Here is a 55,991-nt window from a genome sequence, read left to right as displayed (position 1 = left end):
CCTTGAGTTTGACACCTATGCTTTAGCGCAGGGGTGTCAAAATCATTTTTTTCGCGGGCCGCATTGTAGTCATAGTTTCTGAGGGCCATTATAACTGTCGACCCAAATAAATGTATGAGCACCTCATATTAGATACAGTAAAAGCTACAAAACAAACTGACAAATAACTCGTTTTCAAATCAGACGAATAAAAACTGGTCAAATATAAAAAATTTAAAAAAAGATATTATTAAAAGTGCAGACAATTTGCAATTCTAGTAATGACACGAATTTGATGCACAATTTGTTTTCGCGGGCCACATAAAATGATGTGGCGGGCCGTATCTGGGCCCCCAGGCCTTGAGTTTGACACCTATGCTTTAGACTAAGACAACATCTGCAGCTCTAATAAAGTCCAAAAGTGGAGTTTACTGAGAGCAAAACTAATTCCTTTTCCATCCTGCTAACAAGTTGACTCGGCTCACTGGCGGCGCGGCGGGCTTTGACAGCCGTGCGCCCTCCTCGCCTTTTCTCTCCTCCTGTCCGTCACTCATCACTCTCTTCTGTCTGTCTCCTTTGCTTGCGTTCCTTCATCCCTCCGGGCTCCCGTGCTGAACTCGCCAAAACCGACGCTCTTAAGTTCCCGCGGGACTCGGCTTTGGCCCGATTGGGTGACACGCAAACACACGCGCAGACACTTGGCACGTGTGTAGTATGTGTTGAGGGGTCCGGGGAGTCGATGATTGCGTGCGTGAGTCCCTCGACGGCCTTTAGCCCCCATCAGGGCATGGTGTGATACCACGCTTTGATTGCTCTCAACGCGCGCTGACAGGAAATCCATTTGCGAGCGTGCGTGCATCTGTGTCCCTCAGCGCCTGGATGACAGCTCAATTGAACGCAAGTGCCAACAAGGCCACGAGATCAAAATGAGAGGGACTGGCACGCCAGATGCCGCGGCGAGACGCTGCGGCCATTAAGCCGTGGACACCCCCCCCCCCCCCACGTGTAAAACCGATGGACTTTTAATGTGCTCCCTGATGAGGAGTTGCTGACTTTGGCAGTGGGAGAAAAGAAGATGGATAAGCAATGTCCGGCATCGCTCACCTTTTTGTGTTTTCCATCACATTCAGTTCTTTCTATGTTTCAAGCAGGAAAAAACAAACAAACAGAAGAAACATAGAACTGGCTGAATTTGAATACAAGAAGTCAGAACAGAAAAAATATTGAAATAACGAGCTTGGTCCTTCCCCGGTGAGTTTGGAATGCAAGAATCTTTTGGCGTGGAAAATTTGTCGTACAAAAAACGGGTAGCGCTCAAAAAACACAGTGGAAGATATTTGTTTCCCTCAAGGCAGCAAAATGATAGGAAGGAAGGAAGGAAGGAAGGAAGGAAGGAAGGAAGGAAGGAAGGAAGGAAGGAAGGAAGGAAGGAAGGAAGGAAGGAAGGAAGGAAGGAAGGAAGGAAGGAAGGAAGGAAGGAAGGCAGGAAGAAAGAAAGATAGGAAGGAAGGAAGGAAGGAAGGAAGGAAGGAAGGCAGGGAAGAAGGAAGGAAGGCAGGAAGGAAGGCAGGGAGGAAGGAAGGAAGGAAGGAAGGAAGGAAGGAAGGAAGGAAGGAAGGAAGGAAGGAAGGAAGGAAGGCAGGCAGGCAGGCAGGCAGGCAGGCAGGCAGGCAGGAAGGAAGGAAGGAAGGAAGGAAGGAAGGAAGGAAGGAAGGAAGGAAGGAAGGAAGGAAGGAAGGAAGGAAGGAAGGAAGGAAGGAAGGAAGGAAGGAAGGAAGGAAGGAAGGAAGGAAGGAAGGAAGGAAGGAAGGAAGGAAGGAAGGAAGGAAGGAAGGAAGGAAGGAAGGAAGGAAGGAAGGAAGGAAGGAAGCGTGTTTTGCTTTATGGGCAAACTAGCCGGCTTGTCCAGCCATGGAATAATAGCTAGCCATAGCATTCTTCACGTCGTCACATTGAGAAAAGGGCAAGCCGCCGTGAGCCCAGCTTGAAAGATACGTGGGCTCAACGTGCGGGTGGGCGCTGCCCCGCCCCGCCTTGGCCTATTAGCCTGCGGCTGATGTATGGAGCCTTGTCATGGATATGAGCTTTCCATGAGCTTAGATAGAGTTTATCTAATGGAATCCGGCCCCCCATCGCCGGCGGCGGGGAGCAGTGGGTGGGGCAAATTCAATTGCTTCCAGTCCCATCCGTGGCTCGGAGATGAACGATGGACCTGAACGAAGCCGACGACTCTATCCGTCCATCCGAACGCTGTTTTCATTTGGACAATTTGCGGTTGACGTGATGGCTATCCGTAATACCCGGAAGCCTATCTGTAGCAATGCAGCTCAAGGAGAAGCACCGCTCATCCTCGTGGAGCAGACGTGACCTGAGATCATTTGGGGATGCGTTTACATCCTCCAAATCTTTCTCGATTTTAGCCAATTGGCGTTTTTCTAGATTCATTTGGGGATTCGATCAATTTCTTTGCGTGAAATGTAAAGAAAATATAAAATGACAATTAGCACCACTGTCACCTTCACCGCTCGTTCAGTAACAGATGTAACCGGCTTGCAAATGCTTTCTAATCGCTGAGCCGTCGGGTCGGGTCGGTCATCCAACCTGAAGGATGAAAAGCGTCCCATATCACAGACTTGACGGGGATCCACCCGCCTCGGTGACTGTGCCACCAGCTCAAGCTCCAACGACCAAGAGCACTCCCGAGTGGCGGGTCGACGCCGACGCTAATGTGATGGGAAGCGAAGCAGAGAGAAGCTAATGTGAGGAGACGGCTTGCATGAGAGTGTGAAGCGTCCAGGCCGGAAAGCTTGGAAGGTAATCACCGGCGACGCAAGAGAATCATTTTGGCAAACCGCCGCTATTTCCTCCTTGTGTTATCCGTTAGCGCTACGTTGACCCGTCTTGCGCAAAGCCACCATGTTGCGTGGTCATTGGCCGCAAAGGCCAAACACACACAAAAGCATAAACATTGCTGAGTAGATTTGAAATCCACTCAAGCGTCAGCCATCTTAGTACAGCTAGCAAAGAAAAGCCGTAGCGCAAGCTAGTCATGTTAGCGCCGGTTAGCCTCACCCGGTTCTTTCTCCCAAATGCTCGCTATGCTAATAATAGCTCCCAGAAGACTACCGACTTTCCATTCAATGGATGCTTTTGACTTTATGAAAACTCCTCTGACTTTGAAAGTAAAACGCTGAAGAACTTTGAAATGTAATTGATGGCTTTAACTCGCTTGGAAATGAACTCGAGTACAAGCCGGAAGCAAGGATTTGGGATTGCTATCTAAACCCCCACCAGTCTGCCTCTTGTGCTCGGCAAAACAAAGTACACACACACACACACACGGCATCAATACAGAGCCCGTGTGTGGGAGGAGGCAAGCTTGCATTTCTTTTGTATTATCTCTTGCAGGCGAACGTGTCAATGGTCTACTCGTGCATATTGTTCAAGTGTGTTGAAAAGGATGTGGCTGTTGAAATATCACGTTCCAACATGGATGGCATCGCCAACTTGGTGTGTCTGCGTTGGCGTCGGTCGGCTCGAAACAAGCCCATTGGAACCGGTCGACAAGGTCTACTAAGCGTGTCCGTCCGTCTGTCCATCTGTCCGAGATTTATTGCACAACATCAGCTCTTGCAGATAGATGATTAACACTGGCAACAAGATTGATGGGCCTTCCGCTGAGGCTCTCGCCTTCCATTCGCACACAAACAGGCATCGTTTGTTTCCAGATGGGCCTGCCTGGTGTTTCTCTCCACGCTTCAAATTAGGAGCCGACACCTTGGGCTGCAACAGGTAGAGAGCAAAAACACAAGCGCGGCTACTCCGGACGCTGCTTGTTGCTGTTCAGCCATTTTAGGAGACCATAGCGCCCGTGCTTGTTTGTGTTTTCCTTTCAGCGGATGCTGGGAGGACCATCCAAAGAAGAATGAAGAAAGTTACCAGCAACTAGTCCAACTGTAAATGAATTGTTGTCCGCCTGTATAATATTAATGATAATAATAATAATAATGATCCTCATAACCATGAAAATAATAATAATTATGATGATCATCATAATAATACAAAGTCCGTCCGGCTAAGTGCTGAACCCGAACCTGATCATTGGTGTGTCATGTGCACAATACATGTGCCATGTCATCTCCAGATGTTTGCGGAGGCGCTTGGATCAATACGCAGACCGACAGCCCGTGGCCGCCGACGCGCCGATCGATGCTGCCGCGAGGCAAAAAACCAATCCAGCACTCTTTTGGATTTTCTACATTACTTTTGGAACCAGTTGTGTCAGCAGCTCTTCTGAATGGCAAAAGTGGCGAATGGATCAACTTACTAGCAAATATTTAATAGCCCACATGAAGGTCCTTTCCAAATACCTTGACCTTTCGCTTCCAGATGGTAAAAACGCCGCCTGCCGACAAAGTTGTCCACAGATTACCGTGACGTCATCATTTGATGTCCTCCGGTGGAGCGGCGCTTTTCAATTCTGTTCGGCCCCCCAGGAGAAGGAAAATATTTCACCTCCAGCCAGCCAACTCTCCTTAGTGACTAAAAATAGTATCAAGACACCTCCGCTAGCCTAATGAACATGTTCCCTGGAGGGGGGGGGAGTGTCACACCGGCCTTCCCGGGGGTCCCGCCCGCTACTTGAGCTGTGTGTGTGTGTTATATGTTTTGATTTGAGGAAGAAGGGGGCAGGCAAAGAAATGGATGATGACTTGTCATGCCGGTGACAGGCGACTCGCCCGTCTGACGTCAGTCTGTGAGAGTTCTTGTGACAGTGGGCGCCCTCCAAGCGCCCAGAGGGTCCAACCTCTCCAAACTATTTCATTAAAACTTCCACCGCAATTATAGCCCATTCCCCATGCTCTGACCTTCACACTCGCTTCCATGAATACACTGTCATCATCTGTTGTTCTCGTCTCTTACTTTGAGTCAATCACGTTCCCTTCCCTCCTCCGGAAGATCTAGCTCTGCCTCACTTTAATATTTGTATCGCTTTGGAATTCTCTCCACGTAAATCCAATACTTGATGATGAACACCTCCTGCTATCTCTCTTGAGATCTTCTCTCATCAAATGTCAGAGCTCTTGAGCTGAACCAAGTCGTCAGCAGCAGTAGCGTTTGAAGTGGCTACGTTCTGCTTAATGTCTTTGTGCTGTTTTATGGAGATATTGGCGAGAAACAAAAGATTACCTTATTTTAAGCTCAGGCAGCATGTGTGTGTGTGTGTGTGTGGTCAGCCCCAAGGGGGCTTCTCGTCACCTTGCCAATCACATCAGAGAGGTGGAGTGTGATAACCTTATCTGTGCCTGAGCTGTGCATAGCCAAAGGGCCGCACACACACACACACACACACACACACACACACACACACACACACACACACACACACACACACACACACACACACACACACACACACACACGCACGCACACACACACACACACACACACTTATTGAATGAAAAAGGCCAGAGAAGAGATGGAGATCAATGGTGCTAAGTGAAGGACATGCTTGACGCTGCTTCTCCCTGTCACTGGCTGCCTCTTATCTATAATAGAAAAGCCAGCCGGGTGTTGTTGCCCGGCGTGGTCACGCTCAATCGGGCTCTGAAATACTGTCGCAAAATCTTACTTCAGGGAAACACGTGCAGAGAGGAAACACTTCAACTTGTTCATTATAACCAAGTGAGGAGGAGAAGAAAAAAAAAAAATGGTCGGCCATGTTGCCAGCGCTTTCATTGTACTTTTACACGCAGTGAAACTTTGCTTTCTTTACGCAGACAATGGTGCACTTTCGATATATTGGGGGGGAAATTCAACAAAATCACGTAATCGAGAACGGCAATCGCAGTTTCACACGGCAGGTGATTTGAAGAAACGGTGCCGGTGGCTTTGTGATTAGCTGCGCTCAAAAGCCTCTTGAGATGTTTACTCTGGCCACAGTGCCATCAAGTGCCATCAAGTCAAATGGATTCAAAATAGCTCACAAAGTCATTTGCTGACAAAACATGGTGATGGAAGTTGATTGGTGCGGAACTCCTCCCCTTCCCATCATGATTTTTGAAGGTTTGGACAAATGCAGCTAATATGGCTTCCGCGTTGCCATATATTTTGCAAATAAAACCTGGCTCCATTGCGTGGATCAAAAAACAAAAGAAAAATCCTTGACTGGAATACTTGAGTTGCCAGCTTGGCGTCCAATGAAGGCTGCAAAGAGGAAATGATAAGTTATGCTCAAGTGGAGAGGACATTTTAGGGCAATATATTTATTTTTTGCTTTGCATCAGGGCTTGCTTTGTTGATTGTATTCGAGGAGCCTCCTCATCTATACCAACAATTGCCATCCTTTTGCTTCTATTGAATTGTGTTCCGAGCCAACGCAACTAATCAGCCGCCAGGCAAAGTCATACACAACGAGCTAATAACGTCGATGCGGCATGCTAACTTATGGCCGCGCACTCGTAGCGTGTTGTCAGGCAACGGCTACTCCGCTCCGTATGTCCCGCTAAACAAGCCATGTCAGGCACTTATCAGCCCCATCCATCTCCTTATCAATAGCTGACGCTGCGGGCTCAGTGCGAGCTCAGCTCCATCTCAGGCTGGCTGATCAGTCGCCTTGAAACTCTTTTAGCCACTAAACCTGGGCAGCGCTTTGGAATGTGCCATTAACAAACGATCCATCACGATGAGGCGCAGAGGGCCTCATTAGTAAGATTGAGCTACTAAAATGCGTACTCAGACGAGAAGCTCGCTTGGTAGCTTGCTATAGCTCGCTTGCTAGCTAGCTTGCACTCTTGCTGGCCGTCTTGCATGTGATTTCTTAAGACTGACAGAGACTAGACACCAAAGAGTAAACTCAATAAACGTTCTACACCAACTATGCTGATTGAGTTTGAAAAATCAGGCCGTCAACAGTTTGGTCTGCCTTTTTGATGAGAGAAAAACAATCAGCTAAAAGGCAAGAGATGAGCAGAAAGCAAAAATGAGCGAGAGCTGGCTGTTGTGGGCGTGGGCAAAGGTGCTGTTTGCTGACCGCTAGCAATTTGACAAAGCTGACATTTTCACACCTCTCTGCTCTGGCTCATTTGGCACCGACTTTCCTAACAAGCTTGTTACCACTTGCGCTCAATACGCCTGCCTGCCTGCCCGGGTTGTGTGCAAACGTTCGCCTCCACCGACAAAGACACATTCCGGGTCGTCTCGCTCGGCCATTCCCAACCTTATGTATATATCTATATATACGGGGTATCTAAACAAGACGCCTCTCTTCCACACAGCTGTAGGAACAACGCTTTATTGCTTCATCGGAATGTCAGTGCAATACTTCACAATATGTCCATTTGCTCTCCCACTCATCCAAAAGCCCAACCTTGTCTGTATCATATACGGCTTTTTGCTTCTGCAGAGATTTGCCCTCTTGACCTCCTCGGCTGGAGATAAAGCCCTAATAAGCTTGTCGCTGGAGGTCGGTGGGGTGTCACAGCGCGTGCACGCACACACATCGCCCATCGCTTGGCAGAAGGTCAATAGCGGGAAATCAAGAGTGTTTTGTAAAGGCAACACACACACTCTTGGTGCTCATTATGCATTTGAAAGGGAGTGGAATAATTCTTTCTATCGTCTTCCGTTGCCATTTGGCCGATGTCTGATGACTGCTCAATTCTTTGTATTGGGATGAAAGCGTTGTTATACGTGCGGGAAGGCCATAAACAGGCTCTCAAATTATTTCGAAATTAAAATCAGGAATATTCTACTCAGATGTATTTCTCTTGCTAAATGTAACAGGCCAAAACATGGAGATATCCGACCAATTTTGAACTCTCCAAGCGAGTTCTTTCATTATATACATTATCTCATGTGCACGAGCTAACTCGAGCTAGCGAGACAGCTAATGTGTCAAGCGGTCGTAATTGATTTCAAGGTTAAAGGTGCAGAATTTAATATGGGGAATTAAAAGATACTAATTTGCTGCTTGCCCAAATGTATTCTCAAAGCTCGGCCGAGTGAGTCCTCAATGGCTGTAAAATATTAGCTGCTCTCGGTGAGATGAACGCACACACAAGCGGCAAAGAAATGAAGCAGTGTCCAATTTAAAAAAAAAGTCATCTTGTGGAGCCCATGGTGGTTTTTGGGACATTTGAATGGACATTCATACCCGCCGTGTTATTATTATTATTTTTTTAATTACTTTGTGAATATGTGTTTTTGAACTAGTATTGGGTGATTTCAAAAAGGCACCTGGGACAACTACGGGGGTCCTCTTTACCCGGAAGTAGTAGACAGGGAGCGGGAGTTTCGCCGTGTCTGACTGTAACTGCCGTTAAGTGTTTCAGGTGAGTAACGCTGATGAAATGATGCTGATCAGAACTCGCAATACTGCTGGTAGTCGGAGCTAATTATTGTTTAAGAATATGATACATACGGTTATTGTTGTACAATGTATGACTTTGCGTGTGTGTGATGTTTGTAACGGGTCCTCTGTACCCGGAAGTAAGTTGACAGTGAGCGGGAGTTTCGCCGGGTCTTGATTGTAACCGCCGCTGTTACGCTGTGTGTTTCAGTAATTTTTTTTTTTTTTGACAACATTTTCGCGTCCATGCGTGCGACACAATTTTACCTCGAAAGGTTTTCAAACAAAAGAATCGGCCCGTTGGCGGATCGGTAAGGCGAATGAGTTAATGTCCACGTTGACTTTTGATTGTAAATAATCCACTGGTAGTCCTCCAGAAGGGAGGGACTTGGCAATAGGCTTCCACAATCTGCTGCCGCCTCTATCCAGATAACGAACCCACGTTCTCAGCCCCAGGATATCATCTTAACAGCCACATGTAAAGCGTGCGTGTGGGCACACGCCGCTGATAGATGGATGGGGAAGACCTTGGAGCCAGCCGTGAGGCGTTTTCACAGATGGATTAACATGTCTTCCAGCGTAAGGTCAATGTGTCCCGTGACGGTGGAGCGAAGCCACCCGCACAATACAAAATTACAGCGTGCGTCCACTTGAAGGCAACTAAACATCTTCTGCAAATTGGTGCTGGACATTTGGATTCCTCTTGCTTTCTTCTTCACGTGATGGATGGCCATTTTCTGCTGATGATCCAGGAAAGCTTGACTTGATACGCCGCACGTGGGTGTTTGCTTGCTGTTTTAGTCCAAATGGAAAGGAGCAGCTTGCGCTGGAGCAGCAGCGCGTGAGCTGATCATTCCCCAGCCCAAATCTCCCTCCACTATGCTGACCTCCAGCTTGTGAACAAAAGCGTGAAATGAAACAATTCCCCAGTTACACGGATCCCTTGAGGCCCACGCATCTGACTTGAGACATTTCTGCTCCAGCGAGCCAGTCAGGGAGCGGTGCGCGTCCACCGCGATGGCCGCGTTCAGGTCAAGCGGGCTACCGACAAAAGTAGGAAAAACATGCAGCTCAGAAACTATTTTGGGAACAATGCAAAAGGTTCCATCTTGTTTTGTATTTCCACTTGTGTGTGAAGAATGAGTCAGGGGCCGGCTTATTGATTCCAAAGCGTTCGCTAATCAGGCCGTGTGATGGAAGATGTAAATTGCTTGTTGTTCAATTTGTCGGCGCTCCGCTCCTCCCGCCGTCATCGACAGTCCAAACACACACGGCGCCCGGGAAGAATAATATCGCAATGGTTCCTCATCACTTTGCAACAGTGCCTGCCCGATTGAGAGCACGCCGCCGCCTTCTTTCTTTCAGATTTTCTCCCGAGGCATCGGTGTGTTCCGTGACTGTTCGGCCCGCCCGTGGCGGCCATCGTTAGCTTTCTTGGCAGTGAAAGGAAGTATGCGCCAAATAGCCAAACATTGGCATTCATAAATGGTAAAAAATATTTCAGCATGTAAACGCCGATTCCGCCAGCACAGAAGAGAAGCGCCGTAAGCGCCGGCATCCATTTTTCACTCGAGAGCATGAATATTTCAAGGATGAGTGACACGTCCAGTGAAGAATGAAAAGGACCAAGGAGTGCGGGAGGCTGCGGATGGATGTAATCACATTTACTTTTGCACATTTCAAAATGACACAAGCCAAATCACTTTTCATGTATTTTCACCATTTCTTCCTCCCCCTCCCATCCTCGTCGTCTCCACATGACATCAGTGGCAACCGGACTGTTTGGATTGTCATTGCAGCTCTCACCTGGGCGCCCTGCACGGGTTCTACTTTCTCCGATGAAACGTCTGGAGAGAGAAAGCTTGCGTTTTTGCATTTCCGCTCTCATCTCCCAGCATCATTTGGGGCATTGAATGAGCGAGTGGGCCGTATGGCTTTCTGGAGGCGGCTGGAAAGTTTCTTGGAGCCGCCGTCCCTTTGCTGCTCTGCGCAAACGAGATAGCAAATGTCACGCCGGCTGAGGCACGGCATGTGAAAAGCCCACCAGGTTGCCAACAATCGCTGGCAATGGAAAAGCAGGACCTCTTTGGGGGACCTCTTGTTTGACATTCTTCAGTCTCGTTAACAGCTAAAACAAGGTGGAGCTGCAAAGCACGATGATGACGATGCCTCCTACTGACGGGCTTTTAATCACTTCTCCAAAGCGACATTACAGTAGGTGGATGCACACGCATCGTCCTGGTTGTGGCGAAAGCTTCATCAATACGAAGATATTCCTCAGCTCGTTGAATAATTGATATCCCCGCACAGTCTGGCTGGGAATGAAATAAGCATATTAAAAAGTTGCCAGAGCAAAAGGATGGCTGAAAATGAAAAGGGAGCCCAAGGGATTGGACAAATGAGGAGGTTGGGAGTGGGCGAAGCAAAAAAAGGGAGCAGCAATGCAGGAGGTTTGACGTCCATTTTTCGAGCGACAATACTGGACTTCAAGTCTTGTCCCCTTCGTTTTTCTTTTTACCTTTTGTGGAGTGCGGCCTTCTTCTTGACACATTGTGGCTGCGACCTGTGTCCATTGCAACATGACTGGCTGGCGAGTTGAAAGCTTTCTGTGGCCTTGATTTTACATTGAAGACCCTCTCACCCTGGCGTCGGTTGATTTCAGCCAGATGTGCGCGTCTGTGCCAAAACATGTGATTGGCACATTTAAGCGGATTTGGCGACGAGTGGCTCGCGTCCATCATTGCTGACGCCCAAGCCGGCAATGGTTTTTTTTTTTTTTCCTCTCTTTTTTTCCTCTCCTACTACCATGCATTGGGAAGAAGAGAGTGGAGGAAGAGGCCCTTATTCTAAAGACTATTTCCCTTCCTCGAGCCCACATGGCAAGTCCCCCCCCCCCCTCCATCCCCTCGCCGCCTGTGCACGCTCTAAAACATTCATATGCTTATGGCTGTCTGCTGATGCTTTTTCCCTTCAATTATTTAGTGAGCAAATGCAGGAACAATCTAATTGAAATGAAGGCAAGTCAGTTAGGGCTGAAACTTTTTTTTTTCCCTTTCCCCCCCCTCTAAGAAAAATGCTTTTCCATCGCTGCGCTCGCTCTTCCTTTATTGTCTTTGACTGCATGCATTTTTTATTCATATTAGTCTGCAGCGAAACTGCCCGCAAGTGCAGCCACCTTAATTAATTCGAGATGGCTCGCTGGAACGTATTTGTCAAGTGTGTGTGTGTGTGTGTGTGTGCGCAGGCAGCAGTGTGCTATGCAGTGGTTTCTAAGATTAAGATCAAATAAAGATTGCTGAAGGAAATAAAAAAAGAGCATCTATGAAGAAAAAGATGTATTAAATCACCCTGGAAAGTGAATTCAGAGCTGCGTTTGAAAAAGAAAAAGTTTGAGATCGGCTGTATGCATCAAGCACTGACAAATATTTTTCAGCATTTGTGTTTTGCTGACTTTTGGGACCGGACTCAAACACTGAGGCCTTGCGTCATTATGAGACATTGAGTGCCTTCGGGTTGGTGCGCTTGCCTACTTATTATTCTTAGCCACGACGTGACAACGTTAAAGGTACGGATGACATGCTGGCTAGGCTGACAGTGAGGAAAATTGAAATGAGCGCGAGCGAGGGCACAAACACAAGTATGACGGTGCTCCAATCAGAATGACACGTTTGAGGCACAAAGGGTCTTTTCTTTTCCTTTCATACCTCAACTTTATTTCAGCTCCCAGCCGCCATCCAAAACAATGAGCTGTCAATTACTTTCAGATGCTTGTGCAAAATGGACCTCATTACCTGCAGTGACCGCCGCTGCGCTGTTGTCACGAGTTCCCGTGAAGAACGCTGAGCGCCAGGCTCTGCAATTATTCTAATTTGTTCCCTTTTCCTTGTCTGACAGGAGTGTCTGCCGCCTCTGATGCTAATCGTGAGACTTTTCAGCAAAGTCGTCCATCCCGGAAGATTCTCAGCTCTGCCCACTTTGACGTCTCTTTTGCTTGTGGTGAAGATGGATTCCTTCTCTGGAAGGCAGATGAGGGCAAACGAGAGCAGAAAGTCGCCGCCTCGCAAGTGCAGGTGGTCAATGAGAGACGGAGGTATGTTCCCTTGGCTTTTGAGGCTTTATTCGTTGCCTAGAATACGTTTGAAAACACGCGCCATTTTGACATGGAGAGCAGAAACATCTCGCGTGATAGCAATCTGAGCTTAAACACAAAGAAGAAAAACAAAAAGGTGGTCAACCACAAACTAGTTCAGGTAAATAATTCCTACAAAGGTGGCGCTTTTTCAGAGGTGGGGGGGGGGCACAATTTGACAAAATGTTCAATTTGATGGCGTTCGAAATCCAAAGGCCAACCATTGGCCGTGTTTCTGCGGAACGCCACGAGGAGAATACGCCTGGCTGGGTGGCTGGGGAAAAAAAGGACTTTTGCCCAGCTGCCGCTTCCCCCGGTCCGGGGGGTGGCGTCGGGCGGCCCTTTGCGGCCGAGCGCAAGTTTGGGCCGCGCAAAAGTCCGGGGCTGCCTCGGCGGCCGCCGTTCCTAGCTCGGGACAAATCTTCATCAGCAAAGGCGTCTTCTTCGACTATCGCGTCACCTAAAAAAACAAAAAGAAGCGGCTCAAAATGCTGAAGCACGACAAGTCCTGAGTGGAGGAGGAGCCTTTGGGGCGTGGCGGCCATCTTGGCTCTCCGGCCCATCGTCAATTTCAAATTACGAGCTGGGCTTAACCAGAACGCGTGCGGTGATATTGATCCGGATGCCTGAGCATCTTGACCTCAGCTATCCGCACGAGACGAGGAGGAATGAAATAACAAAACAAGGCTTTTCATCATCTGGCGATGAATCATCGATTAAGGATTTGGATACAAGCAGCGCAAAATGACCTCGCTCTTACCGGCGGACGATACCATACCGATAGAAGCGTGCCTTTACTTTTGTCTCGTACAGAACTTTTCCAAATGGAGGCTTTCCTTAAGAATTGCCTTCAATTCATTCCCTGAGCAAAAAATCCATTTCCAAAGCCGCCACCACCCCCGAGGTCGGCCCAAGCTGAGCGACGAGGCTCAAGGAATGGCAAGATCTGTGGAGAGTGCGTGGACGCTGACCTTGGTGGTCTTGACTTTGTTGCCGGTGCTGCAGCTCCATCCCGTGAGGTCCGGAAGAACCTTACAGTCCTCGCCTTCCATGCACGGCTCCATCTGACACCACCACTTCTGGCCCACAATGGAGGCTGGTGGAAAAACGTTTGTCAGTCGCAAGCCAGAAATCCAACTTGCGTCTCGCTACGGACGAGTGGCGCCCTTCGGCTTCACGAGGATTACGTTCCTCTGCGGCCCTGATTTGGGTAAACTCGTATTCCTATTCAAGGCGCGTAGTGTGCAATTGAATTACGCTCTGCTTTTATTATTGATGACGACGTGGCTGCCGAGGGTCCCGCCGCCGTATCATCGGCGCACGGGCCACCCTTTGCGTATTCGAGTGGAAACAAATCCAAAAGGACACAAGTGGAGGCCAGACGTGCGTCTGGGAAGCGGCGGGATGTGAGATTTGCGCGCCACGCGTCACATCGGATCAAAAGCGAGGAGGGAGAGAGAGAGAGAGAGAGAGAGAGAGAGAGAGAGAGAGAGAGAGATAGGGAGATCGATCAGATATTGTTAATCTACGTACCATCCACGCAAGAGGGCTTGGCCCGAGTGGTGCCGGCGACCTGGCCAGGGAAGCAGGAACATTTGACCGTTTGAGATCGCTCCTCAATCTTGTTCTTGTTGCAGCAGCGATGGGCGGCGATCACCTCGCACGTGCCGGCTTTCACTTGCACTGCGCCACACAAACAAACGCACACTGCTACACACGTTGCTCCGAACGTTGCTCTGGCAGGAAGCACGTTGCTTCTGAAACAAAGCCGTCAGTCGACACGGAGCATGGTTTGAAACGCGACGTTTCAAGGGCGAGCTGAGAAAGGAAGCCACCTCTCCCCGTTGCCATCTCCGCTTTTCTGTTTTCTCACTCGCTCGTGCATTTCCAGATGTCGTATTATAAGCGAAACAAAGAAGCAGACTTCAATGCGAGGTCAGGAGAAGAATAAAAATGTCACAGTTGCATCCTAAGAAATAGATGAGAAAAGTCGTTTTGTCCTCATTTATTCCCTTTTTGGCATTGGAAGGAGCTTAGCGGCCGACTGCAGCCGGCGGGTACACACTAATGACCCCCACGGGATCACTTCGCTTGACCTTTTGAAACGGAGCCAATCACGGCCAATTCATTATGCACGTCAGTCTCCGTCGCAACGACGTTCGTTCGTTCCGAGAACAGATGATGCCACGGGATGGCGCTTGACAAACTTTGATGGGTCTTTGGGATTGAAAACCAAATACGACAGACCGCATTTTGGGCCACGCTGAAAAAGCAAATGTTCCTCTTGTAAGTACAACTCGCACTCGCACATGCTCAGCCAATTGGATGACACGTGGTAGCGAGCGTGCGTGCGCGCTCCCGTCGGCATCCTTGCGTTTTTGCTAATGATGAGATGTCATTCCACTGAGATGGGACCATCCGTTATGAATCGTAAACACGGGGTACCTTAAAATTCTGCCTGCCGAGAAAATCAGCGCCGAGAAAAGGGAACACACAGTCGAGCGCTCCACGAGCGCAACGACCAATCAATTCCTGATGCGTTGGACTCGTGCGCATGAATCCACGCGGCATTAGCGAGGAGAGCGAAGATATGCGCATATTCGAGGACACTTGCTAAGAAATGCTTAATTTGGGGAGAAAAGTCACATTATGCCGCGCCGGGGGAGAACATTGGGTCGTTGCCGCTGCTGGACAAAATGGATTGTGTAATACAAGCTACGTCACGAGTCGTGTGTGTGTGTGTCAGAGTGAGTTTTTGTGTAGGTGTCATGGTGCAGATGGAGATAAATGGCGCGCTCTCATCCTGTTTACGCTGCGTGAAAGATTGAAGAGGCCTCGTACGCCGCAACGCACACGCAGCTCAACGCCGGCCGGCGCACGGGCAGGCACTCACCGGCATCTGCAAACAGATCAAGTGCTTCACCACAAGGCCTTTCAAGGTTTACTCCAGGTAGTTCAATAAGTATTTGACTTCTTTTGGAGCATGTGAATGAAGAATTGTTTTTTTTTATCAAAGTGAGCCAAGGCCATCGCGTCATCGCTCCCCTTCTTTGGGGCAATATGCTTGGCCACGCCCCTTTTTTGCACCCTAATCTGACAGTGGCACGCATACAAATGCTAAAACAGGATTTAGACAGTATAGCAACGTTATTTCCGGAATGCCTGTTGAGGCAGAGGGGGGGGGGGGGGGGGGAGATTTCAATTAATTTGAGCCAAAATAAGCATCAAACGCTCAGTGCGGGTGATTTGTGTCTTAACGCAAGCCACCGAGTATTTACAGTTGTGTTCTCCAAGGATTAGTCGTGCCTGAGAGGATTAGCGAGGCTGCATTACGGCTGTTTTATTTAACTCACAACAGCAGAAGACTAAAAATAAAAGCCTCTTAAGCAAATTTAGGCAACACGAGAGGCTCGGTCCGACCCGACAGCTCCGCAAACACGACGGGAGCCGGAAAAGCACGCGTATCGGTGAACACCGACGCTGTCGCGGGCAAAACTAGCTCCCCACGTAGTTAATCTCTAATCTAGTAATCTGCTGAAAGTTGCCCCGCGAAGCATATGTCGGCCACGGAAAAAAAAAACGCCGCCTGGCTAAGAGTGCAGCATATGCGGCGAAACGCTCGGGTGCTCGGCGCCAAGGATTACGTCCCAAAGGACAGAGGGAGAAAAGGCGAGAGACTCTGGTGGACATCAACTCCACCGACAAGCGGGGTGAAGTGTCTTGCCTAAGGAAAGAAGCAGGCCATGTTGAGGAGGGAAAGGGAAAAAAAAAAAAGCTCGCCTCTGCCCCCAGCAGGAATTCACGCTGTGCCACCTGATTGGACTTTCAAGCTTTATTGACCGTGAAATAAAGCAAAAGTCGGGAGCCGGTACAACTCCTGCAAAGCACAGTGAGCAAATGGAGGACTGAAAAGACAAGATTGTTTTCAAGACGTGCGTGGTGTTGTCACCAAAGCTGGAAATAACTTGGACTCTCCTGCGGCTGTAACATCAAAACAAAAAACACTCAATGGCGTCCATCACACACATCCACGCACACTAAGCACTTGCTGAGCGACCGCTAAGCGCCATGAGATGTTCACGTGTCATTTTCAATTTGAATTTTTTATCCAGCCATATGGAGCCACGCGGTGGGAGACGCAAACAGCGTCACTTAAGCGCCGAGCAGCTTCCAAAGCGGGCCGACAGCCTGTCTCCCGACATCCCGGCGGGGAACTCATTTGACGAGCCAATGCATGCCGGGCCGCCCCGTGGGACTCGCTCTGTGCGCACTCACCCGAGAACAACCGGACCGCGTTCCCGACTGACTGAGCTCGCGCGCATGTGCAACTTTGCACAAACTTCATGTCTGATTTGGAAATAAAGTTGGACGAAGCGCCTAATGGTATCGTGCTACCGAGGTTTCCCTCCACGGACTGAGCGCAACGTGAGGCAAGAAAGGCTTGGCATGAAGGGCGGAGCTTCTTTGCCAGCCATCACTTGATACCTGTGTGACTCCGCTGCGCGTGCGTCAAGGAGGCCAGGCAGATCGACAGCAGCAGGCTCCACGCACGGACGCCGCCGCCACCTCCGCACGGACAGGGCTCCCGCATTCTGCCACAAAAAGAGGACACACACTTTGTCAGAGACATCCCAAAAAAACGGAGACAAGAAGACATTGACTTGAAAAAGGCCAAGGAGATGCGTGCAGGCCATTCCCTTAAATCAAATGTCTACGGTACGAAAATCTTTGAAACGTCGGCGCCTTTCACAAACGCACTCCAGCAGATGCTTTGGTCTCGGCACCGTCCACCCACTCTGGATCTTCCGATGTTGCTTTCATGACAGAGAAAAAGAGTTGCGGGTGATTGTTGGAGAAAGCGAGCCGCTCTCAGATGAGTTGTGCAGTCTGTTCCCTTTCTTTTAATTAGTCCCGTTGGAATGCACCCCCCCGCCCCCTCCCCTCCTCACGCCTCGTCAGCCTCCTCTCGATTGCGCCGCTTCCCGTTTGTCCTCCCAAAGCTTTGCAGCGGAAAGAGATTCAAGATGTCCCTGCACAATAATAACCCGCAGCAACTCTCGTTCAAAAACGCACTTTAGGGGGGGGAAAAAATCAGCTCTTAAAAAGCCTGGAATGTACGCATCCAGGTTTTGTGGGCGTGGCTAAAACGGCGCCAAATCCAAGTTAGGTGCCTGCATGCTCTTATTTGTCAGACTCCATCAGAATGCACATCACAGACTTGACGTTGGATCTTTCAAATGAGCTTTTGCCTCTTCCTGCCATCACGTGCGGCCCCGACACATTTCCAAAGCTGGATTCCACCCATGGGGGTCGCACTCCCTCCCACCGATTGCTCTCTCTCGTTCCCTCTGCTAACCCTGGGAACTGCTTTCACCTGAAGCTACAGTCAGGATGTCACTACAAATAGGTCGTAGGAGTGCGGCTGCTGACAGTGCCGATCCAGGTCAGGTGTGCCCAACGCCATCATGTGTGGCGGGTTCTTGTTGCTTTGAATCTCCAGCGAGAATTGCTGCGATGGCACGGCACGGCGGCTTGGTCTTCATTCCAACATGGAGCGCTTTTCTCATCTTGTCTGCCAAAACTTCAGCGCCATTTCCCTGCCCTACAAGCAAGAATCATTTTCTAAATCAAGCATCTGCTCGAGCGAACTCCGTTGGCACTGCTCGCTGTCTGTGCAGGCGCGGCGGGCGGGTTTGGCTGAGGCTCACACGCTCACCATCAGCCCAAAATAGTTGGATGTCATGCATCCGTCTCTGGACAGATCATCTCTCCTGCCCCTCCCGTCTCATCCCGGCCCGGCCCGGCAGCAGCATTTCCAACGATTGACTTTTCCACACCTGGAACAAGCATGTGACGCAAATCTTGGACATAGCCGAACGAAAAAGTGCCAAGGGCAGAAATTCAGAGAGCAACTGAGGAGGCAAATAAAAAGGAGGGAAGAGTGGCGCGGTTTCATTGTCGTCTTGCGTTGGATTGGACGAGCGTCTCTGCTCTGGCTCTCGTTCATATTGTGGGCTGACCTTTAATTGGGACAAAATTAGAACTAAAGCGCCGTCCAAAAGAGGTCCTTTGGGTTGCATAGTTCCAAACAGGACGGATTTCCTGATGAATCCTGCATCCAGCCTGCCCAATATTGACATCTGGAGCCTGACTGTGACCTTTTGCGGCTGCTTTGCTTGTGCAGATCCGCTCCCTCCATCTGGCCACATGTTAGCCACACTCTCTGTAATTTGACTTTGGAGGATTTGCTCGCCGCCGATATCTTTGCAAAGCATGACAGACTGACGGCACCAGTGTTTATCGGCGAGGATTCCTCCCGGCTGATTTGCAGCAGTTGAAATGAAGCAGCGCGATCGGTCCACACGATCCTTTTGTTTTCTAACATCCTAAATTCAGCAGGGGACGAAAGCAGATGTGACATTCTCGCTGAAAATTGGATTCACGTATTTGCAGTGATTGTAAAAGCTCGTGACCGGATTGCATCAGCAGAGTAAATCTCGGACAGAACTTGTTCACAGCTTCACTCATCTCCCAAATCCCTCGCTCGGCATATTATGGCACACTGAGCGAGAGGCGCTTGCAAAAAAAAAACTCGACGGGGGCATCGGACCCATTTCACGGGCAAATCGAGCATCCCTGAAGGAGGCCGCGACAGGGAATACAATTTTTCTCAAATCTACCAAAACAAGTTCTTATTTCTACCAGTGTGCGCTCATCTCCGCTTTTGTAAAAAGAAAAGGGAGAAGCCAGACTGGAAGTGGCTGAGAGGGAGAGCGAGAGTTTGCCAGACAAGCTTGGCGTTGCAGGAACACTCAGCAGGCAGCTCTTGGCGACTGCTTCAAAGCAACAGAGCGGAAATCCATTTTTTTGCAGTGTGTCCAAACACACACACACTGGCTCAGACCCGCATCGGCGCTCGCTCGATAGCAAACACAAACAGCTTCGCCACACCAACCAAACGCAACATTTCCTCTGCTCACTTCACACACACAAGCACACACAAATTATTCATGCATGGGTGGATCTGTTCCACTAGGTTGCCTTTCAAAGCGCTTTTGTAATTGCCCCTATATTGTCGGCATTGATTTGCCCTCCACAAACACGGCCACAGCATCATCTTGCTTGGAAATTTGCGTAAATTATTATTTTTTTTGCACCATGTGGTGGCCATGAACGCTCGCAAGCAGCATTGTGGCAGTCAACATCTTCTCCCCAAAAATTCTATTCTGCTCGCGTCATGCTAAGGCCGAGCATCTGTTGCTGCGGCGTTCTTACACACGACCTCTGGTCAAAGAAAAATACTTCCACTTCTGCTCCCTTAACAAGAACACAATTCATTGAATATGTACATTTTATCATCTGCACGGCGGCCATGTTCCAGCATTGGTCATATTAGGAGGGGATTAGGAAGAAAAACCATTTTAAGGATGCGATCCGTGTTCCCGCACAGCGCTCGCTCGTATTACTGTCAGCTCGACCTCCTGAGCAGACTGGGAGCGGGCACGGGGAAAGTCACTGGACACCCAAGGCGCGCTTGCAGCTCAGCGTGGATCCCGTTACCTCATCTTTCAAAGTGCCGCTAGCCGGGCTCCGTTTCAGTCCAAAGAAGTAGAGATTTGCCATTCAAGCACAACAACTGGTGGTTCCGCTTCAAAATAACAAATCCAAGTGAGGTACAGCTTGTTTATGAACTTTCTAGTCACTTTCCACGTCACGGCGCCCAAAATGGAGCTTTGCCCCATGCATCCATGTGTGACCCAACCTACCTACCTGCTGGTGCGATGTGGTCTGGTTCTGTTAACCCCGAGAGCAGACTTGTGTCCTCATAGCTGCTGCGCTCTCCGCGAAGGAAGTCGCGCTCTCATCCCCGCTCGCCTGACGTGCGTGGGCGAGGAGCGACATCAACATCCGACTCCAAAGCCAGGCGAGCTGCAGAGACGCCGACTGGGCACCCACCGACTGCTTTCCCCGCTTAGAAGGAGGGGGGGGGGGGAAGGGCCACCCACAAAAAGTACCTTCCTCTTTGGATGGCAGCGCGAGAAACTTAGTTATCAATTCCGACGGCAATATCTGCTGAGTTCAAGCCCCTCATCGGGCTTTGCTGCGTGCACAATCCTTCTCGTTTCCTGCAAACGACGGAACGGGACAGTCCTGACAGATGCGTGCTGCTTTTCCGAAGAGACGGGGGCTTCTGCTTGTTTGCCCTCCTGCAGATGAGGATGAGTGAGAGACTGACTGTGCGCGACTGTCGGTGCCCATAGTCTAGCAGAGGGGAACAGCGCCCTCTAGCGGCCCGATGATAAAACAGCTAACCGCAGTCAATCAATGTACAGTTCGATGCATGGACTGAGCGATCTACTTTCCCCAGTAAAATGAACTAAATATTAAAAATCTTTGTATTAGGTGTGCATCATGGACATTTTATTTGAGTGATGTTCAACATTTGAGTGTTGTCCACGTGTGGGGTAATTTAGCTTTCGATTTTAAAACAGAAGTTCTATACATAAACGATATAATAATTTAATTCTAACTGGTGGAGGCCGTTCCAGTGATGGTGTGTCTAGAATGTCTGCGATGCAAATTTAATGACGTGTCCTGCCGCGAGCGCTAATGAGTCTGGAGAAAGGCTCACGTTCAGACACGCGAGAGCATTCCATCCATTAGCAATGCGGAACGGGGCTGGGCTTTCATGATCTTTGCAGCTTTGAACATATTAGTCCCTTTGAACAGTTACATATTTGGTTGAAAATGAGGAAAAGACGAGATGAGAGAAAGAGACAGCGGGGGGGGGGGGGGTCTGTCGGTCTGTCGCCCCCTGCTGTTATCTGACATAAAGTCTCGGTTGCCGAGGGCAGCGCCGCTTTTTAACCGAACTTACTGCCTTTCATAAATGAACCAATCGAAGTTTTTCCCCCCCTTTAAAGTCCAGAACTTGCAGATGGAATGAAATAAAAGCAAGTAATAAGAAGCCGAGCGGCTGACGCGTCAGAAACTCTGCGTTCAAAAGGATACGCCTTGTAAGACATATTTTAGGAAGAAGAAGAAAAAAAGATATAAAAGTCAAACGGTGCTTCCAAGGTGCGGGATGTCACCCCGAATTCACATTGCTGGCACTTTGACGACTGTAATTGTGCGTGTTGTGGGGCAAATGTTTCGGGGGGGGTCTCCGGAGGCCCAGCGTGCGGTCCTTAACTTTGAGCTGTTTTGCAGTTGACTCGGACGACAAACAAAATTCATCGGACAACTCTGGCCGGCTCTCGGCGACACCGGACCGTGTTGAAGTCGCGCGCGTCCATGCGGCGCTAATGCGGTCACAAAGCAAAGCGCCTCTCGGAGGGGACGCTCTACCTTTGCGGACACAGACTGCCACCGAGGTCTGCGTTTGGCGTCTGAAAATGCCTGCGGGTGTCGCCGGCCAACCCGAGCGAGCGTGTTGACAAAGGACGAGCTGAGGCAGCCGACATGCGTGCAAATGCCACCCATCCCGGCGGGGTCGGCTTGCCTTTTCACGCCTTCCAAGGAGCTCTTCCCGCCGTGACTCTTGTTATCTTGAGGCCCACATGTCCGCACCGAGGCTTCCGCCAGTTCACATAACCGATCCCACCGGTTCGGGATTAGGGGGGGTAGCCTGTCCACTCGAAGCCACCACGAAGGCAAGATAGATCGGAGACGGCCAGCGGCAAAGACAGACAACTAAGCCGGACGGAAAGGAAAGGAGAGATCGGTAAAAGAGTTTTTGTAAAGTGACTGTACTTTATGAAACACGGATTCTACCACCAAACCGAAGCAGGAAAACGCGTCTCGCGGGAGACTTGTACCAATATTTATTTACTGCTCTTGAAATTTCTATGACTCTACAAACAACTGCTACAGATTAATAAAGGAAAAAGAATACCTTTAATGACATTAAGATTTTGAGCCGGTCGTCAAAATCGTCGTCAAAAGATGAGTGAACGGATTCGTTCAAAAGAACAAATGTCTTCAGTGAACGAGAGTGAACGAATCACATTTCAGTTCATATGACTTCAACCAGTAGGTGTCGGTAACGCCCATTGAAGCTGGTGCCACCTCGCTGTAAAACAAAACGAAGAAAAAAATGACGTCACTTCCCGTTCACCAACGAGTCGTGGATTGCATTTCTTGTTTACTAATTGAGCGGGTTTGTGAGTGAACGAGTTAGTGAGTGATTTGCATTTCCAGTTCATCGCGACAACGGATCAGAACCAATCCTGACTTTCCCGTTCGCGAACGAGGCAATGGGTCAACTGCCTTTACGATTTGCCAAGGAAAGAAAGAACCACACACTTTACACACCACTTTTGTGTTCGTTTTCTCCAAGCTAACGGCTAACTTTATTGCATGAAAGGATGCGCCGTTATGCAACAGCGGGGAGATTATCCTTCTCTTTGGGCAATCTTTATTTTATAACACAGTAGTTTTTAAATAACGCGTATGCATATACACGCCTATATATTGTTATCCAATATATCTATTGTATAATATTATTATAATTTTTATTAATTATTATTATTTTATTATATTATTAATATTATGATATAACATTAAATGCCGCTAAAAAGGGATGATTATGTCTGTGTATGTTCTTCTGTGGGTTTTTATCTTGTATTTTTTTATCTTTTTATTCTATTTTATTTATTTTTTATTTATGCACTGATCGGTTGGCACTTTTTAAATTTCGTTGTACATGAGTGACAATGACAAAGATCTATATCTACTGCAATTTCACATTAGAATGCTGGTTTAAAATTGACTTTTATTATTATTACTACTATTATCATTTTAATAAACATTTATATTAAAACTTGACTGGTGGTTTTATTCCTTGTTTTTATGTTTTAGTGCATGAAAACCTAAAAATCTGCCTTATATGACAATATATGTGTTTTATGTTGTGTATATGTGTTGGTGTCCCCCAAAATAAAGAGCAAGCAGTCAAATACACACTCTTGACACGTACAAAATGAATAAAGTTACTAGGTACACCTTAAAAGGGTGATGTACCTAATGGAGTGTCCGTGTGACGTCAAAGATCAACCACCCAATCAAGGGGTGGGGGTGAGGGCGGGTGTGGCACTTTGGACTTTCAGATCAGCTTTGGCCATGATATTTTCCTAATGAACTGACCTGTTATTAGGTACACTTGAAAATGGCGGTGTACCTAATGGAGTGTTCAAGTGACGTCACAGATCAAGCAGCCAATCAGAAAGTGGGGGTGAGGGCGGGTGTGGCACTTTTCACTTAAACCAGGGGTGTTGACCTCCAGTCCTTGAGGGGCCGCGTTCCAATATGTTTTCCAAGTTACCCTCGTTAAACACACCTGCGTGAAAAGATTTTGGTCATTTCACGTTCTGCAGGAGCTAAAACTTTTCACGCAGGTGCACTTAACGAGGGAATCTTGGAAAACATGTTGGAATGCGGCCCCAAGGACATGAGCTTGACACCTGTGACCTCTGACCATGATATTTCCCTAATAAAGTGGCCTGTTATTAGGTACACTTGAAAATGGCGGTGTACCTAATGGAGTGTCCGTGTGATTCCCTCGTTAAGCGCACCTGCGTGAAAAGTTTTAGCTCCTTCAGAACGTAAAAGTGACCAAAAACTTTTCACGCAGGTGCGCTTAACGAGGGTCACTTGGAAAACATGTTGGAACGCGGCCCCGAGGACTAGAGTTTGACACCTGTGACCTTTGACCCTGATATTTCCCTAATAAAGTGACCTGTTATTAGGTACACTTGAAAATGGCGGTGTACCTAATGGCGTGTCCGTGTGACGTCACAGACCAACCAGCCAATCAGAAAGTGGGGGTGAGGGCGGGTGTGGCACTTTTCACTTTTAGTTCAGCTTTGGCCATGTTTTTTCCCTAATGAAGTGGCCTCTCATTCGGTACACCTGAAAATGGCGGTGTACCTAATGGAGTGTCCGTTGACTTAAAAGAACTGGAATGCACATCACTACAAGCAAACAGTGCAGTTCTCCAAAATGTCCACGAGATGGCAGCGACATCTCACAAGTGCAGTAGTGATGCGCATTCCAGTTCTTTTAAGTCAACTGAACCTTTATAATCAGTTCACTCAAAAGATTCGTTCAAAAGAATCGTTCACCAAATCGTTCAAAAAAGACAAGAGAGATCTTGGTGATTTCACTTTATTATTGTAGTTCATTCTTATTCACAGCAAGTGCAACAACAATCAGATTGAACTTGTGCAACTCTGCAAGGAAGAATAGGCATCTGATGCGTCAGTCAAAACAAGGAACCTTGGTAAGAACGCGCTTGGTTCTATCTGAATTGAGCTTTCTCGCTTACCGTAGGCACGTCAGTTGACGCAGTGACGTAGTGACGTACGTACCAGTGTGCGTACTCTTGACGTACTAGGAAGTAAACCAGAACGCGTCACATGTTTTAATAAGTAAATATCAAACGTGTCGCGTTTCATTCGAACTAATTAGTTTAATTTACCATGTCGGCTAACTACCCCACGCCTCTGTACGATCACGCCGCGCGGGGAGACTTCAGCGAAGTTTACGAGCCGTCGGAGGATTCCTTCCTGCTCATTGACGCCCTGGAAAAGGATGCTGAAGAACTGAAGCGCATGAGGTGACCCTCAGGTGACTGTTCAAGATTTAGCTGAATGTTGCTAACTTTTTTTTTTTTTTTCCCTTTCAGTGGGCCGCGCGTGTGCGTGGAGGTGGGCAGCGGCTCCGGAGTGGTGTCTGCGTTCCTCGCATCCCTGCTTGGACCCTCAGCCATATATTTGTGAGTTGCTCCACATCATCTCCTCTCCTCTCCTCTCCATGTGACCTAGAATGTGTTTCCTAGTTGCACGGACGTGAATCGTGCCGCAGCGCTATGCACCGCCAAGACGGCATCACGCAACTCCGTGTCGCTTGAGCCCATCGTCACCGACCTGGTCAGACATCCGAGACTCAATTTCACATTGTGAGATGCCGCTTTGATCACGACGTTCCGTTTTAGGTGGAAAGTATCCTGCCCCGCTTGAGCGGACAAGTGGATGTGCTCCTGTTCAACCCGCCATATGTGGTCACACCGTCCAGTGAGGTGACTCAACTTCAAGTTCAAAGGTCATGAAAGTGAGATTACGGAACACAATTGTGTCTATTTGTTTTCTTGGTGTGTCAAGGTGGGCAGCACGGGCATCGAGGCGGCTTGGGCCGGCGGAAGGCGAGGTCGTGAGGTCACAGACAGATTCCTACCAATCGTATCGCAGTTGCTGTCCAGTCGAGGGCTGTTCTACTTGGTCACCATCGCAGAGAATGATCCAGGTGTCTGGGATGATGCAGCTCGGTGAACAAATACTTTGCAACTAACAATGGCATCTCAGCTGTTTTTTGTCCTCGGCATCCTAGAGGAGATCATCCAGATCCTGAGCGGACACGGCCTGCGGGGAGAGCCACGCCTGTCGACCAGAGCCGGGAACGAGCGGCTCGCAGTGCTGCGCTTTCAGAAGTGCAAACATACGTGAAGTCGCCGGCTCGTTGGCACTGGTAAGTGTCCTTTATCAGAACCACGGTCATTGTGAAGATAGAACAGAATTCTTTCCATTGTTGTTTTCAAATTGTCAATTTTAACCTGCGCTCTGTCACTAGCAAATATTTGGGTGAAAGTAGATTTTGGCGGTGATTGGAATGAGGCAATGGAATAAAAACATGGAGGGGAAAATATATCGTCCTCAAGAAATGTTTCTTTAATGTCCATTTAAATGGTAAGCATTCATCGTTCATGCAAATTTGGAGTGTTTTTTTCCCCCTAATTTTGCTACAGTGTCAGAGTACGCCTTTCCTACTGCTGTAAGTTGGACCTACAGATGATGCGTCCGTCCTCACTGAGGTGGATGGCCCCGCTGGCGACCAGCTCCATGGCGGCGGGGAAGGCCCTGTGCTCGGCCTCTTTGATTCGGTCCGACAGACTCTGCTCCGTGTCGTCGCTCGACACCGGCACGGCCTCCTGCACGATGATGGCGCCTGCGTCCACCTCCTCCTGACAGGACACATGCGACGTTTCATCTCCGCTTTGGCCACGCGCAATGTGGTTGACTTACTGCGACAAAGTGGACTGTGCAGCCGCTGACCCGCACCCCGGCCTGGAGAGCTTGCTTTTGGGCGTTCACACCCTTGAAGGAGGGCAGCAGGGAGGGATGGACGTTCAAGAGTTTACCTAAAATGTTTTTATTTTAAGAGGGGAAAAAAAAAAAGGAATCAAGAGTCATAGTGATTATTACGTGTGCTTCAACTCACCGTTCCATTTCTTGACAAAAGATCCCGTGAGGATCCGCATGAATCCGGCCAGACACACCAACTCCACCCCGAATTCTTCCAGCACTCGGTCGATGGTGCCGTCAAACTCTGCTCGGCTCCCGTACAGTTTGTGGTCAACCACCTCGTGGAAATCAAACACATTTTGTTACTGTACACGGAAACCTCTTTTTTCCAAATATGGTTCATTTCAGAGTTTTTCAAGAATCCACACTATTGGTTTGTCTCCATGTTGTCTGTTATTTACACACATTAACCAATTTAAAAAGTTGAAAAGAGCTTGAGAACAAATCCATTTAATCTTAAGCACATACTGAATGAATGAAACTCTTTTTAGTCAAAATAAATGACAAATCTCAGTGTAAATGCTTTTAAAAAGAAGCTTATTTTTTTACCCATACCCTTGAAATGTTTTCCTTTTAGCAGTTTCATTACTTTAAATGTTGTCAAATAATTTTTAATTAGTAATTAACTTTCTCTACCTGTTTCGTTTCTGCTTTACTTGCGTGACACGCATTGAGTTTTCCTACTGAAATAAAGCTGCCTTGCCAAGACTTCTTTTTTTCCTGAGAAGCGAGCATTTGGTAAACTACACAATAAAAGGAGTACCCGTGTCTGGATGCCGGCCAGTGCGGCTCTCTTGAGACCCTGAACCCCCGGCTTGTTGGAGATGACAACCACGATCTCTGCGCAGCTCGACGAGCGCTTGGCCTGCTCGATCAGTGCTTGAAGGTTGGTACCTGGAGGAGACCGCTGATAATAATTATCATCTCCATGACTTCACATTGTAAAATAATAAACAAACCTGTGCCTGAGATGAGAACCCCGACTTTGGTCCTCTTGTGAGGACTGCTGCTATCGCAGAGACAACTGCCGTTTTTAGCAGCTGGACCGGCGTTCAGAAGGCTGTATTTGAGGTTGCGGACCACCACGGACTCGGCACCTGCAGTACCGCATTTACATTGTAATATCTCCCATCAGGGAGGTTGCGGACGCTCGGGGTCTCACCGGGTGGCTTGTGAGCGAGCGCCCCAACGATCCAGGCCTCCTCCTGGGCTTGAAGCTGCCGCAAGACCCTCTGAACGTCCACGGGGGCCACCACCAGCACCGCACCCAGGCCGCAGTTGAAGGTGCGAGTCATCTCGTGCTCACTCAGGCCACCCTCCTTCTGAAGCCAGGTAAATACTGGAGGGATGCTCCAACGAGAGGCATCTGAAAAAAAAAAAAAAATACCGCCCTCCAATATAATATAAAAATAAAATGGCCAAGAAAATATGGTGGTGAGAGTAAGTTGGACCAGAAGGCTGAGTTAAGTTTCACGGAGAAAATGATGAAATAAATGAACAATAATCTCCCTACACTTGATGTCATGTGTGCCTCACCTAAATCGACAGCCAGCTCCTGGGGTAGAACCCGCGGGATGTTTTCCAAAAGTCCTCCGCCGGTGATGTGCGCGTACGCTTTGACAGCACCGCTGTGCAGGATTGGAAGGAGCAGACGACTGTAGATCTTCGTCGGTGTCAGCAAAACCTCCCCTGAAGGTCATTGCGACAATGACAAAGAAGTCCCGAGCACACTTGCATAAAAAAAAAAATTGTATTTATCTTACTTTTTTTTTTTTGCAAATAGCAAACTTTTTTAAGTGTGATGGAAATTTAAAGAAAAAAAAAAACTACTTACCAAGAGTCTGTCCCGGGTTGCCAAAAGGTGCTGGGGAGCTGTAGCTGAGTTGGGTTTGCTCCAAAACTTTGCGGACCAAGCTGAAACCGTTGCTATGGATACCGGAGGACGCCACGCCGATCAAGAGGTCCCCCTCGGCGATGTCGGCCAGCCGAGGCAGCAGGGCTCCCCGCTCCACCGCTCCGACGCAGAACCCGGCAAGGTCGTACTCGCCAGCGCCGTAGACGCCCGGCATTTCTGCCGTCTCTCCACCTGGATATCCACGAGGACGACATGGCAGCAGGGTACGACGGAAATGCCGACGGCAAGGTCTTCGCTTACCTAGCAGAGCGCAGCCGGCCATCTCGCAAGCTTTGGCGATACCCGCGACAACCGTGGCGGTCACATTGACGTCCAGCTTTCCGCACGAGAAGTAGTCGAGGAAGAAGAGCGGCTCGGCACCCTGAGCCAGGACGTCGTTCACACACATGGCCACCAGGTCCTGACCCAAACTGCCGTGCTGCCCGCAGGCCTGAGCAATCTGAATCAAATCAAACAACAAATCAAAATTTTTTTTCAGTTTTACTCAGAATACCAATGCATAAAGCTTTAAAATATACTATATCACACCATAAGTTTGGTACCAACTCCATCAGTGCCAGAAACCAGAATTGGGTCGATGAACCCTGCCGCTTTAAGGTCAAAGAGTCCGGCGAAACCTCCCAGCTCAGCATTACATCCTGGTGAGGATAAAGTGTCAAAACACATCAATTCATTTTTTTATGCATACAAAAACCGGTTTGCTAATCTAAACTAACCCGGTCGGGAAGTTGCCCTGGCCAGAGGCTTGATGGTGTCCACGAGTTTGTTGCCGGCGGCGATGTCCACGCCGCTGTCCTTATAGGTCAGGCCTCTGTCACAGACACGGTCAAATCACGGCTAAGTGGACGCGCCTCGCCTTAGTGTTTGTGACGCTCATTCCGAGTGAAGAAACGACAACGACGAGATCGTCCAAAATTGGTTTATTCATAAAACAGGTCAGAAGATGAAATGTTCAAACACACCTGCGTTGCTTCAAATGGGCGATGGCCTTGTGGGCTATGTCGCGGCGGTACACGGCGCCGGGGAAGCCCACGGCCGCCACGCCCTGATTGGCCGCCTGCAGCGCGGCTTCCAGAGAGGGGCGGACCGCCGTGACGGTCAGGACGCGGCCGCCGCTGGAGACCACTTGCTTGTCCTTCAGCGCCGTGCCTGCGTGGAATACTTGAATCCCTGCCTCCTCAACCTGGGACAGACCTGAGGAATCAATCATTGGAGTTAGAAAATAAATATTTTTGTTGTCACTATTCATAGCAGGACTTGGTCTCCAACCACTCACCGGTGAGGAGCACCCCTTTGCTGTAGGCGCCAGGATAACCGGCACTCGCCATCACCACGGTAACGGCAGATTTATCCCGGTGCCACTCGGGGGCGCTGGAGGCCAGCTTGCCGTTGACGGTGTTCAAAATGACCTCGTACAAGTCGCTCTTCAGAAGGGGAAGCAAGACCTGACACTCGGGGTCTCCGAAGCGACAGTTGAACTCCAGAACTTTGGGTCCCTGCTGGGTCAACATCAGCCCGGCGTACAGAACGCCTGGAAAGTCACACGGCGACCGTGTTGACGACGGTCGGTCAAACCGAGTCGGTAATTGAATGTGCACTCGCCAACGTAGGGAGTTCCTTCTTGCTTCATGCCGTCCACCGTCTTCTGAAGCACAGACTCTCGGATCTGCCCCAACAGCTCGTCGCTCACCTGCGTCACACAAAGAATTCTTCAGCAGACTCCAGATTTCAGTTTTGGGAAACTTCCGCCAAAGGCTGCCGAATTATAAAACAGCAGTGATTTTTTTTCTAAAAAACAAAACAAAACTACGGATGTGACTAGATGTTTTTTTTTAATACCTGGCTAAAAGGAGACATACCTGAGGAGTGGGACAGTAGGCTCCCATGCCGCCTGTGTTGGGCCCCCGATCGCCGTCTTGCAGACGTTTATGATCCTGAGCTGGAGGCATCGGCGACACCGAGAAGCCATCGGTGAAGCACAGACACTGTAAACGCAAGCGGCTTCATTTATTTTCAGGTCACGAAACTTAATCGCCAGAGACTGAAATGAGTTTGAATATCGAATGTGTCTGGGTTCACATTTAGACTCTTAATAGTCTGCTGTGGAACGGAAACATTTGGAGAGCAAGAACTCACAGATACTTCCTCGCCCTCGAGAAGCTCCTCCACCACCACCGTGTCGCCTGCAGCACCAAACGCCCGGTCCTGAAATGCAATGATTGGGAAAAAAAAAAAACGATGATAACGATCCACTTGCTCATCAATCATAAAATGCAAAATCACCTTCATGATGTCCATCACAGCCCGACAAGCCTCTTCCTGGTCCTGCGCCACAATAACTCCCTTCCCTGCCGCCAAGCCACTGGCTTTCACAACCAGCGCCGGAAAGTCAGCCCTGGGTCACACAAAAAGGAGGACATTTTCATTTTTTTATAGTGACTCTTGGTGAATTACCCCAAAAAGATGTATTATTTAATTTATTTTTAATATTTGACTTTAATGACACATCAAAAAAAAATTCTGCTGTAAAATACCAACAGCAAAAATGGTTTTTGATGGGGGGAAATTATTATTTTTTTTTACAGATATTCTTCAAAGTCACAATTTTAGGAACTACTGACGTGCGGATATAATCGCATGCCGCCTCGGGGTCCGTGAAAGAGCCGTAGCGTGCGGTGGGGATGCCGTGTCGCTCCATGAAGGCCTTGGAGAAGCTCTTGCTGGCCTCCAGCTGAGCCGCTTTGGCAGTTGGACCAAAACACTGCACTCCTGCCGCCATCAAGTCATCCACGATACCTGGGTCGCGTGGCGAAACCGATGAGGAGGTTAGAGAGAACCGGAGGAAGACTTGAGGAGAAACGCTGAACTTACCTGCTGCGAGCGGAACCTCAGGTCCAACCACCACCAGCCCCACGTGATGGTCTTTACAAAATTGAGCCAGTATGGCGTGGTTATTCACCGACACCTCTGTCGCAAGAATGACCAATCGATGACGTTATTTTTTTATCGTCCACACAAACGGGAAGTCCAATTTGATTTACCCGAGTTGCAAATTTTGCCGCAATTGAACGTCCCGGCATTCCCCGGCGCCACTAGGACTTGCTGGATGTGCTGCGACTGGGCCAGCTTCCAAGCTAGAGCGTGCTCCCGCCCTCCTCCGCCAACCACCAGCACCCGTTCAGCCATGGTACCTGCGAGATCGGAAATTGACCTTTCACGACTCCATGTCGTCTAATTACACAAACTGGTTGGAATGAAAGGTCGGGCGGCGACGGCGAGGAAGCGCTGACCTTTATCGACAACCGCGATCTAATATCTTGTATTGTTACGCTTGGATGGACTCAATCGGGCAGAACGAAGACACAAAAGCTTCTCGACGGCTTTACTTGAAAAACCGTAGTAAACATTCTGGATTCTTTTTGTCGCCTTCGTACGGCATCCTCGTGTTGATAATTCAGTTAAGCACAATGGATACGAGCCTCGTGACGTTTGTTTGCCATCATGTGATTTCATCAGTAAAACGCTCTGATTAGACTGATGCAATTTGTTTTCCTTTTCCCGACCCAGCGCAACAATTAGGGGCTTTATGTGCTTAATTGTACTTGAATAAAATTTCGAGCACTATGTAGAGCAGGGGTCCCCAAACTTTTTCCTGTGAGGGCCACATAACCTTTCCCTTCTCTGATGGCGGGCCGGTGGCAGTTTGTAACAGAAAAAGTGTGACGATCGTAGGGGAGCTTAAAAAAATTATTGTTTTCCAGAAAGCCACACATAACCAAATAACGGTTATTTAATAACCCTTTCCAGGTTCTTTACAGAAAAAAAGTCAGGAAACAAATAATAACACTATTAATGAAATAAATAATAACTAAACCCTCTCTGAGTTCTTCACAGAAAAAACAGGAAATAAATAACTAAATAACTCTCTCTGGGTTCTTCATAGAAAAAAACCATGGAACATTAACTTTCTGTTGTGCCATGAACAATCTTAACAGATAAAAGTTCAGCTCAGTTGTCAGAGCAGAACCTCTCTGACACATATGAGCAGTCTCTTAAAGTTCTTGTGTTCCTTCCTTATAATCCTTTTGTAGGTTCCAGTAGGCTTGTAGACACTGCTGTCTTTTTTGTTAAAGTTTGATAGTGCGTCATAGTCTGGAGTAAAATTTGTTGTGGCAATTCTTAGGCGAGATCCGAGGTGTTTGTCCGTTTACCTCGATCTGTGACGGGTAGATGTTGACGTTCATGTGGCTGAACGTCACGTCGCGTACGTCGAGCCAAATTGGCAACTCTTTTAAACGCTCGGCACTGTGTTCACCCTGCTTTACTTGGGCGACATTTTAACGGAAGGATTCCAGGGGAAGGTTTGTGGGTGGCTTTAGCGCAAAACTGCATCTGAAAGCTCAGCGCGCAAATTACAAGAATGCTGTCGTCACAGCCCACGCTCTAAATTCGGGACTGATACAAATAGAGCGCGAGTGCGCCATGTCCGTACACGCACTTGTGAGTGTGCACCGAGCTTTCTGACACGGCTTCCGGTAGTAAATGCGCAGGCGAGCGCTTCCCCATCTACTGGGCAAACGCAGTCATTGCAGGCAAAATGAGCAAAAAAAAAAAAAAAAAAGTTTAATAATACAATTTGTTCAGGGTTGGCGGGCCGGATTAAACGGTCCCGCGGGCCGTATCCGGCCCGCGGGCCGTAGTTTGGTGACCCCTGATGTAGAGTAAAAGACGTCAAAATTTTTTTTTTTCTGTAATTGCTGAGCCAAGTTATCCAATGGGGTTTGTCTGTCATTTACAGTAAGAGTTCATTTTTATTTTTGTATTTAAGAACATTTTATCCTGTTCTATTACCAAATTGCAGAATTTAAACTTACGCCAATTTCTTTAAACACAAGTGTATCTACTAAGTACCAAGTGAAAAAAACACAAGTATTTCTATAAAATACCGAGTGGGAAAAAAAAAGACAAATCTATACAAGAACTGAAAATCACTTTAGCAAAAATAATCACAAAGGAAAATTAGAAGGGATTTATTTTTGTACATTTAATCCTGTTCTATTACCAAATTGCAGAAATTAAATTTACGCCAATTTCTTTAAACTCAAGCATTTCTACGAAGTACCGAGTGAAAAAAAAAGTATTTCTATTAAGTACCGAGTGGGAAAAAAATAAAATAATCTAGAGAATAAATGAAAATCACGTTAGCAAAATAATCACAAAGGAAAATTAGAACTTGCAAAAGGATCACTCAGTAGGCGACGTGCTACATTCTCGAAACATCGCAACACCAACCTGTGAGTTTTGGACAAAGCGGGAATTAGCCGGAGCCCGGTCAGGAGACGTGTTCTCTGCTTTCAGCTTGCAGACTGAAAGGGGGAGAAGAAAAAAAAGTGGACTACACGAACAAACCCGCGAGCCACACAAAACTTCAAAATTGACGCTGGCTCAAAACACACTCACACATCTATCTACACACCACGTGGATCCCGTTTATGACAAGGATGCGCTTAGCTGTGCTAAATGCTAACGCAAGTTATATCAAGTTCTTTTACGTGAAACAAACAACATTGTAAGAATCTATATAGTTGCTATTGATTATTATTTTATAAAAAGTTCCGCATCTGACCTTACTAGGTCCCAACTTGCGTTTGGGGAGAGGTCTTCAACTTCCGTGGTGTAACAGCGTGATGCATCTTGGGACTTGTAGTTCTATAAATCATTTTCGCCTAGCTCGATTTGACAGATATATCGACGATAGATACATGGTTTCCCTGAAATAATTTATTTCCAGTCGCATAGATCCACAGGTTATAAAGAATAAAACAGTTATATCTTCTTGAACTGTACATAAAGTCAAAAAATTGGAGCAGTAACAAGATTTTCAGACATGAAATGATGTGGAGATATTTGAATGACGTGCATTCAGAAACTTTAAATAGCTTAAAGACTCACGAGGAAAACAAATAGGCCTCCAGAACCGTGCAATAGATGATATGTAGACTCCTCCAAAAGTATTGGAACAGCAAGGTCAATTCAGTTGTTTTTGATATCTACAGAAGACATTTGGGTCTTTGGTATACAACAAAGGACTTGCCGTACCAATACTTTTGGAGATGAGTGTATTCCCAGCAATAAAATTCACATTTTTGATCGCTCGTACTCCAAATGTTTTTTTTTTTATAAACCTCCATCCCATGTATTAAATAAATTCCACTAAGAGTCCCTGTGTTGTATCATATATGTTTTCTTAAAAAAAAAAATAGAGTTCAACATCTACTTCCGTTTTTTATGCTTTTGTCCACCCAAACCGCTGGTGGCGCTTCTCTTGCGGTTCCGGCCTTTGTTCCCTCTGAAGCAAACTGAAGTGCTTCACTCGGTTCCATCGCTGCCCAAAAAAAACGCAAAGGCCCAGCAGCCCCCACGAAGCGACGTCTCCCGTCTTCGTCCTGTGATCCAGTTGGAGGTGAAGCCACCTCAGGCCAGCACAGGTGCTCAGTAGCGACCCCTCTGGTTGTTCCTGGACATTGTGAGCGGCAGCGACACCGAGGAAAGTGAGGACACTTCCCAGTAGAGGGAGCGAGACAGAAAAAGCTGGTAGAGGATGACCATGGAGATGGACTGACACAGAATCACGCCAATGGTGACCACCTGCACAAAACCACAAAAAAATTCTCAGGTGGATGTCGAGGCGGGGGGGGGGGGGGCACTGCTTAATTAGCCCCACCCCTTCTGCACGCCCCTGCACGCGTGAGAACATTTGCCACATCTGCGAATGAAGCTAAAAGGCTGCCAAACCTTCTCCCTCTGGTGCTCATTGAAGCCAAATGACGTGAGGACGAGGACAGGGTGACAGAGGAACCACAGGAAGGATCCCTGCGAAGAAAACACAAGAGTGAGGAGCTGCCGGGAGAGCCGCACGGTGCAAGTCATGCCTCGGTGTGGGTGACCTTGGCGAAGCAGAGGTAGAAGTCTCTTTTCAGTGTGCTCCTTTCAGTGGAGATGATTTGGTAGAGAATGGAGGCCAGCAGAAGGGCCAGCGTCACCCTCAGGGCGATGAGCAGAATGCTTGCCAAATTCCGGTGGCTGTGATGTTGACGCTCGGACGCGGAGTACCGCTCCCATAGCAGAAGCGCCCCCTGCGAGTGGCTCCGTCAACATCTCGGCACGGGACCACCTGACCGAAGCGAGCTCACCTGCACGAGGGCTCCGCAGACGGCGACGGCCGTGGACGCCGGAGACTGTTCCCACTGCAGAGGTCGCGATTGAGGTTTCCGGCCTCGACTCAGGCTCCAGCTCACACACAGGCTCAGTAAGGTGTACAGCATTGACACTTGGGCTGCCATGGCCCAGACTACGCACAGACAACGAGCCCAAGATGTTAGTTGTGTATGCGAGGTTTGATTTGGGGAAATAAAAAGACGACATACACTCTGCCAGGCTGCCCATCAGTGGAATACCAACGCCGTCTCTGGAGTACCTGTTTTATGTCAATATTAGCGCCGCCCACACAAAATGCATTGAGTAGTTAGCTAGCTTTAGCTTGCAATGCTAACGACAGCAGTTGGTCTTCTTTCACCTGGCCATGTGAATGTACTTGCAAAGGGCCGAGCATCCATGCAAGGCCAGACTTGCGGTCAGCACCTTCAGGACCGTGTGCATGGGACCACCTTTCCTCAGAGCCTGGTACAGTGGCTTAATGTAGATACAAGACGCTACAAAGTAGGCCAGGAGCAGGAGGAAGTAAAACGTGTGGAGACCTAGAGCAGTGCCAAAAACAAAAAGTATTTAGCGTTCGACTCGTTTTGTCTTAGGCTCATAAGCTACGAATCGGTGCTTGACTAAGCAAAGGAATGTCTAACCTGCCTCCTCTGCGCTGAAATGCTCCAGGGGGTTTCCTGCAGAATCGGCATTAAGCAGCAGGACGGTAAATCCGAGGTCACCATGAGAAGGAATGGCTGTATCCACCTGGAGATAGAAATCGTAAGCAGACTCAAGCCGCAACTCTTGTCTTATAAGGTTTTGCTAGCGTAACATATACGACGTGGCTCAGTAACAGTTAAGTTGTAAACTCAGCCTTTTTTCACTTACCTGACATGTGTATCGATCTGTATAGAGAGCGGTCCACACTGTCGGGGATGACTGCTTGAGAATCGTCTGGTTGTGTTCTTCTTGATTGAGAGAAACTGAAGCAAAGGAGGGAAAACACATAGTCAGCACAACTTATTGTATGGTATGCATTGAGTTAATGTTCAAATTAATGTAAAAAAAATGTTGCTTTATGTCAGAAAACTGCTCAAGTGTTGACACCTGAACTTAAGACCACTAAATTGTCAAAACAATCACCTCAATATTTAGAATTTATGGACAGTAAGCTTTCCTCATATAGCAATGTTAATTTGTAGTGAGCAAATATGGAAAGTCCCAAATATCGGTGCGATTGTTTTGATATTTTTAGAGGTTAAATGCATGTGAATTGTTATAGCAACCGGTTGTAGTTTTGCATTTCTTTTAGTGCAACTTCTTACTGATGAACTGGGCACGGGTGAGCCTTTCAGAGCAGCTGAGGTTGTCCCAATCCTCATCCACATTTGCAAACAGCAGCAGTCGGGATTCCTTCTCTGCAGCTAGTGAAGGGTTGTCCAGTTGGCAGACCAACAAACCATCAGCACCTACAGACAGAATGTCAAACAGGGATAAGGGGAACGTTTAAATGGGTCCTTCTTTCCAACAGCTTAACATTGTCATTATTAACTTCCGTTCTAGAAATAAATTGAGATGGAAATGTAAATCTGGATGATGACGTCAATGGAAATGAGGAAATACTAATTTACCTTGATACATGAATTGTGTGATGAATTGGCCTTGATGCTGCCTCGCTAATTCGGTCTTAAAAAGTCCCGTTACAGTTTTCCCGAAAGCCTGTGCAGAAAACAATACTGCAGCTGTAAGTGCGGTTATTAAACACGACATTTTACAGGCAGTCATTTTTGCGTTTTAAGCCAATAAACGTTAGCTCATCACTTCAATGAGCCACGAAACCAAGACATCCCTTCTGCGTCAAGCTACATGCATGGACACAAATAAAACGGAAGTCAAAGGATAATACTCTTAAAAATTCTCAAACTAGTCCATTTAGGATTTTCGTGATGGTACGAAGTGACAAAATAATACAAGACTTGACACGTCAGCAAAATGTACAAACTTGATTCCTCGTTGGTGACACTATATTTTACCAGGAGTCATTTTCTTAACGTTTATTTTGGCATTAAATTTCGGAAATATCGTTTCTATGTCAGTAAGCTTTGTAGTATGACTTTGTCCAATCGGTGCCATTCATAAAATGATGGATTTAGAATCCACCCAATCAAAAAACGTTTCTTCGATAGAATATATTTCAGCCAATCGGAACGCAGAAAACGGCCAAATGGGGGCTCAGTTTGTTCAACCTCTTTTCAACGTGTCAACACTACCGTAAACCATCACTTAGTGTCGTGCTCATTATGAACCTGTCCTGTCACAAACGTGTTTTTCAAGATTACAAAGTTAGAAGTGAAACCCAAAGACGATCGTGCATAACAATTTCAACATTAATACGCGTACGAGACTATAAGTGAAGGAACTGATGGACTCCATCCGAACTGTTTTAGTGACTGGAGGTTCTGGGTTTATGTGAGTTGACGTCACATAAATCATTCAATTGCAATTATTATAAATGTGTCTTTATTTACAGTTATTTGTTCCTCTGTCCATACAGCGGTTCTCACCTTGTGTGTTCACTGGTTCAAAAACATCCCGAATGGAAAATCTTTAACTTGGATAATGTAAGCTTTCGTTATCACTTTGCTGTGTTTAAAAAAAAAAAAAAAGTAAATGCAGAGATTTATATAGCGACAAAATTTGTGTGACATCTTTTCAGCTAGATTACTGCTGCAGCCCAAGAAGTCTGGACAGTATTAAAAACACAGCCAACTACACTTTTATCAAGGTAATACTTTTTTTTTTTTTTTTTGCAGTTACGGACAGTTAAGATGTTTAAATTCCATCCTACTGAATGATTTGTGTAACAGGGCGATGTATGTAACGCCCAGCTGGTAAACCGCATCTTCAACTCTCAAAAAATTGACATCATCTTCCACTTGGCCGCCAAAACCCACGTTGGTGAGCAGCAAGTCGAACTGTGGCAACCATAACACTATTTCCTACAATGGTCTTGTCGGGTTTTGCCTCAGATTCCTCCTTCCAAAGCCCAGCCGTTTTCCAGCACGTTAACATCCACGGCACGCGGGTTTTACTGGCAGCTGCCGCTCAGACACGCCACAGGCTTCAGTGCTTCATCTACGCCAGCAGTGATGAAGTCTACGGATCGAGTCTAGATGAGGTTTGGTGGATTTATTCATGTCGTCATTTGAGCTTTGGTTTTACTGTGGTATCAAAAGTCTACACACCTTTGTTTTGTAGGAATTTGATGAGAACAGTCCAATGAGGCCTTCCAATCCATATTCTTCCTCAAAGGCAGCTGCAGAGCACCTGGTCAGGTTCTACTGGGAAAAGTATAAGGTACATAGAAGAAGTTGCTTTCGGTAGATTGTATTTGAAGGTATACTAATTTAATTTGCTGTCTTCAGCTTCCTTTCATCATCACAAGGAGCAACAACATCTACGGTCCCAAGCAATACATTGAGAAGGTACAGACTCGCCGACTCGGTTGCAGTGGTGTGCAAGGTTGACGCAAACTAACCAAATAAACATTTACTCAATGCAATGACATCCTGAAAATGTCCTCTCGGGTAGTTGCAGTGCTGGATTATAATAACCGGTGTTCTCGTTCTCACAGGTCATCCCTAAATTTCTCACGCTTTTGCAAATGCGCAAGAAATGGTAGGTGATTTTATTTGGGGAGAAGGTCACACCGTGCAGCGACCTAACTTTGTGCTGCCCCGCCATAGTACCATTCACGGAACCCTCCCTAAATCTCGCCATTTCCTGTTCGTCGACGACACGGTCAGCGCCTTCCTCCTGCTTCTGGAGAAAGGGATTGTGGGAGAAGTTTACAACATAGGCTCAAACTTTGAGATAGCCATAGTGCAACTAGCCAGGGAACTTGTCAAGATGGTAGGTTGACACGGACAGCCTAGATAGTCTTGGACGTAAACATTACAAATGCTGTGTATATATTTGAAGGTAAAAAACGTGCCAGATGCCGAGCTGAACGACTGGCTGGAGTTTGTACCGGACAGGCCGAAGGTCGACATCCGCTACCCTATCAAATGTGAAAAGCTTCAGCAGTTGGGCTGGAAGGCCCAAGTCTCCTGGTCTGATGGTATCAAACGGACTGGTACAGCAGGCGCACACACAACCAGGCCAAACACACATCTGAGACAGAATATTCATACCCGTTTGTTTTTAGTCAAATGGTACCAGGACCACCCAGACTTTTGGTCGGACACACCGGAAGGCCCGGGAGAAATTCCAAGCACGTTGGAAGATACAGAGTGATGTCGTCCTTCAGTTGTATTGTCTGCAGTGTACTGCCTTGGTGGACCAACAGGGGGCGCAGCCTCACTTGACCAAAGCACTGTGAAGTCAACTTTGTCTCAGGAGACATTAACAAGTGATGGATTTTTTTACCTCAATTCTTACCTCAACTGACCAGTTGTGTTAACTGTCCATTCGTCCATCCGTCCAAGCTGGGCTCAGGTCGTCCGGCCACTTTTTTCCAGATCTTTTGCTGACGGAAACACACGCTAGCAGCTGTTTGTTCGCGGGAGCTCATTCCTCTAATTGCACGTTCCTAGCTTTGCAGTTTGCATGCTAGCGTCCGCCAGCAGAAATTCCATCGAGGAGGGAGAAGTATTTTGAGCTAATGAGACAATGTCATCTACAAAAGATCACCTCGTTGACGTTTAAGTACGAGAATAGGTCGTGTGATGACTTAGCTTGGATTTATCTAGTACTGGGTGACAAGATGCATACTGAATGTTATCTTTAATTTATTCAACTTTCGAGTTAAAGCAATGATTGTAAATACTTTAGGATCATTTTTATTTTAAGTTTCCAGGGCTCCATAATGGATGAGCAATAAAACTATTTTGGACATCATTTCGATGTGTGCTTCTTGTTCTGCGAATAATCGCTGCCAGCCCAGTTCAAATGGATCTTGGATGTCTGTAGCCGCCAATGGTCGTAAATGACTTAATATTGCTGCCCTATTTAGGCTTGTGTGGGCACAGACATATTGCGTAAAAAAAAAAAAAAAAATGGACAACTTGCTTCTTTCACGCAAGCACACAGCCAAAATGAAACAAAAGCAGTTTAGTTTTGCAAATCCAAACCTTTAATTGTGGTAAAATCACAATGGATGCACAATATTGTTTTTCCTTAGTGTAGTGCTCCTCTTCGTGCACAACTGCTAAACTAATACATAAAGCAAATACTAACTAGCAGGATTGTGGCGCTGTGTGTCCACCCTGAACTGTCTGGCCAGTCAATAATGGTGATCAGGCTTGCTTCATGCACCGGATATTTTTGAATAAAACCGAAAATGTTTTTGCCGAGTCAATTCAGTCTGCGTGTTTTACCGTAGGGATTTTTTTTCTTCTTCTTCCCCAGATTAGTTTTTACAAAGAACTTAAAGGGCCATTAACTTATATTTGCAAAATTTAGTATATAAAAGGCTGCATATGGATGTGCCACCGACCGACGGAGGCATGTCCCGTTGCAAAGAGGCAAAGGGTGCCGCGACAGTTTAACGGCAAAGGAGAAAAAATAATCGTTATCGTACGTCGCTCGCCCATTGCCTGACTGGCCGGACGCTCAGCGGTGAGCGCAGGAGCACGCTGCGCCTGAAAATATGCAGATCACAACAACATAGCAATAGAACCACAGTAACTTCTGTGTTATAGACTTTTTAACATCCCCACTTGATAGACAATCACACAAAGGGTATCAACAGGAAGGAAAAGTGTCAAAACAAATGAACAACCAAAAAAAAAAACGGACTTGGAGCGAATCTGGACATGTTTGTACTGCATGTTTTGTTTTTTTTCCTTTTTTTTATATACAAAATGGTTTTTGTTTCTTACAATTTAATCCAAACCTTGGCATATTTGGTGGAAGTGTCTCAAATTATATTTTTTGGGGGGGCCAATTGAAGATGGCTGCTAATGGTGTATTATTATTATTATCATCATCATGATTGGCATCGGAACCCGTTGTACAAACAGGCTGGTGGATCTGATACTGAGTCCAATGAGACTTTGAAAGTAATCGGTTTCTCTCCGTACGTCACATCTACCGTAAAGCCGGCGACCATTTTGAAACGGTTTGTTGTCGTTACATGACCTACTCAGAGAAACCCCATTACGCCGTTATTAAAAAGCTCACACTACCCCAGAATAAAAAATTTCACTCATACCAATGACATTCAACATTCATGTGCCAGTGTTTTTGTTCACCGTCTTTTGGTCAAGTCACGTTTTTTTTTTTTTTTTCCCCCTCAAACACTTGCGCTAGGCTTATAAAAATAAATATTTCTCAAAAATGTTTGATAAATTACACAAACTAGCGAAAGTAGACTCAAGAACTTTGGGTGCAAACAGCTGAATCTGGCCGTTGTTCTGAACTACAACTCAAACCGGTCCCCGCAGAGATTCACATCTGCAACATCCTTTTCCAAACACACACACACTCAAACACACGCATTTCCGTACATCACTACCGAGTCGTCCTTCTTTTGGCAACCACAAACGTATGGACCACTTGCCAAGCCGCGGAGGACCCTGTGCTACAGAAGAACTTTGTAAAAACCGAGTGGGATCTTTCAGTCTTTCTACAAACGGAAGGCCTGCAGGCCGCAGCAAAGGGAGCATAGCACCATTAAATTGTTCCCCGACACAAAACACCTCTTAAAAGTCTGTTGAGCTATCACAGAAGAGCTGAATTTCCTGCCACCGATACAAACTAACTCCACGGCGGCACGGTAACCAACATTGCGTGTATTCCGACTATCGGTCTTGAATTTTAAGGCATCGAAAGGTAAGTGATTCTCTATGGAGGCTATGAGTGACGATCTTTACCACGAGATGGCAACGACAGACCGGGAAAAAGCAGAGAACCTCACAGCTATGCTAGAAACTGTGCAATCAGTGCTTTGAGCTAAATGCTAAAAATGAGCAGGCGAAACCTGCTGGTTAATAAACGTTAGGTTTCAGGTTGGAGACATTTACGAGCGGCTTACAAAGAAGTGTCACGCAAACGCTTCAGTCCGGTGAGGAAGAATTTCAAGGCACCGAGCACGTCAGTGTTCATGACAGCAAAGTGCGTGCAAGCCATCTGAAGAGCTTTGTTGAAGTTAAATTGGAGTGGGCGGGGTTTGCGCCAGCGACGTATGAAGGTGTCACCAAAAGCCGGGGAGGTGGAAAACGCGCGATTGATGGAACGACAATTGAACCGATTGTCATTTGCAAGCCAACCTTGCAGCTCAACTACAAGGACTGAAATTCGGGGCAAATTCAGCCCTACACGAGGACAGAATCTGTCTGACGTCTCCGCAAACCTCATCTTGCCACTAGAGGGCGTAACCACCTTTCATTAGGAGCTTCTCCCACTGCAAGTAAACAAAACACTATCTCCCCAATGTAACGTAGATCAATAAAGAAAAACAAACACAAAAGGACAGGGGGGAGAAAAAAAAAAGGGGTTAAAAAAAAATATCAGTATTAACTAAAAAAAAAATGCTCGAGAATTGAAAGACTCGTTTTTGCTTGACCAAAAACAACAACAACACTTGCATATGTCCAATGGTCATCACCCACAATTTTGTTGCATGGGCAATTTGGAGAAAATCTTTTGGGGATTAAATTATCCACTGAAGTGAGGTCTCCGGACAATATCAATCCCCAGCAGTGAGTGACCAAGCACGTTTCCGCTCGCCAAATTGCAACTATTTACATGTTATCTACATGCAGGATCCTTTCAGATCGCCACGTTAACTAAATACATTCACACCCAGATTTTTGCCATCACACAAGGAAGGTGGAGGCCCGGTTCCACGGGAGGGCCACGTGCAACGGTGGCAAGTCCTCATTTCGCTGCGTTTCCGTGTCTAGCGGGGCAACTCACCACCTGCCCTATTATCGTCAAAGTGTGGTTTGCAGAAACAGACCGAGCCGATCTCAAACCTTGAAAAGTCAACAAGCCACCCCCCCCCCCCCCCTCCGAACCTCTGCCGGGAAACATTTGGGCCCGATGTATGCATTCATCCCCGACCGCAACTAATCCAAAAACACTCAACAAAATACTGGAATGACTTTTTTTCTTTTGTGTTCCTTTTGTAAGAGAAAACTCTTTATGTGACTCTCCAGGATAGAGTGAGCAGGGAATTTTGGATCTCTGAGTCTTTTTAGTTGTGTTTCCCCTTCAAAGACACTTTTGGCCAAAAAGGGCTTCAAAAGTTTGTGGGTGGAGGCGGAGTCAGGTTCCCAGAAGCATAAGGAGGCCAAGAGTTGGCACAACAGACTTGGGCACTCACCAATGGAACTTATTAATGATACGGAGTCCGATTCTCCCTCCCTCAGTGGCCCGATGACTGAAATACCAACTTTTGGCGACTATGCGTGGAACGTCTCGACTTCATGCTCAAAGCAGAGCTGCAGGTTTGACATCCGAGTTCGAGAACCGCGAAGCTTTATTAAGAACCGGGGGTCAGATCATGAGGAAACACGTTTTGAGTTTCCTCACGGCAGTTTTACAAAGTTTAGTTTTGTTTTGCCAAGGTTTGATTTAGTTCAAGTCTAACTTGTTTCCTTCCAAAGAGAAATCAAGATAACAAACCCATACATGACATTAAATGTTTTTCACAGAACAGAAAGAAGAGAAGCCAATGCTCGAATTCTTGAAGGCACAGTACAGAAACAAAATGATCTTCCTTTGTTGTTCATTTTTGCCAAGTCCTATGATTCTCTTAGCTGACGTTTCAAGTGAAGGGCAAATATGCTTGCTAGCCAATCAAATTTCCACACCAGAATGCCGTGGGTTCTCCTCAGACCTCTTTCCGAGACGTCTGCACTTCTGCACTCCGGTTAAAAGAAAACTTATAAAATAAAAAATTAAAACTAAGAGCAATATTAGTGGCCTCTCTTCCAGAAGGAGGCCTCAGCCAGCAGTTCCTATGTCTGAATTTGTTTCATGTCTCAGTGCTGTTTTTTTTGTTTTGATTTTCTTCCTCAGTCAGTGGACATGCATTAAACACAAAAGATGACTCGTGGGTGGGGAGAGGCTCACTGGAAGGAAGCCTGTGTGACCGGGTCAAGGCATTAAAAAAAAAAAAAAATGGAGCCAAAATTGAAATATGGAAAGTGACGCAGAAAGCATCCCACGGCGGGAATGTTGGAAAAGAACCAAATGGAAGAAAAATCCCTTTGCCATGTAGACTGTCTGATGTGAGATTTTACCACAAAATAAAATTCCGATTACACTGTCCAGGGATGATGTGCGGGAGGGAGCTTGGATGATGACTATATTTATAATTGCATGCAGAGAGAGGTTCTAAATGTTGACTAGGGCAGCAGATGGGCTGAAGACAACAGAGTTGAGAAAGGAAGACAGCTGAGTGGGGAGGGGACAAAATATGCGTGTGAAAGAGAGAAAGAGGGAAAAAAAAAAAAAGTCTAGTTGCCCCACCAGTCAACTTGAGAGTGCGAGTAGTTGCCGCCGTAGCCGTCGCTTGTGTAGAAGGTTCCGAAACCACCTGCGGAGGCAAAATGGAGGTAATGTCGACGCTCGGCCAGCGTAACAACAACAATCGTCAGCAAAAGTACAGCCGCACCTCCTGCAAAGCCACGGGCTCCTCCGTGACCCGCTTGGTTCCGAACGCCACGCCCTCCGAAACCTCCGGCGTTGCCCCCGGCGGCCGTCTGACGATAGTCGCGTGCTCCGAAACCACCGGCGAACCTGCAAACCAAAGTCAATTTTTGGAGGACGAGGCGACGTCGTCTACAGAATCCGAATCAATGAGAGGAAACTGCGTTGGCGGACCTCTTAGAGCGTCCGCGGCTGCTGCTCTTGTGCTGGTGCTCATAAGCCAGGCTCTCCAGCCATGAAGGAACTTCCTGTTTGGCTTCTACCAAAATGTCGAGCAGGTCTTTCGTGATGTTCCCGTTCTTGTCGTTGAAGAATGACGTGGCCAGTCCTGAAGAAACAGATGCCTTATTGGAAGCACGGCGACTCGCTACTTAGCGCCCGGTGACACAAACGGACAAGCTTACCCAGGTTTCCGACTCGTCCCGTGCGTCCAATACGGTGGACATACTCTTCAATGTCACTCGGCAGGTCAAAGTTAATCACGTGCTTCACGTTGGAGATGTCGAGACCACGAGCTGCAACCTGAGAGATGGCGACAGAAGCCTCGAAACCAGGAAACTCGTTTTTGTCGCGGGCCGCAATGTAGAGGGCCATTATGATGGCTGCACAACAAACTGATGAATTACTAGTTTGCAGACTAGTAAAAACTATTACAATATAACAAATATTTTAAAAAAATGAATGGTGATAAAATTGTTTTGATGATTTCTCATTTCAGTATTGACAAATGAAGTCGATGCACAATTTGTCTTCAAATGATGTGGCGTGCCGTATCTGGCCCCCGGGCCTTGAGTTTGACACCTATGCTCTAAACCACATGTGCCTACTACACGTGCTGGGCTGTATTCCCCAAAATTGAAATCTTACTCACAGCGGTAGCCACCAGGATGGGGCATTTGCCGGATCGGAACTGGCTCAGAGCCTCCTCTCGGTCCCTCTGGGAACGGTCGCCGTGGATGCTGGTGCAGGCGTAACCTTCCCGGTAGAGGAAGTCCTCCAAGGCGTCGGCGCCTTTTTTGGTCTCCACGAATACCAGAGTCAGCGAGTCCTTCCCTAGTCGGCCAAAAAAAAGAAATAACTGCAAATGAACTCAAATATTTTTTTTCTTTTGGCCACCTTGGTTCAAATCTGAGCTGCTTATGTTGGTGATGACAAGTGACAAACATGCATTGCAGGACGCATGGATGAAAATACATCAAAATAATTGCAAGAAGAAAAAAAATATGACCACTGATTGAAAAGCCGAGCAGATGACTTTTGTAATCCAAACATGTTGGCATGTTGGACTACGGATCCGACTCATGCCGGGATGCACGGAACCGATGTGAACTAAGATGGCGATCGCAGGCAAACTTGCCGTAACAAAAAAATAAAAAATAAAAATAACGTGGATGTGAGTTTCTCTGGTCTAGAGCTTACCAGGCTTCTCCATGTTCTCTCCAGTATTGTCCTGCACTTCGCTGGGGATGACTTGGGATAAAACCACACCAAACCATCAACACCCCACGACCGCCCTCGCGCCAGTACAGCAACCACGTTGTGCGTCTGTTTTGTTTTTTTGTGCGCCTGTGTGTTCATGTGGAACGTCGCGAGCGGGACAGAAGACCGACGGTGCCTCGTGACCGTCTCACCTGTGGCACTGAGCAGGTCCAGGAGAAAAGACCTCTTGTCGCTCTCTTCCACCCAAACCACCTTCTGAGTGATGTTCTCGGAGGTGGAGCCCACTCGCCCCACCGCCAGGAAGATGTAGTCATCCAGGAAATCCCTGGCCAGAATCTGTAGGGGCGAGCCGGAGTGGCGGCTTTTGCTCCAGTGAGGTTGCTTCCACGTAGAGTCACGGCGCAGACGAACGGACGCACCTGGATTTCTTTGGGAAAGGTGGCGCTGAACATCATGGTCTGCCGGATGTCTTTCGGCGGCATGGTGTCCTGTTCGACGATGCGCCGGATCTGAGGCTCGAAGCCCATGTCCAGCATCCGATCCGCCTCATCCAGGACGAGATACCTGGAGAAAAAGCAGATGTCCAGCTGTCAATCACAATTCAACATGTGCTCTCAATGTTTTGAATATATTTCCATTGTGATCTTTTGGAATATTTATTTAGGCCTTATTTATCTTTACAACTTCAATTTAATCTTGAAATGGCAATAAACACAGCACTCATATGAATCTATGGTCTCTAGGGGCGGCCATTTTGTCTTGAATGAAAACGTCAATGAAAAGCTCTCCCGGCGGAGCTCTCGTGTCAATCCGTCCGTATCTTACTTGCAATAGTCCAGTCCAATCTTGCCCCTCTCCATCATGTCCACCAGCCTTCCAGGCGTGGCCACCAGCAGGTGACAACCTCTCTCCAGATCTCGGATCTGCTGGCCAATGTCTGCTCCTCCGTACACGACGCAAGGACGCACTCTGGACCGGTATGAAAACTACAACACAAGACGACGACGACATTTTTTTCAAAGCAGTTTTATTTTTACATTCTGTAATATGGAAACTTACCTTCCTAGCTTCGTCATATATCTGTAGCGCCAGCTCTCGAGTCGGGGCCAGGACCAGAGAAATGGGGTACTGCTTACGACGGCCGTATTTTCCATTCTCCTACGACACGTCAAAGAATTACCAAAGGATTTTAAATCAGCAGCAACTTGGAGATGGAACTGCAGCAATAGTGACAAGAAGAATTGTCCCATTTAGATCCAATGTGTGGCATCCTTTTTTTTTTTTTTACAAGTCATACCAGGGCAGTAAAAAACCTATAGATGAAATTCCCCCCAAAAAATGAAGGCTTCTAATTTATATTTCAGATCCATCTTTGACTACTAAAAGATGAAATGCTGAGCTCGTCTCATACTCAAGCCCAAATATTTTCAGTTTACAGTAAAAAAAAAAAAAAGGCCTTCTTTTGACAGGGAGTGCAAGTGAAACTAAATTCCATACCTGCCCAGAGGCTTTAGCTGCATTCAGAGCATCTCCTGGTCCCTCTGCGTAGATTTGACTTAGAATCGGCAGCAGGAAAGCCGCCGTCTTTCCAGAACCTACGCGCACAACACGGCAAAACCTTCAACTTAGATCTGCAATTCAAGACACAAACAGTATGTCATACCCGTCTGTGCGCAGGCCATGAGGTCTCGCTTGGACTTGACGATGGGAATGGCGTATTTCTGGACAGGAGTGGGTCGGGTGTAGCGGCTCAGCGCAATGTTGCCCATGATAATCTCCCCCATGTCGATGTCCTGGAACTACACAAGAAAGGCGGCCCAACAGGTCACACTTATAAACAAAATGTTAGGGGGGGGAAAAAAAAAAAAAAAGACCTTCCATTCGGACTTACACTCTCGATGTGATGAGGGCAGTTCTGTCCAGTGGCCTCGACGGGAATGTCGTCGTATTTCTCAAAATTAATCCCAGTGTTGCTGGCGGAGAACAACTCACTAGAAGGTAGAAAAGTGGAGAGTTGAACCCAACTTGCGGATTATTGTCCTAAGCGTATTTAACGCGCTCACGCCGGGCCGATCGTTGGAGAATTACGTACACGTGTTCCCCCAAAAAATGTAGCTTTGGAAATCTTGTTAGCTGGCTACTGCCTAATCCACGTCGGGTTACGCAAGACATTACCAAGAGACGGGATTTTTAGTGCTGGACATTTCCCTTAATTCACCAAACGACACAGCCATCTTGCTTTTCTCCATACGAAGCCCGTTTCTCTCTCTTCCACTTACTGCTCGAGTCGTTCGTTGAGCGGCGTCGGTTTGGACCAGTCTCCATCATTGCAGGCTTCCTCCACCCAGCGACTGTTTCCACCCCCGCCACCACTGTAGCCCCCATGATCGAACCTAGCCCAAAAAAAAATAATAAGTCACACAAACGCAACCTTAATCATGATGTGACTCCAATTTCCGATCATCTCACCGTGTACGATTTGCGTTGCTTCTGTCGTTAAAGAAAGCCGACTTTCCTCTGTTGTTTCCGAAGCTGCTGTAGGCGTCCTTGGCGGTGTTCCAACCACCAGCGTCTGACGAGGTCACGGAAGACAACAAGGCCGTCAAGTTTCCCCGACCGCGCAAATGTTTACACCCCGTCCAAACGGGATGGCCACCTTTGTTTTCGTACAGGCCGAAGCCCATCGGCTGAGCGGGGTTGATGGGATTGAAGGAGCCGCCTCTGTTGCCGCGATAGCCGCCCATGCCCCCTCGGCCCCGCTCCATACGAGGCGGGCCGCGGTTGTAAGCGTTCCCGGCAGTCATGCGGTTGTCATGGTAGCCGTTGACAAAGTTGCCGCGGCCGCCATCCCAACCGACTGGTTAGATGGAGACAACAATTAGTTCGGAAGCGACGGCGAGAGATTTCAAGTTGAGCCGAGAGGCTTCTTACAGGCGGCGGCAGGTGCGATGGTGTAGCCTGCCCTGGGAGCAAACACATTTCCTCCTAGAAGAAGAAGAAGACAAAAAAAGACGACGGTGGTTTCACCAACGGTTCGGTCGGTTACAAACGACACGATGTAAAATGGTGAGATAGCAGTGAAGCGAATGCACCAAGTTAGCGTTACAAAACGTAACATTCTGAGTCACGTGGGGCCTCGAGGACTCAAAGTATTTTGTTGGAAGAAGCACTAAATTGCTGCTCCTCACCATTTTTAGGACCATCTGTGTTCCGTAAATGTGGAGGAATGTATCTTCCTGCAGACACGAGAGAGACATCAGCCTCGTTCTAATAATCAGTAAGTAGGGCAATCAAAATCTAAAAACATCCTCAATGCAACAATTTGTGGCTGCAAATTCACAACGCCAGGTTACGGCCCGTTGCATGAGGCATCCCTAACTTTTATCAGAAGAGGTTGTGATTACCGATTACCGGATAAAAAAGAACATAGGAAGCGCTTACTGTTGGGGCCACCACCTTGTCCGTCTGCCACATTCAAGTCTAGGACAGCAAGCTGGAGTCGGAAACACACACAAAAAAGTTTGTTTTTTTAAATATCATAAAAATACAAGGCATAACCGAATGTGAGGAACAATATTTGCATTAAGCCAAGTGGGTTTTTACAAGGCAATGCTGTGGCTGTTTTATAGACACATTGTGTCAATTCTCTTGGTTTCATTTTCAATTTGAATTTCAACTGGGAGAAACAGGTTGTGACGCGATCGTACCTCAAATTTGAGCTTGCGTCCCGAAAAATATGTCAATCGGGTCACCCGTACAGTTTTGCGAAAAAGAAAACCCAATTTGCTGGGTGGATCAGTAAAAAGAAAGTTGGGTCAGTCCAATTTTTCACCCAAATTAGGTTGTTTAGCACCTTTCATTTTCAAAAGTGTATGACCAAGGTAAATAGTATAAAAAATATATATATACAAAATATGTGCCATATCCTTTGTTTGTCTACCAATGCCAGCAACGTAAAGTGTCGGACATAAACAATTAAATAGTCTTCCCACCTGTCATGATTATGTATTTATTTTTTTTTTTTTTACTATTTGGCTTTGGCACAGATACACTAACTTAAAAACATACATTTCAACAAAACTGCCTGAATAACATCAAAATATAAATCCATTTTAGAGCACAAAGCCAGTATTCTCTATTGACAATTTAATGTCAAAATGAACGGTTGGGGAAAAGAGTCATTACAAAAATGATCTCAATCAGTGGTGTCCCAAGACTTTTGCACTGATGCCATTTACCATCCAGTGCGTGGGTTTAAAAATCAGCATTAAGTCCTTCACTGAATCATCTCATATTGCAACTGCCAGACATCAAATATCAGTTCATTAATTGTAATCTAGAATTCTGCGCCTTATATTGAATTAACTGGGCAATACGAGGACTATTTTCGGAATCTTTTGATTCGACTGGTTAACCAAGCACACTGACAGTCGGATGGTTGGCTTTTCCTAGTGACGCAGAATAATTGAACATTTTCGCGACGCATGCAAGCACAAAAAAAGCTTGTTGCCTTTAACGGCAAAGTGTGACGCGCTGTCAAATGCATTATTTGGAGCGCTCAGGTCCACAGGCTAAGCTTTAGCGCACCTCCATTTTATTTTGTGTCGAGCCGCAAGACAAACGCAGTGAGATAATAGCGGACGGGTGCGTTGCATATGCTCACCGTGTCGCGCCGACGGAGGCCGCCGTTATTGAGCTATCACTTTTTCCTGCATCAAACATCATTTTACGGTTCACAAAAAGATGAGTTTGGATAAAAGTATTTGCGGGGGTGTTAAATCCAAAAGGTTACGTCAGAAATATTGCGGGAAATGCGTATAACAGGTTGACCGGTCGTCACTTGTCGTCAGGAAAGTCGCAGACTGAAGCGCTCCCATTAGCACGCTAGCATCTCGCTAGCGGTTGTTAGCCAGTAAGCTAACATCATTCTAAGACTTATTTTTTTTTCTTCCCTCGCATGACGCCACGAGGAACATCAAACGACCTTCTTACCTGTTGTTCTAGACCATGGACATTCTCGACGGACACATGACTCATCACTATGGAATATGGAGGAAAAATGTTGACGTTGAGAAAAAGACCTCTTTGTTTGCCGGGGTTCGATGTAATGTTATCGCCCCTTTGTCGCGTGCCTCGCCGCGACAAAAGAGATATTCGGCAGCTTTGCAAGAATAGTCGACACTTTGCAGAACGCACGCTGAAATTTGCTTAGAATTACACAACGTTGGTCACCAAGGTGGTACTTGATGCAAACCCAGCTGATGTCGATTTGTTCTACAGCTGGGAATGAAGATGTGTTAAGAAAGCACGCGTGAACAAAACTGAAAAAAAAAAACATCCGGTGATGGTGGAAAATAAAAGTAAAATAAAAGTCTGGTGGAACGTTTAAAAATCAGTGAAGGTGAGCACAAAATAATAATCTGTCGTATTTTAAATCGTCGGAGGAGAATATGTTTATATTTAACATAGATAAAATCACCCGGATATGTACCGTATTTCCCTGAATTGTTTCTCTGCACGTTATCGCAAAATTCGTTCGCTTGTTTTTGCAATCGCAAATTTTATTTCTCAACATTGAAAAATACAACAAGGTAGATTTTTGTTCTGGTGCTAGGTCATTGTGATTGTTTGCAGTTGAATAATTAAGCGGGCTAGGTGTACTATTGTATGGTCAGACTTTTCTACCTTGTTCTCTTTGCAAAAGTGTTTCAGCTCAGCAATACTAATCTGGTGCAAATTGCATTTTAATCTGGTTTAAATCAGACTTTATCCAATCCAGAAGGTTTACTTTTTTCTGTTAATGCCATTCAGTTCCTGATTTGTTACACTGTAAATTTTTATTATTGTTATTATTAATTATTATTATTATTATTATTATTATTATTATCAGTAAAGCTGATGGCAGAAAGTGAACCAAGTATCATTCATCACAACTATCCAAAAGCTGATTGTAAATATTTTGATAGCTAATTTGCTGCGAAAACTGCAATGAGACACTAGATGGTGCTATTTGATTTCAGAACAAACAAACAGTTACACTTTTTTATTCTTCAATTTTTAAAATCCAAATCCCCTCGAGTACTTTGTAGTATGTCTGACGAAACAGTCATAAAATGTCCCATCATATGGTTATGTTGCCGTACGTAGCAGAACCAACTACAATAAGTTGTCTCCCACCACAACAAACAACGATAAATAATTATATCATGACATTGTCCATCCAAACTGAGCATTATTATGTTTTAAGGCAACGTTTGAAGGGAAATTGGACCCCGTAAAAGTGTAAACTGAAGCCTCTGAGTGTCATTGTAGATATAACACAAGGGGCCTCTTTAACATAATAACGTGACATAAAATGTAAAGCAATCTACTCGATGAGCAAGCCAAAATCCAAATGAATGCATTTACCCCCCATGGCGACTGTGCAACTAGCTGCACAGTAGATAAAGCGGCTGGGGTGAGTGTCTGTGATCCGTGGTATGCCCCCATCTCTTCTCACGTACACACTTCTGCATGGACCAGAAGGGGGGCACTATTCTGCAAATAGTCACTGGCGGTGGCAGATGGTGGGAGGAATGAAAGGCAGATGGAAAAATCACTTCCAATAACATCGCTGTCGAGTGTTTTTTTTTTTTTTTTTTTGGTCCCCTTGGGTTAATGAAGACCACGAAGGAAATTTGCACATGCACAAAGTTCAAGTTGGATGTGTTCATGTAGATCCAGTCAGTCGTCTGAACCCGACTGTAGTCAAATAAACGTCATTAGACCACAATTAATAATATTGCATTTTTTTTAACCGACTCCAGTCCTTGCACACCACAGTCGCAATTAAATGTATAGCTGTTGCTATGGTTACATGCGCGTCAGCGCCGAGAGAAATTCCGTGAAGAAAACATGTCTGGGAGAGAGTGACAGTGAGAACACAAAGTGGCTGAGAAACCAGAGGAACGCACACAAACTTTGTGACCTCCGCAAACACGCGCCTGTCAGAATGAGGCAGACTCTGTGCGCGAGCGCGCGCGCGCTCATGTGTCAGACAGACACGGGGAGATGAGAATAAAAGCAGAATACTGGTTCTGCATAAGAAAGGTATTAGCCTTGATCTAGACGTAATTGCGTCATCGTTTTACGATAGAATGTACTTGGGGGAATAAGACCCCTAGATGTAATGCTCCTCGGCTTTCTATCAGTGGGATCTTAATATACAGTATGGGGAAAAGTCGCACACGCGCGCACGAAAATGCTGACAGTCCTGACTCAGCATTTTTTGGAAGGGGAAAGCTTGTCAGATGCACGACAGGGAACGAGCAACCAGTCTTTTTTTTTTTTTTTTTTTACATTTCTTGAGTTGAAGTAACACTATCGTAATGTAAATGCTGTGTGCATGTTCTGTAGTACATATAGTCCTATCAGCCATAGACATCTATTAGACGTCTGGTCTATGTATAGACCTAATTTAGACGTCTAAAATTGGTCTCGGTATAGACCTAAAATATCTACCGGTTTTTTCCATGTGTAATGCGCCCCCATGTATAATACGCACCCTAAAAATGGCATGTTGATGCTGGAAAAAAGCCTGTACCCATGTATAATACGCACCCAGATTTTGACTCCGACTTAAGTCCGTAAACGTAAAATTATTTCAGAAAAAAGATCATCTTTGGGAACAACCGGATGTTATTCTGCCGGTCAGTATCACTGCGCATGCGCTAGCAAACTCGATAGCGAAGAAATGTTTCGGATTTGTGTAGGGTACATTGTGACGGCAAACGAGCAGGTGATCGAGCAAGCGTCTGATACGAGAGCATTGTGTTCGTACGGAGCGTGTTTGAAGTGAACAGCAGAGAAGAAACCGCATCTGTAATGGCGGCCTCCGTATCATATCCGGATAAATAAAATAAAAAAATAAAAAAAAATTGTACCCATGTATAATGCGCACCCCAGATTTTAGGACAATAAATGAGTTACATTTTGCGCATTATACATGGAAAAAAACGGTAAACTAAAATCATCAAATATGATCATATTTCGGAATTTTAAAGTCTGAACCAGCTGTGAAGTTGTTTGGATTTGTGTTAATCAAGCATATTGATCCGTACATGTGAATTGGTTATTTGTGTAACCTGATGTAGACGGAAATATACTTCTTTCCATTGGTCTATATCTTTGCATCACCTCCAGATTACAGCCGAGGGGTGAGCTAAAAAGCAACAGAAACCAACTTTTCTGGAGGGTCAAACTGAAAAGAAGGTGGTGGACTGACTGGTCAGGAATCAGGACAGCAGAACAGAAAGCAATCTAATAGCCTCTGAATTGTAAAACTCGGCAGCACTTTTGGAGGGAAGAATAAAATCCTGCACGCACAATGGAAAAATTAATTGGAAATATGGCTGCAGGCACAACTCGTCCATTGTTGGAATTTGACCCAAGAGAACACGAAGCAGTCGGGACAAAAAGGAAGTTGACATATGTTTCCGTTCACTTTGGCATTTCTTTTGATGAATACCACCCAAAAAGAAAAGAACAAGCCATGTTTAATATTCAAGATGATGCTTCTCGCGTTCTCCTAATGACCTTTTGCGGCAAGAATGTGGATTCAAATGCACATTGAAGACTAATTTGATTTTAATTTGGGGGTGCGGCTAAAAACGTGGATAGTCCAGCCCCCAGATTGTCTGAATTTAAGCATCTTCATTCACATCAATGGTTATGCGGCACAATTGTGATGTGCATTTAGTTAGCTCGTTAATGCCTGGAAAAGTATACAAAAGTAGCATCCATATTTCTACGTCATAGAATTAGTATTTGATTGACAGTTGACAAGAAAGTGGGACGCAGATTTTTGATGATTACAAAAACACTCCAATTTTTGTGTCAAATTTACAAGACATTTATTTCCTTTTATGACAAAATTCACCAATGGGAAATAAATTGGCTTCTATCAAACTTTACCTTGTTTTTATGCAAAGTCTTTTTGCACTGCCCTTACTTTTATGTGTTACGTGTCTGATTTTTATTTTATTTGTTATTTTTTGTTCTTGTTTTTTTCCAGTTTATTGTTTGTTTGTTGTACGGACTTGCATATGGCACTTTAAAGTGTTCTTTGTTTTTTTTTAAAAATATGTTCGAAATAAAGATATCAATCAATTATCCCCTTCCAAAAGGTTCATGTGAATAGAA

At 46.6% G+C, this 55,991-nt stretch overlaps 6 protein-coding genes and 1 long non-coding RNA gene across 12 annotated transcripts; 3 read left to right on the top strand and 4 right to left on the bottom strand.

Moving 5' to 3' along the window:
* Window positions 1–8,220: 8,220 nt before the first annotated feature.
* Window positions 8,221–15,348, top strand: LOC133150386 (uncharacterized). The gene is made up of 3 exons (XR_009713760.1): window positions 8,221–8,312; window positions 12,224–12,419; window positions 15,205–15,348. It is a non-coding gene; the product is annotated as an uncharacterized LOC133150386 (long non-coding RNA).
* On the bottom strand, window positions 12,733–20,687 carry LOC133150384 (chemokine-like protein TAFA-3). Of its 3 annotated transcripts, none has more exons than XM_061272871.1 (5): window positions 20,225–20,687; window positions 16,944–17,050; window positions 13,992–14,141; window positions 13,430–13,554; window positions 12,733–12,918 (listed from the first exon to the last, which is right to left on the bottom strand). In XM_061272871.1, the coding sequence occupies exons 2-5, from the start codon at window positions 17,047–17,049 to the stop codon at window positions 12,907–12,909; spliced, it is 393 nt and encodes a 130-aa protein (XP_061128855.1). In that variant the 5' UTR covers window position 17,050; window positions 20,225–20,687; the 3' UTR covers window positions 12,733–12,906. The 3 variants fall into 3 exon arrangements, with proteins under 3 accessions (XP_061128855.1, XP_061128854.1, XP_061128856.1); XM_061272870.1 differs by having other exon boundaries at window positions 20,229–20,684; XM_061272872.1 differs by lacking the exon at window positions 20,225–20,687 and adding an exon at window positions 17,217–17,364.
* Window positions 20,688–24,805: 4,118 nt separating this feature from the next.
* n6amt1 (N-6 adenine-specific DNA methyltransferase 1) lies at window positions 24,806–26,399 on the top strand. Its single transcript, XM_061272964.1, has 7 exons — window positions 24,806–25,074; window positions 25,144–25,233; window positions 25,297–25,387; window positions 25,453–25,536; window positions 25,619–25,760; window positions 25,845–25,982; window positions 26,260–26,399. The coding sequence occupies exons 1-6, from the start codon at window positions 24,938–24,940 to the stop codon at window positions 25,958–25,960; spliced, it is 660 nt and encodes a 219-aa protein (XP_061128948.1). The 5' UTR covers window positions 24,806–24,937; the 3' UTR covers window positions 25,961–25,982; window positions 26,260–26,399.
* On the bottom strand, window positions 26,160–34,267 carry gart (phosphoribosylglycinamide formyltransferase). The gene is made up of 22 exons (XM_061272956.1): window positions 34,138–34,267; window positions 33,804–33,877; window positions 31,553–31,702; window positions 31,383–31,478; window positions 31,133–31,307; window positions 30,795–30,906; window positions 30,648–30,716; window positions 30,371–30,496; window positions 30,114–30,201; window positions 29,788–30,042; window positions 29,474–29,705; window positions 29,228–29,322; window positions 29,040–29,149; window positions 28,752–28,950; window positions 28,431–28,682; window positions 28,133–28,285; window positions 27,759–27,962; window positions 27,556–27,693; window positions 27,360–27,490; window positions 26,733–26,874; window positions 26,537–26,652; window positions 26,160–26,475 (listed from the first exon to the last, which is right to left on the bottom strand). Exons 3-22 carry the CDS (start codon window positions 31,695–31,697, stop codon window positions 26,278–26,280), a joined length of 3,036 nt encoding a protein of 1,011 aa, XP_061128940.1. The 5' UTR covers window positions 31,698–31,702; window positions 33,804–33,877; window positions 34,138–34,267; the 3' UTR covers window positions 26,160–26,277.
* A 364-nt stretch (window positions 34,268–34,631) lies between these two features.
* On the bottom strand, window positions 34,632–37,597 carry gpr180 (G protein-coupled receptor 180). The gene is made up of 10 exons (XM_061272961.1): window positions 37,343–37,597; window positions 37,037–37,180; window positions 36,600–36,694; window positions 36,371–36,476; window positions 36,088–36,268; window positions 35,939–35,988; window positions 35,705–35,862; window positions 35,459–35,647; window positions 35,307–35,384; window positions 34,632–35,159 (listed from the first exon to the last, which is right to left on the bottom strand). Exons 1-10 carry the CDS (start codon window positions 37,494–37,496, stop codon window positions 35,004–35,006), a joined length of 1,311 nt encoding a protein of 436 aa, XP_061128945.1. The 5' UTR covers window positions 37,497–37,597; the 3' UTR covers window positions 34,632–35,003.
* A 382-nt stretch (window positions 37,598–37,979) lies between these two features.
* LOC133150436 (dTDP-D-glucose 4,6-dehydratase-like) lies at window positions 37,980–40,610 on the top strand. Of its 2 annotated transcripts, XM_061272963.1 has the most exons (11): window positions 37,982–38,180; window positions 38,266–38,332; window positions 38,428–38,496; window positions 38,579–38,669; window positions 38,741–38,889; window positions 38,970–39,068; window positions 39,137–39,196; window positions 39,346–39,389; window positions 39,458–39,623; window positions 39,693–39,846; window positions 39,919–40,610. In XM_061272963.1, the coding sequence occupies exons 1-11, from the start codon at window positions 38,134–38,136 to the stop codon at window positions 40,005–40,007; spliced, it is 1,035 nt and encodes a 344-aa protein (XP_061128947.1). In that variant the 5' UTR covers window positions 37,982–38,133; the 3' UTR covers window positions 40,008–40,610. The 2 variants fall into 2 exon arrangements, with proteins under 2 accessions (XP_061128946.1, XP_061128947.1); XM_061272962.1 differs by having other exon boundaries at window positions 37,980–38,180; window positions 39,693–40,610.
* A 212-nt stretch (window positions 40,611–40,822) lies between these two features.
* LOC133150434 (ATP-dependent RNA helicase DDX3X-like) lies at window positions 40,823–52,130 on the bottom strand. 3 transcript variants are annotated; one of them, XM_061272957.1, is made up of 20 exons: window positions 51,804–52,130; window positions 50,253–50,304; window positions 50,000–50,047; window positions 49,743–49,796; window positions 49,468–49,668; window positions 49,281–49,383; window positions 49,091–49,204; window positions 48,703–48,802; window positions 48,475–48,610; window positions 48,309–48,406; window positions 47,871–47,969; window positions 47,637–47,797; window positions 47,231–47,375; window positions 47,003–47,147; window positions 46,791–46,841; window positions 46,243–46,424; window positions 45,776–45,893; window positions 45,546–45,699; window positions 45,337–45,461; window positions 40,823–45,258 (listed from the first exon to the last, which is right to left on the bottom strand). In XM_061272957.1, exons 1-20 carry the CDS (start codon window positions 51,846–51,848, stop codon window positions 45,179–45,181), a joined length of 2,211 nt encoding a protein of 736 aa, XP_061128941.1. In that variant the 5' UTR covers window positions 51,849–52,130; the 3' UTR covers window positions 40,823–45,178. The 3 variants fall into 3 exon arrangements, with proteins under 3 accessions (XP_061128941.1, XP_061128944.1, XP_061128942.1); XM_061272960.1 differs by lacking the exon at window positions 46,791–46,841; XM_061272958.1 differs by lacking the exon at window positions 50,000–50,047.
* Between the last annotated feature and the right edge of the window lie 3,861 nt (window positions 52,131–55,991).

This window comes from Syngnathus typhle, linkage group LG2, assembly GCF_033458585.1.
Source record: "Syngnathus typhle isolate RoL2023-S1 ecotype Sweden linkage group LG2, RoL_Styp_1.0, whole genome shotgun sequence".
Taxonomy (NCBI): Eukaryota; Metazoa; Chordata; class Actinopteri; order Syngnathiformes; family Syngnathidae; genus Syngnathus; species Syngnathus typhle.
This window is presented reverse-complemented; position numbering and strand designations above follow the sequence as displayed.

Coding starts and splice junctions, on each gene's coding strand:
- n6amt1 (XM_061272964.1), top strand. CDS start 24,938: ATGTCGGCTAACTACCCCACGCCTCTGTACGATCACGCCGCGCGGGGA. Junction 25,075..25,143: donor GAAGAACTGAAGCGCATGAG/GTGACCCTCAGG, acceptor TTTCCCTTTCAG/TGGGCCGCGCGTGTGCGTGG. Junction 25,388..25,452: donor AGCCCATCGTCACCGACCTG/GTCAGACATCCG, acceptor GTTCCGTTTTAG/GTGGAAAGTATCCTGCCCCG.
- gpr180 (XM_061272961.1), bottom strand. CDS start 37,496: ATGACTGCCTGTAAAATGTCGTGTTTAATAACCGCACTTACAGCTGCA. Junction 36,695..37,036: donor CACCCGTGCCCAGTTCATCA/GTAAGAAGTTGC, acceptor CCTTTGCTTCAG/TTTCTCTCAATCAAGAAGAA. Junction 35,385..35,458: donor TCTACCTCTGCTTCGCCAAG/GTCACCCACACC, acceptor TTTTCTTCGCAG/GGATCCTTCCTGTGGTTCCT.
- gart (XM_061272956.1), bottom strand. CDS start 31,697: ATGGCTGAACGGGTGCTGGTGGTTGGCGGAGGAGGGCGGGAGCACGCT. Junction 30,202..30,370: donor CCTACTGTCCCACTCCTCAG/GTATGTCTCCTT, acceptor TGTGTGACGCAG/GTGAGCGACGAGCTGTTGGG. Junction 26,875..27,359: donor TGGCCGGCATCCAGACACGG/GTACTCCTTTTA, acceptor GATTTCCACGAG/GTGGTTGACCACAAACTGTA.
- LOC133150384 (XM_061272871.1), bottom strand. CDS start 17,049: ATGCGGGAGCCCTGTCCGTGCGGAGGTGGCGGCGGCGTCCGTGCGTGG. Junction 14,142..16,943: donor CGCGCAGCGGAGTCACACAG/GTATCAAGTGAT, acceptor TGTGTGGCGCAG/TGCAAGTGAAAGCCGGCACG. Junction 13,555..13,991: donor CAAGCCCTCTTGCGTGGATG/GTACGTAGATTA, acceptor TTTTTCCACCAG/CCTCCATTGTGGGCCAGAAG.
- LOC133150434 (XM_061272957.1), bottom strand. CDS start 51,848: ATGAGTCATGTGTCCGTCGAGAATGTCCATGGTCTAGAACAACAG. Junction 48,803..49,090: donor CTCAACGAACGACTCGAGCA/GTAAGTGGAAGA, acceptor TCTACCTTCTAG/TGAGTTGTTCTCCGCCAGCA. Junction 45,259..45,336: donor AGCCCGTGGCTTTGCAGGAG/GTGCGGCTGTAC, acceptor TTGCCTCCGCAG/GTGGTTTCGGAACCTTCTAC.
- LOC133150436 (XM_061272962.1), top strand. CDS start 38,134: ATGGACTCCATCCGAACTGTTTTAGTGACTGGAGGTTCTGGGTTTAT. Junction 38,890..38,969: donor ACGGATCGAGTCTAGATGAG/GTTTGGTGGATT, acceptor TTTGTTTTGTAG/GAATTTGATGAGAACAGTCC. Junction 39,390..39,457: donor TTGCAAATGCGCAAGAAATG/GTAGGTGATTTT, acceptor GCCCCGCCATAG/TACCATTCACGGAACCCTCC.